General features: G+C 33.5%; 6 protein-coding genes and 1 non-coding gene across 8 annotated transcripts; 2 read left to right on the top strand and 5 right to left on the bottom strand.

Annotated features, from left to right (window-relative positions):
* Positions 1-739: 739 nt before the first annotated feature.
* On the bottom strand, positions 740-7132 carry LOC100784318 (vacuolar-processing enzyme). The gene is made up of 9 exons (XM_003550235.5): positions 6893-7132; positions 5466-5630; positions 4991-5147; positions 3986-4071; positions 3474-3673; positions 3133-3181; positions 2729-2938; positions 1969-2175; positions 740-1394 (listed from the first exon to the last, which is right to left on the bottom strand). The coding sequence occupies exons 1-9, from the start codon at positions 7079-7081 to the stop codon at positions 1212-1214; spliced, it is 1446 nt and encodes a 481-aa protein (XP_003550283.1). The 5' UTR covers positions 7082-7132; the 3' UTR covers positions 740-1211.
* Positions 7133-18114: 10982 nt separating this feature from the next.
* Positions 18115-19844, top strand: LOC102668077 (uncharacterized). Its single transcript, XM_006601631.1, has 2 exons — positions 18115-18579; positions 19689-19844. Exons 1-2 carry the CDS (start codon positions 18115-18117, stop codon positions 19842-19844), a joined length of 621 nt encoding a protein of 206 aa, XP_006601694.1.
* A 1518-nt stretch (positions 19845-21362) lies between these two features.
* LOC100815312 (probable protein phosphatase 2C 72) lies at positions 21363-25687 on the bottom strand. The gene is made up of 5 exons (XM_003549313.5): positions 25467-25687; positions 24527-24859; positions 24087-24201; positions 22550-22776; positions 21363-21957 (listed from the first exon to the last, which is right to left on the bottom strand). Exons 1-5 carry the CDS (start codon positions 25623-25625, stop codon positions 21757-21759), a joined length of 1035 nt encoding a protein of 344 aa, XP_003549361.1. The 5' UTR covers positions 25626-25687; the 3' UTR covers positions 21363-21756.
* A 5898-nt stretch (positions 25688-31585) lies between these two features.
* On the bottom strand, positions 31586-35940 carry LOC100783789 (metallothionein-like protein 1). 2 transcript variants are annotated; one of them, XM_041011488.1, is made up of 3 exons: positions 35832-35940; positions 32665-35136; positions 31586-31955 (listed from the first exon to the last, which is right to left on the bottom strand). In XM_041011488.1, the coding sequence occupies exons 2-3, from the start codon at positions 32712-32714 to the stop codon at positions 31778-31780; spliced, it is 228 nt and encodes a 75-aa protein (XP_040867422.1). In that variant the 5' UTR covers positions 32715-35136; positions 35832-35940; the 3' UTR covers positions 31586-31777. The 2 variants fall into 2 exon arrangements, with proteins under 2 accessions (XP_040867422.1, XP_003550282.1); XM_003550234.5 differs by having other exon boundaries at positions 32665-35936.
* Positions 34522-34608, bottom strand: LOC113000012 (small nucleolar RNA R16). The gene has a single exon (XR_003265285.1). It is a non-coding gene; the product is annotated as a small nucleolar RNA R16 (small nucleolar RNA).
* A 1945-nt stretch (positions 35941-37885) lies between the features above and the next one.
* Positions 37886-40402, top strand: LOC100814786 (zinc finger MYM-type protein 1). The gene is made up of 2 exons (XM_006601182.3): positions 37886-38790; positions 38875-40402. Exons 1-2 carry the CDS (start codon positions 37886-37888, stop codon positions 40337-40339), a joined length of 2370 nt encoding a protein of 789 aa, XP_006601245.1. The 3' UTR covers positions 40340-40402.
* A 537-nt stretch (positions 40403-40939) lies between these two features.
* LOC100782717 (far upstream element-binding protein 1) lies at positions 40940-46659 on the bottom strand. The gene is made up of 6 exons (XM_003550232.5): positions 46249-46659; positions 45685-45974; positions 44907-44996; positions 44728-44799; positions 44443-44562; positions 40940-42214 (listed from the first exon to the last, which is right to left on the bottom strand). Exons 1-6 carry the CDS (start codon positions 46544-46546, stop codon positions 41066-41068), a joined length of 2019 nt encoding a protein of 672 aa, XP_003550280.1. The 5' UTR covers positions 46547-46659; the 3' UTR covers positions 40940-41065.
* Positions 46660-59907: the final 13248 nt, after the last annotated feature.

Below are 59907 nucleotides of genomic sequence, written 5' to 3'. Positions count from 1 at the left end.
TACAAAAAATCATATATTTAAAATACATTAAATATACTTATGTTTTTTATTTAATAATAGGTCACCACTAAACGTGTGAATTAATTGGTTAGAAGTTATTTTAATATAATTAATGATCTCAAATTTAAATCATGAATATGCAACTCGGTTAGATTCCTTATAAAAAATTTCTCTTGTTTCATAAAAAAAGAAGATTAGTAAAACGTGACCTTACTCTTTTATCAATTGCGATTTACTTTTGGGGCAGTCACTTATTAAAATGCACACACTCGTGTAAGTTTTGGGATCTAACACGTTTAAAATGAGATCCTATTTTTAGAGCTTATGATCCTCTGTCCTTTTACTTCTGTTGTTCTACGATTCTATTGCCCCCCTGCCTCCCCTTTTCTTTTCATAAGATAAATGTTAGGTTAGAACGTTTGATCCCTTATATATTATGATGCACATAAGAGAACCTCTTATGATAATGATTTCAATAAAATTTGAATGCAAGTCTGTTTCGAGATATATTTTAAAATTTTGACTAAGTTTATACTATAACTCAATTCGGAAAAATACACCAAGATAACTATTCTTATTTAATTTTAATGCCATGCTTTTAAGTTGTCCTTGAAATAAAAATTATCACCAACTTTAGATAAACAAAAGCATCAACAAAATAATCACAACTAATAGAATAGTCGTACTTTATCCTAATGACTCTGTTGTAAAGGTACCAAAGCATAGTTGAGTCCCAATATTTTACAAATAATAAATACAATGTCGCCATTAATATTAAACAATAACTTTGACATCATAAATTCTTCCAAAATAATTATACAAAAGTGACAAGGGAAAACCCGATCTGCCAGTTGCCTACTGAATAAAAACACACATCATTACTATGTGTTGGCATACACGCATGACCTTGTGCCTTGTCATGAGTGAATATTCCAAAGCAATTGGTCCTTTATGCCTCCTTAATCCTTATGCCACAAAATGCTATCATCCCTTGAAAGTTGTAATTGCTTCTTCAGAAATAGATTTATACAAAGGTAGTTGCAATATCTATTTGCCAAACTAAAAATGTAAAGACCCTTCTTCCCAATCCTAGTAGTGTCCCAATTGTATTTACAAAGGCGGGACAAAATATGTATATACAAGTACAATCATATAGCATAATGTAACAATAATCATACTTTGGTCTTTACTGGTGCACATTACAGGAATTATTATGCACTGAAACCCCTTTGCAGAGAACTCCAAGGATTGGAAGGAATAGAGACACAAGCTTGTGCAGAGGCCTCAGCCATTTGCTCATTCTTTATCCCTACATTGCAGATGTTTGCAAAGGACCTCATATGTTTCATGCCATACTGAGACAAGGATCCACAATGTGTCTCAAAAGTCCTCACCTGCATTCAAAATAGATTAAACGGTGAAGCATTTTGTCATAAACCAAGGTGAACAAGAGATGCTATACTGAAATCAAGAAAAGAGTGTCAATTCCATGTTCTAGTTCAACAATGTTTGCCCTTGTTAAGGTCTCACAATAATCTTTGCCCTTGTTCATGTGTAAAGAGGTCATTATGCAATTAGAATCCATCACAAAGCTCAACTTCATCATTGTTTCAAGGATCAAGCCAATAAGCAATGAATCTAATTCTATTATACTATATTTTTAGAGTAAATAATATATGCGCCAACAGCACAGAGAGTTTTTACGCGGTTAATCAATTAAAAATTATCATATACAATAATTTTATTGACTTTTATAATATAATAATTATGTTAAAGTCATCTTTGACATAATTTTTTTTATCAATTCACAGTGTAAAAGTTTTTATAATAATTATTTTTAAGTCATCTTTGAGATAACTTTTTATCAATTGACAGTGTAAAAAATTTTACACTGTTCAGAGATAGATCTTAAGCTCATTTTTATACGAAAAGTCTATCTATCATATGGCTTCAGAACAAAAATGATACCATGGTTTTAAGGCAGTGCCAATCATCAACAAGTGCCGATCCTGCCGGTCTAACAGCGTTGAGTACTTCTGGACCCTTTTCAATACCAAATAAAAGCTTCCCAATAAGTTTTACACTGTTGTCTACATGCATTCTATGAGACATTGCTTCCAAAACTTGTTTCTGAGCTGCATTTTTCCTGAGAGAACCCTCAGGAGCTTTGCGGAACTGGCAATAAACAGTGAAGACAGAGTCAAGAAGATATACATATACAATATAATGAATATATAATAAGCAAAATTTAATGACCCACTTAATAAAATGTGGCATCAGATTGCAAGCTTTATTTTCTTGTAGTTTTAGCATTTGGTGCCAAACATCCAAGGGAAAAGAGGGTTACTTGCTAGCAACTCCTCCATGTTTCAATAGCAACAAGGCATGAGATGTACATAACTTTCCAAATCTATCGATTTTACTTCCTCATATGTGATATCTTACTAGTTAAGTTCTACTGCATACAAATACTCAAAATATCTGGTCATAACTCTTCTACTTTACTCTCAACACTGGGGAACATTAATTTTTTTATCCATAGAAATTAAACTTAGGTATCGGGGAGTTCACGACAACTCAGACACACTACTCAACTAATTTAAGCAAACAATATGGTTTGTTCCCATTATCAGTTCATCACATATGTTCATTGGTTGTCACTGGTGATGACATGATCAAGCAATTAATCAATAACATAAAAATAACAGATATTGCACAAACAAGATACCTTATCCCAAAAATGGATGAGATCAGCATCACGTTGGTTGACTGGTTTTGAAGGTGACCATAAGGAGTTTTCGTCCACAAAAGTGAAATTATCATTAGCAGGATCTGTACCCAAATAATGGAAGAGAACATCACTGCTAAGCCGTACATCACCATACTGCATCACGTGAGAGCCATAGTATGAATCTCCAGATATAGTCCTCTCTTTAACCTGTAAGCACAAGAGTAAAGAAGACATCAGTCACACATTTCTTAACACAATGTTTCACCCATAAAATTAAACCAAGAGTTAAATTAAGAAAAACAATCTCACTTGTAACTAAGCAATCAAGCTATTGAATTATATTCTTCAATTTATATCCATTTAATTTAAAAAATTAAATCAAGTTAGCAACAATAACTTACCAATTTATATTGTTGATGCAGAGTTTCTGTTCGTAAATTGTGTCTGTCACTGCTCACAAGTAAAGAAAATTAACATTAATCCCTAAAAAATTTACATTACTTATATAAAATAAAATTCTTCTGATCTAACAAAAAAATAGTAAGTGCAAAAATAAATATAATTTTACTATAAAAAGCTTTCAATGTACAAACAATTAGTATATACAACTCTTATAGAGACAGACACAATACAGCAGTCACAGGCATTGAACTACTCCATTGTGATTGCATGGATCATGAGTATATAAGTATCATCACATATTCACATAAATCTCATTTATGATTACTTATTATGCACATACCTGTCTTCCATCCAAGCAACACTGTACAGATCACCCAAGCAGGTTGAATATTCTGGGGGAGGACTAGGATACTCCCCAGGGCAATATGTTCCCCAACTACTTTCTTCTGCATTGGAAGCTGTGGTTGCATAAATATTGATATCTTCGGGAAGAAGACCTTCAAAGATACTCCCAGATTCACATGCCTCCAGATAAAATACCTGCATTACCATCATGTAAATCCAAATATAATTTAGTGTGGGGTCAATTTAGCTTATTTTGTGTTCAAAACAGCTTATAACCATAGCCCCCAAAAGCTTTGTGAGAGAGCTTTTGGGAGGAAAAATTAGTTACCTAAAAAATAATCAAATCCAAACATGATACTACCACCGGTCCTTATTATAAGTAATAAGTGTAGTGTAAAAATACATTACACTTGTTGCTTATAATAGGGACCAGAGGTAGTATTATTAAACAGCTTAAACAGGATTGGTACCAAAATTAAGAAGAGGATAACTATATTAGTGACTTACTAGGTTTTTATACGTTCCAGAAGCATGTTTTTTCTTCAAGACTTCAATCAGATCATCCGCATATAAGTAAGGACCAGCAGGCATCCCTAAAATCCATTCCCATGTCCCAAAACAAGAAATAGAGCAGATATTAATATTATTGGTAGGAAGATTCACTTTGTCATGTAATGATCCAATAGAAATGTTGACAGAAGAAATAATGGTCAAAAGACAAATTGGATAGCAAAAACACTGAAGACCACATATCCCACCCCTCTCTCCCTCTTCTTTTCTCCTTTTCCTCTGGTAACTGTAATTTACCCTTCATGTTATCCACATGTATTGAAAAAGAACTCAAAAAAGAAATACAGACAGGCCATTACTGAATCATGGGACATAAAAAAGTCTCTAGAAAAGAGTGACAATATGATAATGGATAAATAGGACTATAAAACTACAATGCATGATTTTCATCTCAGTACGTAATAAAAGTTGTATTAGACATGATGAATGTATAGTATAACCATTTGTTGAATAGACATTTAGATCATAAGCTAATGTAATCAGTTCACAAATATGTGATAGTCCAGCTATGATGCATTGATGCATAACACCTAGTTTCCCTTTAACCCTTATTCCTTTTGAAAATACAGAATTACAAAAAAAATATTAGAGATAATAAAAAATTCTAACAAACAGAAGGTAGTTTTGAAATATATCATCCTCTTTAGATACATCATTGATTTGTATGCAATTTTCACTTTATTGTGCGATTCTATCCAATACCACAGAACACAAACACCACTTTGAGGAAATCATAGCTGACACTGAAATATTTAGAGGTTTCATTCTACTCATGCATAATCAAGAAAATGTAAACACAATCAATCAAACAACGATAGTAGACACACTATTTGTCAGTAACAACCTCAATCAAGGCCTATACCATACTGAAACCCGTATAAACCATAATCCAATCCATGACTTTGATCAAAATTTTCAGTGAAAGAATTTAGAGCTACTAACCGAGCACCCCTGGACCTCCATGGTCAGTATAGTATACAAATATATGATCATCAGGTCCACTGTCCACAACCTTCCCACTGCCACCAGTAAGTGCCGACTTGTTTCCAAGTAAAGCAGCAAAAAAGTTACCAACAGTAACATCTTCGCCGGTGTAATCCTGCCATAAAACAATTCATATTAGAACCTATCAAACTTGAAAACAAATTACACTTGGACCCTCTAAGTTTTTTTCATAATACACATAACACCCTTTTATTTTTGAAAACATTACATTAACACCCTCATATGTTTGAAGGCGTTACACCGACACCCTCTTATATATTACACTAACACCCCTTACAAGAAAGGTTTTTGTAATGGTTAAAAAAACAAAAGTGTTTGTGTAATTTCACAAAACCTCAAAAATGATTGGGGTAATTTACTCAACTTGAAATAGCAATAAAATACGGGATGTTAAAAAACTAACATAACTTACCTTTGGAACTCCTTCATAAACATCACCTCCATCTGGTTTGTTAATGATGACTCCAGGCCTTGGGTTTTCCCCATTGAATGCAATGTCATCATACATAAAAACAATAATATTTTCTTCTTTCAGGCCACCTTTCCTTAGTATTTGATAGGCGTGACAAACATCAGCCTGATAGAACAACAAAGACTTAACATTAAAACTAAACAATTAAAATACATACATATAATGTTGAATTAAATTATTAAGGTGTCAATCATTTTCAATTTTGTCAGAGATAACTTTGTAGATGATTTTACGTAAAAAGACTATATATTATTGCAATCGTTTTCATACTGGGGACGAATTGATATTGATTGAGTGTTGTGTACGGGATCAATAATATATTTTCTTCTAATCACAGTTTTTCTACCCTACTATGCATATGGTCCTTACATATATATCTGTACGTAACTTTTCAAAAACAATAGATGTCAACATATAAGAATAAGAATAATATATAAAGTAAGGGAGATAGTTGCAACTTTTTAAGAACAAGTGGACAAGTGTGTAACTATTCCTATATTTTAACTTTAAATTAAAACCCAACAGCTAAGGTTGGTATTTTCCAGTACATCTGCTGGTTATAACAATAAGCTAGCAAGAACCGAAAGAACAAGTTCTTAGCCAAGCTGAATGACTCAAACGCAGAAACATGCTACGATATGCATGTCTCACTTCTCTCCACCATGTTTCTATACACCATCACCACAAGGAAGAAAGAGAGTACTCTAAATCATTAAAGCAAAAAGTAATAATAATATTACGAGTTTAATGACTATATATTATTAATGTAAAGTGCTGTTATTTATAAGATTTGTGATTGAATGATAGTATTTTGTATTGCTGGCGCATATATTATTTTATCTATAAATAATAATAAAAAATTGAAATTGTGAGGAATTATATGTGTACGTTTTAATTTGAATATACTTAAAGTAACCGGATTTTCATATAACAGAAAATTGTTATATTTTGTAATAATTAATTGTGGCTAAGAACACCCCCTCTATTCAAAAAAATACCCGCTGAAGAGTCCTAATCTCGGTTAAGACCTGACGTGACCAAAGGGAGTCACACCTATTTATTCAGCATGCTTTCTAGAAATTGTTATCATTAGGTATTTAGGTCCAAATATCAGAGGTCCACTTGTGCTCAATCAGATAGTTTCACAGTTTCTTGAATATCAAGTCTGACAGGTGTGGACGTTTATTCAGTTGGATGATTTATATTTAGATGATTTTTTTTTTAATTTTATTTTCTATTACTATGATATTGATAAAAGTTAATTTCTTCTTTTAATCATATTTTTTTTTTCTACAAGATTAGAACCCCAGAACTTATTTAAGAAATCAAAGATATAAAAATTGAAGTGTCATGTGTATGAGATGGACCTGATGTCTGTAATTCCAGTAGCCATTGGAACCGGCGAGGAGGACGGCCCAGCGGGTGCCCTGGACGTTGTCATCGTTATCGGTTTCGGAGGGCAGTCGGAGAAAGTCTCCGGCGAGGTGAGGGCGGGCGGAGACGAGGGTGGCGAAGGGTATGAGAAGGAGGAGCGTGGGAAGAAGAAGAGTGGCCATATGGAGAGTGTAGAGTGAATGAGTTGGGAAGGGGGAAGTGGATTAAATAGAGAAACAATAATTATGGTATTAGGTGGGAATTTAGATGAGAGGTTGGAGTGGCGTGTGGGGTAGGAATTGGATACTTTCCTAATTCTTGGTTACGTTCATTGCGAAGTTTCATTTGTAGGACCACCTTGCCTTTTTCGCTGACGTTTTCGATAGCACTTCATGAATCATGATCCTCCTCCATTCTACCTATCTTACTCTCCTCCTAAATGGTTAAAAACTTGCCAATAATTTACACTATAAATAAATAAGGATATTGTATCGTGTGGTTCATTTGAATGGTATTCGATTTCATATTTTTTTAACAAAAGTCTCACATTTAAATCTTATAAATATAAAAAGTTTAAGTAATAAAATGGGTTGATTTATCCCGCCTCATCAACCCGAAAAAATAGGTCAATTCTCTCACTCTCATAAGATTCTTTATTTTTTTTAGATTTACTCGTTCATATGTCAAAACTAAATTATTAAAAAATAATAATAATAACTATATTTTAATTGATTTTGTATTTTATAAATATTAAATAATAAATATTTACTAAAAAATTTAATATATTACCTTAAATTTTGAATGATAATTTATTTCGACAAAAAATAAAATAATTAAAATTAATAAACATATGTATAAAATATTAAAATATATATTAACTTTTTTTAATAAAAAAACACTTTGATGGGTTGACCTGTTCCATTTTTTTTTCCTTAACCCATTTTTTTATAGGCTACAAAGTGTGAGTTGAAGTAAGTTGGTAAGTTGAAAACCCTACTCCCAATCTGTCAAAAATAGAATGGGTCAAAATAAATTGGTTTGATGGGTCTAACTCATTTTATCATCCTAGTAAAAAAAATGGTTAAAAAAAAAAATCTTATTAAAGATAATTAATTTCCCAATAAAAATTAGTCATCGATAAAATTATCAATACTTCTAACCACAATAATACGGTTACTAAAGAAAATAAGGAAATTCTCTATATAAGATCTAGGGGCCTTAGAATCATAGATCAAACTAATTTGTGTCTCTTCACTCTTATCCTATAGACGAGTGAATGTAATAGGTGACAAGAAATTCCCAATACAATATCAATCCTACTATAAAGAACCTTACAAAGATAATCATTATCATTACAAAGATAAGTTAAATAAGTATAAATTTATACTATTAATTTGAAGCACCAAACAACACGAAATATATGTTTATAGTTTAAAAGAAATCTTAGAAAAAACTTATCAACTAATTCATAAATTTATACATAAAAATAAATAATAGTTTAATTTTCTTAAATAAAATTTGAAACAAATTTAATATAAGATAAGTTAAAATAATATTAACTATTCTCTATTAGACTGTTATTATTATATATAAATTATTTAATTAAGTAATATATTTTAATTTTATATATATATATATATATATATATATATATGTGTGTGTGTGTCATGTGCAAGATGGGTAGGTTTTATAGTATTCATACTTATCTTATCCTCTGGCTTAATAAACGGATAATTACTCTTTCCACTTGTGAATATTTCTAGGATTTGAATCTATTTTATCATCCCTAAGTCTAAGATTTAACTATAGTAAACTAAAAAAAAATAATGTGCATTTGTTGGTTTAATCCTCAATTTTAATCCCAGCTAATATACAGTTTTTCACCTGGCAGCTAAGACACCAAGCCTTGAGAGGGTGTCTGGTTTGTGGGGATATTGAGGAGTCTACCCTTCATTGTCTGTTTGAATGCCCTAGGGCTGCTCAGCTTTGGTGTAACGTGGCTTGTTGCCCCCCTCTTCACATGCTTGCTGTGACTGGCTTTGTGAAATTTGGTGGTTTAGTCAAATAAAAATCACTATTTTTTTTATAAAGTTTTTAAAATATAAAAAACAAAAATCTCTAATAATACAATTTCTTAATTGATGATTTCAGAAAAAAAATATTAATTGATATTATAATAAAACTCTACTTGCAATAAAACTTTCTATGTAAAAAAAAAATCAATGAATTTATCTCATATAAAAAATACTTGTAATTCAGACTAAAGTCTTCATATTGTGTTTTTCTTGGTGAATCCAAAAATAGAAAAGTACGAATGTTTATTTAAGAATTAATCTTTTCTAATAGATACTCTTTGCATATACATGCACTTAGATCCATTAACCACTTAAGGACATGTATACCATTTGATTAACTCACCAATCAATCAAAAGATATAACTTTTGGAGTGCTTCTCTATTGCCTGTTGGCTGTTGGCTGTTGCTTTCTGCATTATTGACATTTCAATAGATATTTATCTGTTTTAGTGGAATCTATTGCATTTATTTTCATTGTCTATTTTGGATGGGACTTTTGAATTTGAATTTGAATCTGAATCTGAATCTGAATATGAATCTTTAAACAACGTAGACTGGTCCGCAACCACAACATAGGAGATATTTTTATAAACTAGCTCTCTCTCTCTCTCTATATATATATATATTATAGACATAATGCTACTTCACGAATTAATAATTGATCATTTTCCTTCTCCAAAATATTTCTTTTACGTAACGGGTACTAATAATAAATATTGGTTATCGATTAATTTCTTTTCCCTTTTTCATATTTTAATATAAGTTTTTTAAAACTTAAAATTTTTGTTAGTTTGAAATCAGGATTACTTTAAACCATTAAGTAACAATCGAATCTACCTCAATTAATTAAACATGATTTGTAAGTGTTGCAAAATCTTTAATATTATGTTAAATTTTTATGGATAAAAAAAAGATTAAATTTTTTAATATTTAAATTTTTGAAAAAAATAATTTAATATTTTCTCTGAATAACTTAATTTTTTAATTTGGATAAATAGTCATTTTAATTATTAAATGTGCAATTTGATAATAACTTAATCTTTGAAAGAATAAATTTTTCTATCATAATTCATGAATGTATAAAAAATACAATAATTAGATAAAAGTATTTTATCTTTAAATTATAATGTTTATGAACCAATTTTACATTAGCTTATAATTTTTTTACAACCAATTTGATCTAATTGCTACAAATCTTACACATTTTGAGAAAATGAAATTTTTTATTTTTTTAGAATTAAATTACAAAATAGTCATATATCCTTCTTAATTATTTAAAAAGAATTTCACTGTTGAGATCATAGGAATTGTTATGTCTCAGATAAGTTTCACGTTAGTTGCAATAACTAAAAAAAAACTAAAAATATTCGCCTAATGCTGTTTGAATATTCTACTAAGTATTTTTTTTTCTATAAGCTCTTGAAAATGTTCAATTATTGTTATTTTTTTCTATAATACTATTATTGTCCAATTATTTTTAATACTATTGTTATCTTCCATTGTGGGAGAGTGTTTTAGAACTGTCAGCTTTTTAAATAAAAAAATCAATGAATGACATTTTTTTTATCCTTTTCTAATATATGTTTTCTTCCCCTTTTTTTAACCCTCTTTCTATAGCACCTAACATATGGCAATCCTATAGTTCTAAATGGAGAAAGGGGAAGGGGAAGAGGAAGAGCAAAATGCCACATGGTGCCACAAATGCTCTTGCTCATCAATGTCAACAATCTATAAATGAATAAAAGTGTCAAAATAAAATCTTACATTGGATAAAAATAAATGAGTTGAATAACTTATAAGTGAGAAAGATTCATAAATTAATACCTTAAATTTTTTATTTGAAGTATAATGTTAAGTTCACTTGTATGATTTGTTTGTGATTAAATTTTTTTCATACTTTTATTCCTTTCGAATCCTCAACAAGAAGGAAAATAATAAAATAAAAATAATTAATAACAAAATAAAGAATATGTATTCTACTTAAAAAAATTTGATAAAATAAAAAATACTTTATTTACATCCTTATTTACTTCATTGATATATTATTTTCTCATCACCTATACTAATAAATGACAAGAAAAATCTAATTTAGTGTGTCATATATCAAATAAGTAAAATTAGGATTGACAAACCACAAAAGGATCTAAATAAGAAATTAGTCCACTTACAACTTTATGTCCATCAAGTTAGTTATGTCCATCAAGTACCATCAAAATTTTCCATTTCATCCTTATCCCATTTGTGTCAATGAAAGAAAAAGAAATATGAAGAGAATATATATAAAAATTAGTCACCATCTTATGAAATATATGAAGAATAAAGTTTTGAACTCATTAAAGAATACAACTTAACTCCTTTAAAAAAAAAAGAATACAACCTACAATTTTTCATGTTTAACAGCAGCTCAGACAAATAACAGATCAATAAAAATGTTTAGACTTAGAATGCAAATGTTTAGCAGCATCTTCTAGTAGTTTTCATTCCTACCCTATTTCATATCCTTTTAAACCTTTTCATATACTTACACTTTTCTTAATTGAAAAAAAAAAAAAAAAATATATATATATATATATATATATATATATATATATATCCGTTCTTTATTTTATATATTATATTTATACATTAATATGTTTTATTTATAAAAATTACTAATTTAATTAATAAAGCAACTGGGAAGGTACAGAAAAAATAGGTATATGTTTTAGAATTTAATTTATCAATTAGAAATGATCTTAAATATATAATATTTTTAATGAATTATAATAAAAAAATGATATTTTTAATTATATGACAACTTTTATTGGAATTAGTGTAAATTTTAAGTGTTTAATTTATAGTAAAATATTCTATAAGAATTCATCTTATTAGCATTAGTGAAAAAGATGACAAGATAACATAATTAAATTATATTAAATTTTGTATTAAAATTTTTAATACCAACCGAATATAAAAATTAAATTCAAATCTAAAATGTTAATTTTTTTAGATAAAATATTGAATTGTTTAAAACTTAATTTTTAAGCTAAAAAATGATGATAGTACGCAAAATCTTTACTGTATGAGTTACAATTTTCAAACTATTTTCTCATTTCATTTTTTAACACCATGATTATAACTAATTAACGCTAAAGCATTGAGGAGGTATGCGTAATTACGCTAAGTCGGCGATATCAACACAGAGCGGCGGCATCAATTGAAAGACTGAGATATATAATACAGAGAGACAGGGCTAGGTAGAGATTATTAGAGTTGTGGCGTGTTTTCCTATGGAGAATGGGGAGAACATTCTATAAGCTATCTTCCAAGTGTTTTGATATTGTGAGTAATATGAATGGAATTTCTGATGAGTTAAAAATTTTATGATTCTCGTCCCTAGAAATGTCTTTTTATTTTATAAGGGTCTGTTTGTTTCCTGTGAAAACCATGATTGCCACTTATGTTGCAACTGGCAAGGATATGAGCACGGGATAGGGGGATAGGGGTAAGTTGATTGAGCATACTGAGATGAGTTTGATTTTCTGGTGATATTTATGGAGAAAATTTTGTTGGAAGAGACAAAACTCAATCCTATCATATTTATGCATGATTACTTTTATGACTTTTCTCGTAAGAATACCTAAAGAAGAAAATAAATATACAATTTTATATAACCATAACTAGATTGTATAAATGACTAATAAGCACAACTTCATAAGAAAAGATAGAGGATGGTTGTGAAATTTCAATGCAATGGATTCAAGTTAGGAAATTGCAGCACCATACACGACCAATCATTCCTTTGGGATTTGGTTTCAAGTTCTACTTATCTTTTAAGGAATCAAATTATCAAAGCTTATTTTTTCCAACATTTGACCTAGGACTTAGGAGTATCTACGAGTACCCAACAACATAAATACAGTCACCTACTCAGTACAGTATGTGTACAGTATGACTTTAGGAGTACTTGAGTTATGCCACAGGTAACATTGAGCAGAGTTGATTTAGGATTAAGAGAAAATTATTGTCCTTTTCAAAAATGTAAAATTGATTCTAGATATACAACCCAAACATTTTTTAAAAGTATACTCATGTTTATGCTTGAAAAATAATTCTACTTTATCATCCAAACAGAAACCAATTATTCTAAACTCACTTTTAAATTTCATTTCTAACCGCAAATCAATTTTTTTAACATATTCTTTAGACATCAATTTTACTAAAGTTTAAATCATACAGACCCAAAATTAACCAAACACGTGATTAATATGCACTGGCCATTTTCTCATGGCTAAAGTGATTCTTCAATGGAATCACATCCCCCCCTGGTTTCTCTACAGCAGTTGCACCTACAGTAGGAGAGGAAAAAAAAATAGGGTTCTAGTGGGACCCACTTGATTAATGGGGCTAACCTAGATTTTTCTCTCTCATTGCTATATGGTACACTGGCTAAAGCGGATCCACGTTATCATTGAATTGAAGCATAGTTCATTGCTCTTACCTTATCCATGTAAATAATGAAAGGCCAAGTGCATGAGGCTCCCATCTAATGGGGAAAGTGAAAGATAGATGTATGCAACCTTTGCAAGTTGGGTATTGGAGCCCCCTATCATGCATTGCAATGTTGCTTTCATGTTGAAAGCTTGTTTTCTTTTTACTTGGTCTATACAACTTTCAATGAAATGTCATGGTTGTTTTCTTTTTAGGTTTCTATCATCGTTGGCTGGCCATAATGGTTCTCTACACCATCAATTCAGTGCTATTGATACTTTTATGGATATTCATATTCTTGGCTTGTCACCGGCTCTCTAGCCTCTCTTTCTTTAATCTCCATCAAGAATGTAAATTGCTGTATTTTGAAATAAATTGTTCCTTTTTTTATTTGTTTCTTTTTTATATCTTCCTAACTCAAACAGAGATGTGGCTTCTGCTTGTCTATTGTAAGGGAATGTGAGAGTTGATATTTGATAGCAACCCAGAAACGAGACCCAAAAGGAGAATCAGAGCACCTACCTACCTGAAGGACTTCACTAGCCGTTAACAACCGTTGAAAGGAGCCATGATGAGCTGGAATTGCTGAGCTAGATATCAGGGGAATAGCCATTGATCCTTATCTGCCATTACTAAGAATATTTCCTTTCTGTTAGGATCTGTCCACACAAAAATACAAATTCTGTTATTGTAACTTCATTATAAATACCCATTTAATGAAAGAAGGCAGATGAACATTTCAAATTCAATACTTATCTTCTTATTTTCGTGCTTGGGAGGTCTGGCCCTCGAAGTCCAGTGAGTGATTATTGATCAATCATAACATTTTGACTACCCATCAGATGAGCCTTAGTGAAAGCCTCCAAACCATGACCCACAAATTAGATACCCTAATCACCACCCTTTCTACCTCCAAATCCCTTGATTCCTTGCCCACCTCTTTTCCTCATAACCCATCACCTTCACCTTCTGCTTCCCAACCACCCCGCGTCAAACTTGATGTTCCCAGATTTGATGGTACGGACCCCTTAGGCTGGATATTCAAAATTACTCAGTTTTTTGAATATCACCATACCCCTGAACACGAGCGTTTGACCATCGCGTCCTTTTACATGGACGGACGTGCCTTGGCCTGGTACCAATGGATGGTCGGCAACGGCCAACTCTCGACTTGGGCAGGTTTCCTTCATGCTCTCCAAACAAGGTTCACGTCTTCACAATTTGACGACCCTACCGGAACCCTGTTTAAATTGACACAGCGCACCACCGTTGCAGCTTACCTTTCAGAGTTCGAAGATACCGCCAATCGCGTGGTGGGTCTTCCACCGCATTTTCTCCTCAGCTGTTTCGTTTCAGGACTGAATCCAGACATCCGCCGCGAGGTCCAAGCGTTACAACCATTAACGCTGGTCCAAGCGGCGGGCCTTGCCCGCTTGCAGGAAGAGAAACTTGTTGAGAACCGCCGCTCCTTCCGAAATCGGTCACCTTCCTTCTCGATGGTTCCACCAACCCCGATTTCTGTTCCCCCCTCACCACGCACCATCTCGGTACAGTCCCTCTCGCCGATGCCGTTGAAACGCCTGACGCCGGACGAACTGGCCTCTCGCAGGGAGCGAGGCCTCTGCTTCAAATGCGATGAACGCTATCATCGCGGCCACCGCTGCCAAGCTAGGGTTAATCTCCTAATTGTGGATGAGGAGGAGCGTTCTCCTAAAGAAGCTGTGCCTTTGGGCCTTTCACCCGAACCGCATCACCCGCATGACCCGAATGAAGCCCAACTTAATCTTCACTCTCTCACGGGTCCATTAGCACCAGAAACACTCCGTTTCTCAGGTTTAGTGGCTTCAAAACAGGTTTTAATCTTGGTGGATGGGGGTAGTACCCATAATTTCATCCAAGATGCCATGCTTCCAGAATTGGGCCTCTTTCCTAGTGACACCACACCCCTCACGGTCATGGTTGGTAATGGCCAATACCTCCATTGCAACCAAATTTGCACTGAGGTCTCAATAGTCATTCAAGGAATTCACTTCATCATTGACCTCCACGTCTTACCCTTATGTGGCGCGAACGTAGTCCTTGGGGTACAGTGGTTGTGGTCCCTGGGACCCATCCTCACTGACTACACCACTTTGTCAATGAAGTTCATGCATGAAGGCCGTACCATTGAACTCAAAGGAGATGACACCTCTGCCCTTCAACCATTGTCGGTTCCTCAAGCCCGACACCTGGTTCAAACCTATGATCCTAGTGCTTGCTACCTCCTCTCGGTTACTTCCCTCGAAACACCTTCGAACACCTCCACCTATCCCCCAGACATTCAATCCTTATTGACCAAATTTGCTTCCCTATTTCAACCTCCCCAGACTCTTCCACCCTCACGACCCACAGACCACCATATTCACCTTGTTCCTAACTCTGAGCCCGTGAATGTCCGCCCATATAGGTATCCACATTATCAAAAGGCCGAAATTGAGACTCAGGTCAGCTCCATGTTGCGAACCGGGATCATCAGGCCCAGTACAAGCCCATTTTCATCCCCTGTGCTATTGGTACGCAAGCATGATGGAACCTAGAGGTTCTGTGTTGATTACAGAGAACTCAATGCTCTAACGATCAAGGATCATTTTCCAATACCAGCAATAGACGAATTACTCGACGAGCTAGGAGGAGCAGCTTGGTTTTCAAAACTAGATCTACTACAGGGGTATCACCAGATCCTAATGTCGGAGGGTGACATCAGCAAAACAGCTTTCAGAACCCATCATGGGCATTTTGAATTCACGGTGATGCCTTTCGGGCTTTGTAACGCCCCTTCCTCCTTCCAAGCTACAATGAATACCATATTCCGCCCCTTCCTTCATCAATTCATAATTGTATTTTTTGATGACATTCTTATTTATAGTGCTACACTTGAAGATCACGTTTCCCATTTAGAACAAGCATTTCAGGTGTTATTGTAGGAGCATTTTGTTTTGAAATTCTCAAAATGCACCTTCGCTCAACCTCAAGTGGAGTACCTCGGTCACGTGGTGTCTTCTCGAGGAGTAGCACCTGTGTTAGCTAAGGTGCAGGCTATTCAGCAATGGTCAGAACCACGATCGGCGTGTGCACTCCGCAATTTTTTGGGGCTTGTAGGATTTTATAGAAGATTCATTCGTGGATATGCATCAATTGATGCGCCTTTAACCAAACTTCTCACATTTGAAGTTTTTCATTGGACTCCAGAAGCTGCTGCCGCGTTCACTACTCTCAAACAGATGCTGACTTCCTCCCCTGTCCTACGATTACCGGACTTCAATCTCCCCTTCACCGTAGAGACAGATGCGTCAGGAACGGGCATGGGCGCAGTTTTAAGTCAACAGGGTCACCCAGTTGCCTATTTCAGCAAAATGTTTCCCCCAAAACTCCTTCAGGCCTCTACTTACATTCGGGAGCTATTTGCAATCACGGTCGCCGTCAAGAGGTGGCGCCAGTACCTCCTTGGCTGGAGCTTCACAATTCTCACAGACCACAGAAGTTTAAAAGAGCTTCTTACTCAGGTGATTCAAACACTTGAGCAACAGAAGTACCTCGCGCGTCTCATGGGCTACGATTACAACATACAATATCGTTCCGGGAGTTCAAATGTTGTTGCTGACGTGTTGTCACGAGTGTCTGAACCAATTCCTGAGCTGTTTCTCTTGTTATCAGTGCCCTGTTTCACATTTTTGCAGGAACTCAAGGCCCAATTGGAGCAATGCCCAGACTACATTCAACTCCGACAAACCATTATAGCTCAACCTGATCAAAATCCTGATTTCTCAATCACCAAGGACTTCGTCCTTCACAAAGGCCGTATTTGGCTCCCTTCCACTATGCCCATTGTGAACACTCTGCTACAGGAGTACCATTGTACACCCACAAGGGGACATATGGGTGTCACAAAGACGCTGGCCAGACTAACAGAGAATTTTTATTGGCAAGGAATTCGCAAGGATGTGGAACGATTCGTTGCTTCATGTCTGGATTGTCAGCAGACGAAGTACGAAACACGCAAACCGACAGGACTGTTGTGTCCCTTGCCGGTGCCTTGTCGGCCGTGGGAGGACTTGTCCCTCGATTTCATCACGGGGCTGCCGACATTTCGAGGAAATACTTCCATCTTGGTCATTGTAGATCGATTCTCAAAAGGAATCCATCTGGGCATGCTCCCAACACATCATACGGCGTACACGGTGGCCATTCTCTTTATGGACCTTGTCGGAAAACTTCATGGGATGCCTCGGAGCTTAGTATTCGATCGCGACCCTCTGTTTCTCAGCAAATTTTGGCAAGAGCTTTTCCGCCTTAGTGGTACCAAGCTGCGCTTAAGCTCTGCATATCACCCACAATCAGACGGGCAAACAGAAGTCTTAAATCGGGTGATTGAACAGTATCTTCGAGCTTTTGTCCATAAGAGGCCTTCTTCATGGGGCAAACTGCTGGGTTGGGTGGAGTGGTCTTATAACACTTCCTGGAACTCAAGCTCTGGTCTCTCTCCATATGAGATCACATTCGGAAAGAAACCCTTTAATTTTCTGCAATATTTGGTAGGAGACTCTAATGTTGATGTTGTGGATACTATGCTCAAAGACCGTGAAGCTGTTTTCACTTAAATAAAAAAGAAGCTGGAAAAGGCTCAAAGTCGCATGAAGTACTTTGCAGATAAGAAGCGTCGTGAAGTTGAATACCAGGTGGGTGACATGGTCTTGGTCAAACTTCGACCACACCGGCAGGTTTCGATCTTGGGTCAAACAGGTGCTTATTCGAAGCTCAATAAAAGATTCTATGGGCCCTTTCGGGTCATAGAACGCATTGGGTCTACGGCCTACAAACTACAGTTACCAGAAGAAGCTAGGATACACCCCGTCTTCCACTGCTCTCTCTTGAAGTCGTACCATTCCACTGAGATGGATACCAGCCCTCACCCCAGCACTTTACCGATACTTTCGAACGATGACCATTTACTGATTCAACCACTGACTTTCTTAAATACTCGTCGAAACAAAGATTCTGCACTCGAAGTCCTTGTGCAGTGGCAGGGGCTTTCCCCAGATGATACTACCTGGGAAAATTGGGATCAGTTGCGAGCTGATTACCACCTTGAGGACAAGGTGCTTCCGGAAGCAGTGAGGAATGATAGCAACCTAGAAACGAGACCCAAAAGGAGAATCAGAGCACCTACCTACCTGAAGGACTTCACTAGCCGTTAACAACCGTTGAAAGGAGCCATGATGAGCTGGAATTGCTGAGCTGGATATCAGGGGAATAGCCCTTGATCCTTATCTGCCATTACTAAGAATATTCCCTTTCTGTTAGGATCTGTCCACACAAAAATACAAATTCTGTTATTGTAATTTCATTATAAATACTCATTTAATGAAAGAAGGCAGATGAACATTTCGAATTCAATACTTATCTTCTTATTTTCGTGCTTGGGAGGTCTGGCCCTCGAAGTCCAGTGATTGATTATTGATCAATCATAACAATATTCTACTTGATTTGGATCAGCCTTGAGCTGATTATGCTTATCCACTCTTCATTGCACCATACAACCATTCATGATTCTGATGTGTACAATGTTGTATCTAACATTGCAGATTTAATCTGAGCTTTGATGTTCCTGGCTGATGAACCAGTTCCATTATTTAATTGTTTTGAAGGTTGATATCTATTTCTTCTCTTTATCTTGCTCTCCTAAATGGAGCAGCTGACAAAGTCAGAGCCAAAATTGGATCTCTCTAGATATGCATAACATTATTTTACTGAGGGCTATCTAAATTTCATATGGCAGGATCTTTATTTCATAACATTGTAGTTGTATCATTCTTTAGTTTCTTCTATATAGCCGAATAGCTCAAGGGAAAATTGGTGAATTAAAGATAATATGTTGGTTTTGAACATGCTAGGTATCATCAAGCATTTTCCTTATGACCAGGAGGGCCACAATATAACTCATAGCAACTCTCCGGGATCTCTGCATTTGTTTCTACTGTTTTCATTTTGATTTAATGAATGAGATTGTTTGCTGCTTATACTCTTTATGAATCGCAGTGGATGATGTACATTATTTCTGTATTATTTATAAATGAGATATTGCTGACTTGAATCTCATAATGAATGGACTTGTTTTATATTTTTAATTGTTTTCGGTATTCTTTTCCTATCTGTCCCATTTGATACACATGTCATAAACTTGAATAATCAAGTGTGAAAGTCACAGGTGGAGGCTATACAGGCTTGTGGAGGCCAGAAGACTGTTGATGGTAGGCGATTTCGAACAGGGGGTGGTGTATTGTGGAGTATCATTAAGGTTCGAGAACCAAATGCTTACAAAGAGATAATGAATAAGGCAAAGGAGTTTGAGGAGTGTGATTGACCTTTCTGTTTTTAGTGCTTAAGCACTTCTCTTTCTATATTTATGTTCCTTGTATTCAATGGAACGGTGGAGTTTGTTATGGATGCACCTACCGTCTAGAACTTGAGCAAGGGGTTTGAAATTGTTATTTGTGACCCTATGATGAAGGTAGTGAATCTAGTCGTATACAAGGAAAGGGATATTCAGAACTGCATTAACTCTATGTGGTGGGAGGAGAAAGTAGGTGACAAGAAGAATCGAATTTCGGTTAGAGGGGACTGATTAATAAGTGATGGGCAAAGGGAGGATGATAAGGAAGACATTCAGTGAGTTTGGATTGGAAGAAATGTTACTCTTTTCTTTCTTTTTCAGTTCATATAGTGAGAGGTATATATAAATATAGGTCTTCCCCTAACCAAGGTCATTCATATCATCATATCATCATTTGCTTTGTAATAATTAGTTTCTCGTTTATAATAATGCAAAAGCAATTCAGGCAGCCAAATGTGAAGCAACCACTTGCGCAAAAGAAAGAGGATTCTTCTCAAGGGGATGGTAGCTCTAGATTGTTGGAGTACAAGTGTGAGATGAAATCTCACGATAGAAGTGGAAAGGTTGAGCACCATAAAGTGAGTAGAAGACCCATAAACTTGAGTCTTAAGATTTTGGGTTAAAGTGTGGTGTCAAGTTTTCTTATGCGATTACTTATGACTCATTGATGTAAATCTCTCTGGTCTTTACTCCCCTTGAATTCCCAACATACATTTGCTAGCGGTCATCAGGTTCATGACAGATTAAGGATACCTGTTTCCTGACAAAGAGACCTTCATCCTGTCACAGTTTTTTTTTTCTCTCATCATAGATTGCAGTCTGCTGATGCAACACTTCCTCATTCTCCATTTTCACATCTTACATTGCAGCCTTCTTTATAAAGTTCTCTCTCATTTTTGCTCTTTCACCCTTGCTTCTTCATCTGCCTGCGAAACAAGTTCACAGATGGAGCGGTATTTTCTATTTGAATTTTGTTGGGAAGGATTTTGTCATTTGTGTTGAAAGGAGGGGTATTTACTATCATAGCATAAGCTTTCTGATACACTTAAATGATAATAGAAAATATTATAATGAAAGTTATATTGTTGGTCGAAAGTGTCTGATTAGTATCTTATGAAGAGTTGCATTAGTTTCTTATGGATTATGAATCGGGAATTATTTCTTTCCAGCTGAATCCTCCCAGAGTTTCACTTAAAAAGTAAGAATTTAAGATTATAGAAGCGATGTGGGAGACTTTGGTCATGCCCAATTTTGGATGAAGTAAATAACCAAATTTAATCATCGATAGTGTTAGCTTCTGGAAGATAAAATCATCATTTAAGTCCACAAAATATGCACTTTACTGTCAAGTCAAATTAATTCTTTAGTTAAGTGTGATATGAATCAATTTGACGGACGAAAAGCATATATTGTATGGTAATTTAGTTTTTAGAGATTAATGTGATTGGTATTGTTTATGTGTTTGGATTCATATTAGATTGTGTAAAATCATATTGAAATATCAGTTAGTATAACTTTATGACTTTAGGTGAATATTCACATTTTGTTTTTCTTGTTAAGTTGAGTTTGAATCTAAAGTTGATGTTGATCGAATTAAAGCATACTTCTGCATTTGACTAAAAAAATTATACATTGGGAATTTCTTTTAAAATAAGAACATCTAAAACATAAATTATATTTTAAAATCAATTGTATTCTGCAGGAAGAGGCAACTAGCAAGGCTTTTATGTCAAATGCAGAAGTTTGCTTTAATTCAACATCAACTTCAGATTCAGGAAGAAGCAACTAACAATGAATCCTAGTTCTCAATAAGCATAATTGTGGCCGTATTACAATGCATTATTTGAGGCAACTAGCAAGGCTTTTATGTCTAGAATATAAGTTAAGGGGCACTTAAGTTAGTAAGTTGTGATTTCTTGTGCAGGAAGAGGCAAACCACGGTGCAGTCATCTGCCATATAGGAAGGATACTTCTCATTCCATGCAGCAGTGGCTGCTTCCACTACTGCCATTGCTGCTGCCTCTTCACTGTCTACACTCCACACAATTGATGCAACCTCATTGTTGCTTAGTACATCCCACACCTATAAACAGGAAAAGAACAAAAAAGTTTCAAAAAATGCTTGTGCAAAAATGATACTTCATTAATTAATTTCACACAAATAACTTTTTTATTGAGACGTATTACATTTCTTAGTACACTTTGTTAAATTCTGAAACATAAATTTATGGGTTTCATTTCATATTTAAGTGACTTTCATTTACGATTTTTTAATCAATAGTATTATAAAAACTGTCCAGCCATCGCTACATGTTGGCCAGACAAATTTTAAGTTACTTAAGGTTTTTTACTCATTATTCTACTTTCTCTTTCTTTGTTTTTTTTTTAAAACCATGCAATGCACGGGTCCGGGGTCCACTACTAGTTTATAATTAATAGTATTATAAAATCCGTATAGTCTGTCATGTTGGCTGAACAATTTTTCAAGTTATTTAAGTTTTTTGTTGATGTTTTTATTCTTTTTTTTCTTTGAGTTAAAGTGTGATGTCAAATTTTTTTGTGTGATTGCTCATGATTTATTGATGTAAATCTTTTTTGTTAAATTTTCTTTTGAATCTTCACATGCAAAAATTAAATGACACTTTGGTATCATGCAAATATCACGTATGACTTACCCCATCACTTGCAAGAACAATGAATTGGTCAGTTGATGTTAGAGGGTGATAGGAAACATCAGGGATGGCAATGACACCGTGATCTTTGAGCAGGAAATCTCCCAAAGATCGAGACATGGCTAGGCCAGGTGAATTCTCATTGTTGGGCATCCACACTCTCTGGATATCTGGTTCTTCATTCGACCCACACACACAACCATTGCACCTCCTTATTCTTTCTGCTTCTCCTGCATTCCAATTTATTACACATAAATCTTTCTACCTCTCAAATTAATGTACTTGGTTTTAGTAGTTTAGACACGTCTACATCGTTAATTTGCTTCTTAAAACTACTAGTACAGGTTTAAATATAGGAATAATATAAGTTGGTATATACCGTATGATATGACTCGTGACTATCATATTGAAAAAGTGATTGAGTGGCTTTTGTTGCAAGTCTCCTGTTAGTGAGAAGAAATTGAATGTGTTTTAACTATTGTGCATGTAAATTAGATCAAAATCATCAATAGTCAAGATGAGAAAAAGAAATAGATTGGAAAATTTTGCTTCATTTGAGTTCAAATAAAATATTGTTTTAATATATAATAGTTAATATGTTGATATCATCTATCAATTTAGTGTGTTGATTTATTAACAGCACACGTTCCAAGACCGTTGAAAGGACAAGTATATGAAAGAGAGCTACAATTACACGGACATTTGAGGTCACTCAATAACAAACCAAACACAGAAATATATGAGAGAGAGCTACAACTAAACGGACGTTTGAGGTCACTCAATGACAAATCAAACATACTCTTAATCATTAACATTAAGAAAAAGTCCCTAACTTTATTTTAATCCTTCAAATTGATACATTGGTCAACTTAGTTCTTTAAATCATCCAATTTAGTGTCTGAATTTGACAATCATAGGTCTATTTAGAACGAAAAATAATAGTGCAAATTCTACAAGAGGTTATGTGTACACTTTTTTATTTATTATTTGAAAGTTAAAGAAGTAAAAGTAAACTCACGTGTTTAATGGAAATCACGAGATTGAGTTCTATGTCTTTTGATTTAATTTCTTTTGTACCAAACAGTATTACTCCAAGGTAAGAAACTAAATTAGCTTATGAACTCACCGAAATTAAATATCAAATTAACTGGTAGTTGTTAAAGTAAAGAATTAAATTATTTTCTTTCTTAATGAAAGGACCGCGCTGACTGCCAAATTTAAGTTTTTTTTCTTCTTAAATCAAATAGTTTCAATTATTTATGATAGTAGTTGTATTTTCATAAGGTGTAACCATTAATTGTAGCTCTCTTTCATAAGGAGTAAAACTATTTTTCCAATTAGTTATGATAGTAGTTGTATTTTCAAGACTTAAGCTCAAGAATCCTGATTACTTATTAAGTTAGAATAATCTTCGGTCAGTTAATTCACTTACTATGTTAACTAACTAACTAGTGATTTTTTTGCTGGTTTAGACCTCAAGAAAAGTTATGTCTGAAACTGAAAGAAGAAACTGCATGCTAGTTTATAAGAAGAGTCTTACGAGGTAATTCAGGTTTCAAATCAGTGGTCAATTGAATGGCTACGAGTTTTTCATCATAGATTGTTCCCAACACTGCTCTTGAGTCACCCAGATTAGCTATGACAAGACCTTCACCCTGCGTATTAACAATTGTTACATTATGTACTTTTCACAAATCACAAATAATATAAAACAAACTACACTGTACCTTCTATTTTTTTTTAATTACACATAATATCACTTTTTTTCTATATCTACACTAACTCTTTTCTTTTTTAATATTTGAAAACATACACTTCCTTGTATGTTATATTTTCTTGTATATTAATTACACACTCCCTACAAAAAAGATTATTGTAAACATTAAACAAAGAAAAGGATTATGTATAATTAGAAAAAATCTAAGGAGGTATTAATGTAATTTACTCATAAATACAGAATCTAATGGGAAGGTTCTTTACCTGTTTTATGATAACTACAGCTGTGGTTCCACTGCTAAAGCAGTCTAGATTCTTTTGAAGCTTCACCTCTTTGTCCATCACCTTGAAAGCACTAACAATTGCTTCTTTCCATTTCTGAAAGTTCCTTGCAGGCAATTCCTCTTTCACTGAGTTAACATGCTTTTTTGTGGTGTTGTTGTAACCATTTTCTATCTCATCAATCCTTTCAAGAACATTCTTTTGGTCCAGTATGAGGGAAGATAAACGACTGCTTACTATTTTGCTCACTTTGTGTCCATTCCCTCCATGCCCATCATAAACTCCACAAAATGTTCCATCCTCCATCCCATAACCCTTTTGGGAAAAAAAAACACAGACAAAGATAAGAAAAAAAAAAGGATGTTTCATTAATTTTATGTGCTCCAATAGTCTTAATTAGTTACAGAAGACTGACTAATAAAACAAGCAATAATGTGTTTGAACTTCATTTAGAATGTGTTAGTTTTTCTGTCATTCATTTATGGTTTATTACATAAGATAAGATTGTTGAATTTTATAATTATTTTAAAAATCATATATCATTTTTGCATAAGATATGCTAAGATTAATTCACACATCTAGTCGAGTCTTCTGCTCGCGCTAATTGCAATTTGGTTTGATTATCAGATTTTCTCTATTGGTAAATGACAAATAAACTCCACTATAAATCTTTGCTAAAGTTGGTGGTCTTTCTTAAACTTATAAAGGGATATGTCTTTCTCTAATATAAATTTTATGCTCCTTTTATTAAACATAAAAAAAAATACATAAGAGAAGGAACAACTAAGTTGTCCCTTCTGATTTAGCCACTACTTGTGAGATGCATAAACGCAAGAAAATGAAAAATAAGTGAAAAATAAAAATAATTACAAAAAATATTGTGAATTATTTCATGTGCAAGTAATGAAACAGTAAGACAAACCTCATGAACAGAGGCAGCATCTTGGTTGAGTCCTTTGCTACCCTGTTTGGAGTAAACAGAGCAAAGTCTCTGACTCCCATTTAGAACCTTTCTTGCTTCAAATATTGTCACATTATCATCATCATGAGCTTCTTCTGCAACGGATATGCAGATACCCATTATTCCACTTGTTCTGCAATTTTAGTATTAGAGTGAAATTAATCCACCCAAATATATATATATATATAGCAAATAGTTTGTAATAATAAAATATATAGAGATGCAAGTGTGACTACAAGTGGAGTGAAGTATACTTAAATACAATTTGACCTTCTTTTAATGGTTAGTTGTTCAATTAGGCCGTCCCAATACTCGCCTTAAGAGCCATTTTTAAAATATATATATATAATTCTAAACCAATCCCCAAAGGGGTATGACTTTCTATTTTAAACATGCTATATTATCATTCATACATAATTGTGACATAAATATTGTTGTATGATCCTATGAGTAGAGCCTAATATATTATACATAATTAGTGACATAAATAGAAAAATTCTATATTTAGTGCTGGATTCATGCACGAATATTGTTGTAACAATAAATCACTAAGTTCTAACAGTTTTTTTATCATATTATTGATATGAAAGAAATAATGATTAATTTGTATTTAAGATCATAAAATAAGTATTATCTTTCTAATACATTTATTTCATCCTCAAAAAGTTAAAATTTAAACTCTTAACAACTTGTTAAAAATTATAAATCATTATTACTTGTATCGATTGATTATAAGCAACTAACAATATGTCCTAAAAAATAGTCTTGAAAAATAAAAAGAAGCCATCAACAGTTGGCCCCAAAACAAAAAGAAAGTTGGGATCGCCGTCTCCACTGAAAAAAAAAATATAATATTCACAATTTCAACGATAAATCTTTCTAAGGAGTTTTTTCTTCTTCTGGATTCTAAGGACTTTGTAGTTTGTATCACCGCCCAAGGCATTGGATAATGGATTTTTTTGGATTGGATTATTGAATTTTATTCCCAAGTGTAAAAATTTTATTTGTGCGGCCTTGTTAACAAGCTTGCATGCATATGAGATCAGGTCATATGTCTAGTAAAATATATTAAAGGCTAATCAACACTTATGCTTTAAGTCAAAAATTAATTAAGCTTTTATATATACAAATAATTAAAACGTTTCTATAATTCTTAAATAATTTAAACAATTCTTATTGTTTAGGTTTTCTTCTCATTTATAATAACATTATGAAAATATAATATTAACTATTTTGCCTAATTTAAAAATTATAAAGACATGTATAAAAGATTTTGAATGGAAAGATTAAATCAATTTTTGAGCGGAATAATCAAATCAAATTAATAATATAACTAAGAATAAAATACCATTTTGAAAGCTGAAAACTAACGTTATAGATTACCTAATCACATTGTTTCTCCCCACAGATCCAAGAATTTATTTAATTTAAAACTAGAAAGACCGATTCTCGAAATGTATATAAAAAAGCTTGTAGGGATGGAATTGCGTGCCTATTCAAAATATAAAAATCAATAACGATATTTTTTTAAAAGTGAACAACACAATATCAATCACTAGTTAAAGTACTCATTTTCTTAATATGTAACAACAAAAATTCAAGTGTTAAAGCGGTCACAGTCACAGTTGATTGATGTCATGGATAAGTGTGGCTCAATATTTAGAATCTTTTTTATTTAAAAATTAAAATTGAGCACGTATCATCTTCTCAAGTGGCACAACTTGCTTCTTGTGTTCAAGTTAAAGAACTTTGAATTGCTTGAAAGAACAAACTTCTCTTATCATTTTCTCTCTCTCTGATAAATCTCTTATCATTATCTTTTTTTTGTTGCAAATCTCTTATCATTATCTATGATAGGGGCAACTGATAAGTGCAATAAAAGAAAAAAGGGGGAAAAGAAACCCCAACAATATAAGATACGTCACATTAAAAAAAATGGTGTTTACTTCCATATGCTCTAACATTTTAAAGATTTCGGTGCGTTTGTTAAGTAGACCAATAGAATATAATCACGTGTACAAATTATGGCCTAGATTTCTATTTCTAATTAATTTTGATGTTACTTTTGAATTTCTTTTTAATATTATTAGGATCCATTAGATAAAATTAAGAAGTTTGAACCAATACTTGCAGAAATTCTTTTATTATACCATTTAACCTTCTTCGACAATGTAATTGGTTTCACGATACAAACTTATAACCACTTAAAGTTCTTAAGAAGATGGATAATTCTAATAACGACATATAACAATAATATACAACACTACTTTTAACAACAATAATAGCCGCCAATGATGACTATTTTGTGGTATGATTCCACTAACGATTAGTAATCTTGGGCTGTAGGAACGTCTTTGAAATTGATATCTTTGTGGAGTAGAATTTTATTAAAGTCTATGCATTATTATTTATGTAAAACTTGGTATCCTAAGATTACATTTAATATCTTTACTAGTCCAAGTAGCATTTAGGTTTGGACTCGTATTGGCTTATGGCAAAGTATTGAGTCTCTTTTAGTAGATGTGGATTCTTTTAAAAAGCTGGTGTTTAAACTTTGCAGGACTTTGGAATGCAGATTTGAATGTTTTGGAGGAGGGTGAAACATAGCAAACTCAAAACCACTAATCTGGAATGCAGTGATTGCAGTCTGTCTCAAACATAGCAGCTCAAAACTATATGAATATTCATTTATCCCAATAACAGTAGATCAATTTTGAATAAGAAATAAGAAGCAATGTTAAAAAATTTATCAAATCAGATCCATTGATATCATCAAAACATGTCCAAAATAAAATGCAACTTAAAGATTTGAACTGGGGTTTTCATGTCCATTAACTCTGATAATCTGATTGAGGAATTTAAGGAAACTATTTTTTTCCTCTCCCAAATGGTTTTTAACACTCTTCATAAACATGTTCTTTGTTAAAATACATCATACTTAACCAACCTCCCTCAGCAAGTCCATAAAAGTCACATATTTATTTAGACCCGGACAATAAATATACTTAACCAACCTCCCTCATTAAGTCCATAAAAGTTACAAATTTGAAGCAGGATCTGTGAGCTTCACCACGTGTGGAATTTCAGCAAAAAAATCATGTGAAAAACAAGTAGGCATAGTTATTTCACCCTGAAAATATAAAACACATTTTTATGATGGTTTTGAACCTTTTTAATTGAGTTTTGTGAGGTTGGGCATCATTGGGCCCAAGTGTCAGATTTTCTTAATTTTTGTATTTTTTTTCTACTCTTGGCATTGTTTGAGTGTACAGGTTATAACTCTCTGCTCAGAGCACCGGTTGAGATGGTTTTGGTCTTGCTGGAAAGATAAGAGGAAGCTCTGCAATTTTCTATTTACAAGCTTTAGCTGATTCCAAGGTGTAAGTGGTCAAACTGGATCTACAAAGTCTTGGTCCTGCACTTGAATTATTTGGGCCTATTTTGTGTTTAGTGGTCCATTAGTGTTTTTAGTGAACGGATTTTTGTCAATGTTGAAAGACCTACGAATTTCACTCTCTCTTTTATAATAAATACCTTTACTCCTTTGTAAAAACACACAACACTTTATATTACACTCATTTTAATTTCATAAGTTTGTGTGCTCTCTTCTCTTTCTTTTTCCCCTTTCTTCTCTTTTCTTATTTTGCTTAATCAAACCATCCAAAGAAGATTTTCACGGAGAGCTAATGTCCTTTCAATCCAAGGTCTCAAGCCTATCGTAAATTTGAGTTCCTCCATGCTTTAACTTTCATATTTATGAATTGTGTCTTTCTCCCTTTTTCTATTTTTTGTATTTTCTTAGTTGATGCGTGATTATGTTGAGATATGGGAAATTGATTTGGGATTAGGGGTAGGATTGATTAATCCATTCATAGTAATCGATTGATAGCTTTTTTTAATTCGAACTATGCTTGAATTCTTTTCAATCGAGGGGTGTGATTGTATCTCTTATTTTGATGAATGAATGTGAAATGTTTATCTCGGTAATTCAAATTAAACATACACTCATAGTTTTGTTTTATATATTTTGAAACTAAGATGATTTATTGTTATGGGTGTTTAGGAAATAGAGTAAATCCTAGGAATTTATGCAATGATTCAAAGAATTAGACTGAAATTTGTCCAGGAATTCCTATGGGAAGAAAGAAATCCAAACTGAATATTATTGATTATAGAATCAATTACAATGAGGAGGATTCAAAAGTATAGTTTTTTACAATAGCTGCCTAACTTGACCAACAAATCTCCATTTATAACAAGTAACTAACTAACTAACAACCAATTCTAGATTTCAATTACAACTATCAAGGCTATATTAGTAATAACATGAGTAACTGCATTTCCCTAACATAGCCCTCCCTTTACAAAATTCTTGTCCTCAAGAATCGAACTGTGGAAACCTCCTCTTCAAGTCATAATAGAACTCCCAATCCTCTGGAAGTTGATGTTTCCATTGAACCAAAACTTTTGTGACAGCTTGTCCCTTTCTTTTCAATATCATTGGATCCAGTATTGTTGTTGGTTCTTTAGGCCCTGTAGCTTTAGGAATAAAATCAGGTAGTGTTGGAGAATGAATGAATTGACCAATATGCTTCTTAAGTTGTGAAACATGAAAGACATTGTGAATTTTTGCATGATCAGGCAGCTTCAATTCATAGGCAACCTCTCCAATTCTACTAATCACGGGATATGGCCCAAAGTATTTAGGTGCTAGCTTCTCATTAGCTCTTGGAGCAATGGACACTTGCCTATAGGCCTGCAATTTTACATAAACCAAGTCTCCAACAAAAAATTGCTTGTCAAACCTATGCTTATCAGCCACCTGTTTCATCCTATTTTGTGCTCTTTGGAGATGAAATTTTAAAACCTTCAACATCTCCTTTCTTTTTGCCTAACTGCGATCCACCAATTGCACCTTTGATTCACCAGGCAAATAGTGTAGATGAATAGGAGGGGGCTGACCATATACTACCTCATACGGTGTAGTCTGAATAGCTGAGTGGAAAGTGGTATTGTACCACCATTCTGCCAAAGGTAACCACTTAGACCATTGTTGAGGAGAATCAACAAACATACACCTCAAATAGGTTTCTAAAAACCTATTGACTACCTCAGTTTGTCCATCCGTCTGAGGGTGATAGGCACTAGATAGTTGCAATTGCACACCCTAGAATGCCATTAATTCCTGCCAGAATTTGTTGAGGAAGATTGAATCCCTGTCACTTGTTATAGAGGATGGAAAACCATATAGCTTGAAAACATGATCCATAAAAGCTTGAGCTATTGTGCTGGTAGTATATGGATGTGATAAGGGTATAAAATGTGCAGCTTTACTCAAACGATCCAGCACCACAAAGATAGCTTGTTTGCCATTCGAAAGGAGTAGACCCTCTATAAAGTCCATTGATATGTGCTGTCACACATGATCCGGCATAGGCAATGGTTACAGCAACCCTGTATAAGCAGCATGATCATACTTACACCATTGACAGGTGAATTTAACTAAATTGATTTTTCAATTAACACACAAGGTGTTCAACGAAATATGTCTTGAGGATAACGTCCAAAAAGAGATTATATATAGCAGTATTATAATAGTTATTAACCATTATCATTATTCTAATTTTTAATAATTGCTAATCATTATTATAATTACAATTATAAAAAATATATGATGTAATTGCATATCATATTTAATGACTATAATTTTTTTTTTTGTTTTGCTGTAAGTTTAGGCGGAAAAAAGCTCGAAGGCTCTATTCTACTTTTAATAATGATAAATTTATTTATTTCATAACGTTATTGCTCGGTCAAATTTTTATATTTTTTATTTTTTATTATAGTAATCCTTTTTTTAGTAATCAACTTTTTTTTTTTTACAGAAGCAATCAATTCTGGAAACATTACGGTAGATTGACTTGATGTTTGCTACAGTTGAAACTTCTTGAATTTTATATATATTAGCCGTAATAATGCGTAGCAAACATCAATCTTATTCTAATTATTAATTAGCCGTAATAATGTATTTAAATGCAACTTTATTGCCGCTATGCCCAACTTAATGAAATAACCCAACAAACTTTTTATTCATATAACACCAAAAGTATTCATTTATAAGCAGAGATTGATGATTCAAATTACATATTTATAAAAGACCAACAAAACACATAGCAAACACTTTATTCTAAAGCTCCAAACGCAACTTCTACTTCTTATTATTTGTTGATACATATATTACAGCTATCTCTGCTTCAAGGTTATACATCTTGACCTTACTTGCAGTTGCATGGGTCACAGGTGCAGCTTGATCCACAGTTGCAGCCACCGTTCTCAGATGCAACACCCATTTCAGCACCCTCCAATTGGGCCTTCACAGGCCCAACACCCAAAACTAGAGTCTCTGTGGTTGTCTTCTCAACGTAACTCAAGTCAAAAGAGTACTTGTTGCAACTGAAATACAAGAAAAATCAACAAACATCAGGTTCACGAAAACATGTGGCAAAACAAAATTTAAAAAAAAAATCGAGTTTGGTAAAGATCATCATATAAGAAGAACGTACCCAAGAAATATAAAAAACTGAAAATAGACATTTTGTTTTTTGAACAATTTTATGAAGAACGCTCCAATGAAAAAAGTAATTCAAATACCACATGATTTTTTTTCCTCGCACAAAAATGACACTGAAAGCAAAACAGTCTCAAAGAGAGCATAGTTTTAGCCTCTTAATAATTGATGTTGAAAGAAGAATAAAGCATCGAATTTCATAAATTTCAACCAAAAAGGGAACCCACAAAGCCAATCAAACTACCCAAAAAAATAGAAAAATTCTATATTTCTATCCCTATAAACCCATGCATGTAGGTAGGAAAATAAAGCATCTTTTTTTGGTCGGGGATAACAAAGAATCTAATTTCATAAAATAAAGGATACTAAAAAATCCAATCAGAATAGTCACAGAAAATCCTATCCCTTATAAACTTGTGCAATAAGAAAAATAAATTAACAAGATTCACATGAAAATCCCATTTTTGAGAAAGCAATAAAATATTTAAAAGTCATGTTAAAATTAATTTCCAATACAAAATTTATTTTATTTCTAATACAAGTTTTAAAGGTTAATCAAGCATACTAAAAGAAGAAAGAAAAATGATTCCATACCCGCAGTTGCTGCCACAGTTGCAGCTGCTTCCACACCCACAGCTAGACATTCTCAAAATCTTAGAATAGAATCCCACAATAAATTACTGAAGAACTAAAGATGATTGGTTACTACACAATGGAATGAATTTCAACTAATCGTAGCCCGAATTTATAAGGAGTTGATGAGATTGATTGAAATCTTGAACGTCCACGTGTCACAATCCTCTGTAATTGGAGGCATAAACTATACTACGACTTTTTCCACGTCGATATCCTTTTCATCACTCGTCATTCTAATTATTGTGGTGTCCTTTAGCAATATCGTTACATTTCATGCTCCTCAAAGTAAACGTAACCATGACCATGATTGTGCTAGGTTTGTTTTATTGAAAATCTTAAATAATTTTATGAATTACTTATGCTATTATGGGCTAAATTTATAAAATCTTTAAGTCCGTCAATGATGTGATAAAACATTGAGCATGTGTTTCATTGGTATAGAGACACCAAAATCGTTTCAATGTGAAGGAACCAAGTAGTTCTAGTGTGCCTATGCAACTGAAGGGGATGTTGTATACTTTCTAGGTTAAATTACTTTTTTCCTTCCATTTAATTTTTTATTTTTAAATTTTTAATTTTATCATCTAATTTTTTTTTCTATTTAGATTTTAGTATTTAGATTATATTTTTTGAAAATGTACAAAGCAATTTCTTAACTGACCCAATTTAGATAATTGATTCAATTTAAAAAATTAAAAAATTGATTTGAAAAAAAAAACTAAAAATTCAAACTAAATCTAAAAAATAAATTAAAGAACTGAAAAGCTAATTATTTATCGGTCGTCTCAATTATCTCTAAACCTTGTAGAAAATTATACAATGATGAAACAACCAGATGAATTAATTTGCAAACTTTTCAACCTTATGCTGCCGTGTTGTGAAGTAGTTACACAAAATCCGTCATCAAGTTTCATCTTTGCAGTTTAGTAGTGTTGCATTGTCACCATGGTTGGAATCACAGACCATTTTCCAAATTTAACTCTTGCTATCAGTGACATACCGGACTGAATTTGCTTCACTTTTTTATCCAATGTCTTCCCATTTCAGTTGATTTTTCATTGTCTTGATCAACATTGCCACAATTAATCCTTTACCTTATGATCTTGTTAGATTTTACATGCACAGGATGCTATTCTTGGTTAATTCCAAAACTGGAAGCAAAAATCTCAAATTCTGTTCGGCGTCTTTTGTGCTTATTCTTGTGAGACTAGATGCCATGCTCTTATTTGATACTAATAGATTCTTTAAAATAAGTCATCAGAGAAAACCAAACAAGCAAATAGCAATTTACAATTAAAGATTTCAAGGCCAGTTAGGGAAAAAGATAAACTAAAATTAAAACCAGCAACTAGCAGAAATAAATTAAAATTACAAATAGCAAATTGGTGATATAAACAAAGACATAAACTCATCCAACTGGAGAAGTGGTGGGTAAAAGAATGCACAATCAATGGATTGATACTTTTGCTCAGAAGAAGCAATTATATTATATCATAAAAAAATTCATATGTCCAGACATATTTATGCAACTGCATCATTGCAGAAGTTTCAATCCTTTAAAAAAACAAAAAAATACCAGCCAAAATACATATATTTAATCAACACAATCATATGCAATATAATCTCAGAGAAATTCCGAAAATGGAAGTGGCAGACAATCAACACGGCATCAGTTCAGTCCGCCCGTCTGCATTTCTTCATCATTGATGAGTTAAACAATTGTACAAAATCATATAAAGTTTTTTCAAACCCCACAACACACAAAAATCACTCAAGAGTTACAACCAAAACTAAAAGTGAGAAAATTAAGACAGGGAAGGCATCAGATAATAAGCGGAGTTTTTGATCTTCACAATATTTATTCAGTGTATAGGATAAGAAATTTTCACATCATTTGCCAACCCTTTATAACTATAGTGAGGTCACTACACGACGAAGTAACAACAAACAAAACATAAAACAAAAATACTAATGTTATATGGTATCAGATAAGTGGAGTTTATGGTCATCACAGCGTATCAGTATATCAATAAGGGGTTTAATACTAAATCATCGTCTGCCAAATCACTGAAAACAGAATGCAAGTGACACATTTGCTTTAAAAAAAAACTTTTTCTATATGGGGATTTCGGTAAATCCATTTGACCCATGGCAATTTAAAAATCGGTGCAATGGGCTGGTAAGTCAACCTTTTTGAATCTTTGCATCAGTTTTAACTCCACAGCCATTGAAGCTGGACAAAATTGGAGAGGGTAAACAGATGCAGTGCATCAACCATGAACAAAAATCAATCGACTTTTGTGAAATCAAGTAATCAACAACAAAATGTTATGATATAATGGGAATAACTAAAAAAGATTATTCAACTTTAGAGAATCAAAATCAAAGAATTATCTTCATTTTCGTCCACTTCGGCCTTCAAACATATACCTAAATAGAGAAACATTTAAATATAGAGTTAGCAGGGTAAACTCTATTGCTCCCCAAAAATAACCCAAAACTCAACTTTGTAAGTCACATGTAACATTTGCCAGAAGTTACTAATATTAGTGTGTTTGGATAGCTACAAGAATCAATTCCATCACCCAAAATCATGGTGAAAAGTTGAAAAAGTAAAAGTAACTATTGTTGTTTTGGTTCCTGCAAAACAACAACATATAGCTGCTTGAAATTTGAAAGAACCACAAAAGAGAAAGGTTCCTCCAATCGTGAATCAATAGCCGGAATATATATAGGCACCATGCAAAAGGTTGTTTGTTTTGAGAAAAAAGCAACAAACACCCGTGTCTGACTAAAGTGCCAACAAGTAACTACATAATTATAACAAACATAATAATAATTTGACCAGAGATTGTGTCTTGAAAAAAAGGGGGTTTGATTTCAAGGATCTTCAACTGGTTTTTTCCGTTTTGGCTCTAAGCGGCAGTCAGGTGGCCATTGAAATAAGCCCCTGCTGTTGACTCTTATAATAGAGCCTTCTTATGGCTACTTCTTAAACCCTAAATCTTAAACCCTAACCCTAAATCCTTAATTTTAAACCCTAAACAAAAACAAACAAACTACATTAACAAACGAGTGTTAATCAACTCAACTGAATTTGCGAGAGAGAAAGAACAGAAACTCACCTCACCAACAGAAAACAACAACGCGCAGTGCCATTCAGAGACTGATGTCTATTTACCTTACTATGATGCAATATATATACTTGTGTTGCAAACCCTAATGTTGTTGTTTCGGCCGCCAAATTACCGAAACACCGTTCAAGATATCCGAATCAATTTGGGCCTGCTACCTTTCGGGGCCTTCATTTTCGATACTATGTATGTTTTTTTTTTCACTAATCCTCTCTATTTTCTCTTTACACCCTTTTTTTCAAAATCTTGCGCAACTCCCTAACCAAAAACAAACCGAGACAAAAGTATTCTGATATTTGAGCCTTTCTGAAATATACACTTACATTCTTTTCTTTTTCTATTTTTCACCTCCTTTATTTATTTCTTCCTTTGTCATTATATCACAATTATTATCAAAGAATCTAACTTAATTGATTGATTGAACAAGTACGTGAATTAAATCTTTTGTTTTCGCATATATAAAAAACATGTTATTGCTATTTTTACTCCCCTTAATACTAATGCACTCTCCCTTATTAATTTTTATCCCCAAATTACCTCATCAACACACCCCCTCTCTCGCATAATTCTCTTTTGGAAAAATAAAAAAACGCTCCCCTGTAGCAATTCATTTGACAAATTGATCAGTGTCAATATATTTCAACATCACAAATTAATCATATGCTCCCCGATCTACCTCACTGTAACTATCCTCATTTCCAAAATTTCTGGACCCTTCTCTAGTGGCTTCCAAAATTGAATCCTAGAAACCAAAAATCTTGATCTTAGTTTTTTCATAAAAGCAAATTCATTTGGTGTGAGGACACCATATACCCTAAAAGGGGTTGACGTTCGTAATTATCTTGTACAATTAGCAGGACCAACCATGTTCATAGGTAGGTGTTCAACCTTTTCCCTGATCCTTTAATTTTTTAAAATTTGTATTCTTTTTATCCAATGGCTCTAGTCCATATATTTTTTGGTATGTTATCCCAATGATCACTCTTTTTAAAATATTGAAATCAATTATACATTCTGTCAAGCTAGCAAAATTACCTTCAAACATAGGCGGTTTCAAGGCCCGGCTACCCTGGGCAATTGCCCAGGCTCTGGCCCAAATTCATTTGGTAAAAAAAAAAAAGGTAAAAATTAAAAGAAAAATATTAAAGAAAGGACAAGAAATTGAAAGGGCAAAACAATTGTAAGAGTTAAAAATTAAAAGGGCAAAAATATAGGTAACAGAAACAAAAGAAGTAAAGCTTCGTCACCGCAGCAACACTGTAGAAACCTTAAAGCTTCCGCCATCGACACTTACTGGTTCTTTTCCGACTACTGCCTTCCCCTTTTTTTTCGGTTAGTAATTGTTTAATTTCAACTGATTGTGGTTTTAAATTGAAACAATTAACACAAAGGTAGCAGAGAAGAAGAAGAAGAAAAATTTGGATTTATTTGCACCGCCTAGTAGTAGCAGACACAGAGAAGAAGAAAAATTTGGGTTTGTCTTTGAAAGGTTAAATATTTTATGTTATATAGAAGTACTAACATTGTGAAAATGGGTCCCATATTTTTCAAGTTTATCTAAAATCTCATATGGTGAAATTATAATATTGTATCATACTGATAACTTCAATAAATTTCATTATAAAAAATATTTACTTTATAATATATTGTCATTTTGTGTGCTGCTAAGTGTCAGATACTACACAGCAAGATTCATTGGTTATAAAAGTTTTATTGATAAGTCAAACTAAAGTGTGTATCTAGTAATATTATAAGCATATAGTATTATTTATAATAGCAGTAAAAAGATCTTTTACAGTGGAATCATACCACTTGTAAATTTGTTTATTGATAGATAAATTATCTACAATAAAGGTTTCTTTTGGTTATCTAATTTTATTAGTTTCTATAATGGTGTTTAATTGAATATAATATAATGCTTGTTCCTACTCTTTATAAATCATAAGAGATTACTTTTATTTTGAAAAACTATTCTTATTTAAATTTTGATTCTTATGATTTTAATTGTTAATTGAGTATTAACTTAAGATCATTTAATTTCAGAGATGAGGAGATTTTTGGTTGATAGAGCAAGTATTGAGAATGTGAATGTTGTACAACAAGAAGCCGAATTAGAACCGCCACCTAATGTGGTTAATGAGTTTAACCCAAATGAGATTGTGCGTGATCCAGGTCATAGGAAACAAATTAATGAGTATGCTCCGGATATTCAAGATCAAGTGAGGAGGGCATATATATTGAAGGGTCCAATGCAATCACATTTGCCAAGCTTTCCTCGTACTCCATTTGGAAGTGTTTCTAGAGCATTTAGTAAATCATGGTATAAGAATTACACATGGTTAAAATACAGTGAGATCAAGGATGCAGCTTATTGTTTTTATTGCTTTCTCTTTAAGCAACCCGGGAGGGCCGAACACTTTGGTTTTGAAGTCTTCACTAAAAGCGGATATAGAGATTGGAAGCATGCATCTCAAGGCTTGAAAGATCATGTTGGTAGTCATAATAGTTTGCACAACTCATGTGTCAAGCACTACGATGATTATAATAATCAAAGACAAAGTGTGACAAGTAAGTTTGCTAAAGCAACCAAGGAATCAGAAGAATTGTATAAGATTCGTTTGACTTGTTCTTTAGATTGTTCAAGATATCTCATAGCACAAGGCATGGCTTTCCGTGGCCATGATGAATCCTCTACTTCGCTAAATAAGGGCAATTTTAGAGAGATGGTAGATTGGGTAAAATCTCAGAATGAACAAGTGAGGGATGCTTTTGACCGTGGTGGAAAAAATTGCACAATGACTTGCGGTGACATTCAAAAGGAGCTTGCAACGTGTTGTGCACATGAAGTTACCAAGGTGATTATGGAAGAGCTTGGTGATAGACAATTCTCCGTGCTTATTGACGAGTCACGTGATATATCCGTCAAAGAGCAAATGGCGGTGATGTTGAGGTTAGTAGTTGTATTTTCCAATTTCCAATTTTCATTACCTATTATTCTCTATGCCGCCAAGTAAACTGGTTGAATTTGTTTTAGGTTTTTGAATGACAAAGGGAATGTTGTGGAACGATTTATTGCTCTACATCATGTCACAGATACTTCATCTAAGTCATTAAAGGATGCTCTTTATGGTATTCTTGATAAGTACACATTATCTATTTCAAGGATACGAGGGCAAGGATATGATGGAGCTTCAAATATGAGAGGTGAATTTAATGGTTTGCAAAGAAAAATTCTAGATGAAAATCCTTATGCTTTCTATGTCCATTGTTATGCTCACCGTTTGCAATTGGTTGTTGTGTCTGTTACTAGTAGTTGCTCATCTATTCATGATTTCTTTGAGTACATCACCTTGATTGTGAATACAACAAGTGCATCTTGTAAGAGGAGGGATGCTTTGACAGAGGCACAACACAAAGATATTTTAAATAAACTTGAGAGTGGTGAGATATCTAGAGGAAGGGGCTTACACCAATCATCTAGTCTCACTAGACCCGGGGATACTAGATGGGGTTCACATCATACTACATTGCTTCGTTTGGATCAAATGTGGTCCTCCGTGTTAAAGGTGCTTAGTATGGTTGATGAAGATGGACGTGGACCATCTCAAGCAGCAGGTTTGATAGAAAAAATGGAGAGCTTTAAATTTGCTTTTATTTTGAGGTTAATGTTAAAGTTGTTTGGTATCACAAACGAGCTTTCAAATATATTGCAAAGAAAAGATCTTAATATTGTGAATGCCATGGAATTAGTTGATGTTGTCAAAGCTCGGTTGGCCACAATGAGAGAGAGTGGCTGGAATAATTTTTTTGCCGATGTCCAAGGATTTTGTGTTGCTAAAAGTATTCTGGTACCAAATATGGATGACGAAATACCAGTTCGGGGTCGTTCAAGAGCAGAAGGGAGGACTATCACTAATCTTCATCATTACCGTACAGAGATTTTTTATGTTGCTATTGATAAAATATGTGTGGAGATGGATCACCGCTTTAGTGAAGGAAGTAACATTATACTTGATTGCTTCTCATGTCTTGACCCCAAGAACTCTTTCTCCAAGTTTGATGTTGATAAGCTTGCTCGTCTTGCTGATATTTATCATGCAGAGTTTTCTGATGATGACCGAGGAACAATTAGGGATCAACTTGAAACTTATGTGCTTCAAGTGAGAAGAAATGCTTCTTTTTCCACTTGTGAAGATGTTCAAAGTTTGGCTATGAAGATGGTTCAAACTGAGAAACATTTGGTATTTCCATTGGTTTATAAACTTATTGAGCTAGCTTTGATATTGCCGGTGTCGACAGCATCCGTTGAAAAAGCTTTTTCAGCAATGAAGATTATCAAGTCTAAATTGCGCAATAAGATCAACGATGTGTGGTTCAATGACTTGATGGTATGTTACACCGAGCGGGAGATATTCAAGTCACTTGATGATATTGATATTATTCGAACATTTACCGCAAAGAAGTCTCGGAAAGGACACTTGCCTCGTAATTTTATTTAACCCGCTATTGTAAGATTATGTTTATCTCTTTTATTTTAAACTATATTTTTGTTGACAAAATGACGAGTCTCTTTTTATTTTGATTGATTACTATTTACATATTATATACAATGTGAATTTGCTATCTTTAAATTTTTGCCCAGGCTTTATAATTTTTCTGGCTCCGCCACTGCCAAACCCCAATAGAGTCGCCTAAAGATCTACCATTTAACGCATCAAGCATAAAAAGTATTAGAGGTGACGGAATGTATTAAAAAAGTCCAAATTCCGCACTGAGAAGAACTAACTTTTAAAATTAAATTAGATATAAACTCCCGTTCTAACAAAATTTAAGATAAAATAAAATTTCTAGACTTGTTTAACAACTTTTTATCAAAGATAAAAATATTTTACTTCAAAAACAAATTTATAAAGTTAATATCAATTAAAATCTAACGACCGCTCGCCCAAGCATATAACCGCGCACCTTCGCACAAAATAGAATGTTGCAGATAAAACAAAAATTGTAGGCACCATATTCTATTTTGTGACTTTAGTTGGTATTCCAACTCATGCTTTAATTTTCTCGGAATAGTAACACGCATACAAAGGAATTCGTAATTTAAGACAACAGAATAAAGTGTATATAATGCATCCATCTCAACACTGCAAAGCTATGTAAATGCGTCACTACTACAATAAAATTAAAACAGACAATTCAGAAAGATCCAAATTTGACAACCTATACTATATCAACTGAGGAGACGTTTTAGCAGCCTGTTGAACAGGCTGTGCAGGTGCTCCATCATAGGCTCCACGAGTAGTCCCACCTACATTACCATCGCTGGAATATACTGGAGGCTGAGCGTAACCAGCAGCACCATAAGAACTGTTGCTGTACGATGGAGGAGCCTGGCCATAACCAGGTTGACCACCTGCTGGGGCACCACCATATGACGGGGGACCATACCCTGGCTGCACTGCACCACCATAACCAGATGGTGGAGCTTTTTGAGAACCTGATTCTGGTTGGGCATATCCTCCCGAAGGTGGAGGCTGGGAAGGAGGATATCCAGATTGCAAATGACCAGATTGACCATATCCCCCTGCTGTGTTAGGTGATTGGGATTGTCCATACACAGGAGGTGTGCCACTAGGCTTTTGGGTCTGAGGGGGTCCATAGCCAGATCCATAACCAGACTGTGCTGGAGGTTGACTGCCATAAGTAGCCGGCTGGGAGGTTGGGGGCACCCCATAACCTGGTTGAGCTTGTGGTGCATAGTTGGCAGCATTTGGGCTAGGTTGTTGGCCAGTCCCATAACCTTGACTTGGAGGCTGGGCAGGTGGAGCTTGGGTTGAATCCCCTTGGGATCCGTAATTGGCAGTGTGGCCCTCTGGGGCTGGGTTGCTACCATAGCTAGCAGCTGAGCTATAACCTTGCTGCTGATCATATGATGGTGGCTGACCATACCCTGATTGAGGTGGCGCATGATATCCACCATAGCCATCCTGAGCATAGCCCTGCCCCGGTTGGCTATAACCAGAGGAAGGTGGTTGGCTGTAATTGTAAGCAGTCCCATCGGATGGAGGTGCAGGATTTTGCTGCTGCTGCTGTTGACTATAGTAATCATACCCGGCATGGGCAGACTGCTGCTGTGGGGCAGTGGACTGATCCCAGTTGGCGGCGGAATATCCACCAGATGACTGGGGAGGATAGCCTGCATATGGTTGCTGAGGCACGTTATACTGGGGTGGACCAGAGTATGCTCCTGGCTGCACATAGCCATAACCAGATTGTTGCATTGGAGCAGCAGGGGGACCCCAGCTAGTCGGTGGCCTAGCTTGGTAACCTTGCTGAGAATAACCACCAGACATAGATGGATTTCTCTGACGATTCTGCAAAAAGAAAAATTGTAACCACAAATAAAAAAAAGTGAACTCACCCAAGATGACAGTACATACAGGCAACAGATACACAAACAAATAGACAAGTAAAACATACATCACTAAAAGTCAACATATAAATTACACAAGATGAAAGAATATATGCTACATTTAACATATAAATTACACAAGATGAAGAATATATGCTTCATTTAACATATAAATAACACAAGATGAAGCGTATATGTTACATTGACATATTCCATACAGCATCAGAAAGGAGTATAAAGGCCTACATACCGTACTGGTTCGAGATATAACCGAGTTACTCCAGCAGAAGCACACCCTCCCTATTCGAAACGAATGGGTAGAAAAAGAAAAGCACAAAAAAATAGAAGCAACAAGCATATGGTCTTTGTAGCCTCAAAAGGCAATCCACTATATAGTATCTCAAAATATCAAAAGCTTGTATTCCAATTGTTACATTATAAATCATTAATTAAAATGGCTAAGTTTATGGACAAACACAATAACAACATAAGTAGGAGCATCCATAAATCCAAGTTATACAAACCGTCTAGACAATTTCTCTTGGCTCCGGGTAAATAGAAAAGTGTGCTCTCAACCTTCCCTCCACCCAATCTAAGAGATCAACCTTAGAAGAACCATCAATATAAAAGCACAAATACACAACAACTATTTGAACTGAAAGGGAATCTAAGGAGAAGACAAGTGGGGTACAAAAAATAGCTGACAAATATTTTAACAGAAAACAAAAACAAGCAAAACATAATAATTGCTAAACTTTTAGACTGAAATGGACAGAAATTACAGGATAGGCAAAAAAAATTAAGAGCTTCAGAATGTAAAGTTTTAGGTTATCATGCCAAACAAAAGCCCAGCATAAGACACAAGGATAAAACTACATTTCAATCTCAAATATATAACAGTTTCAACCAAAGAATTGGAAGGGACAAATAGCATTGTCTACAAGGATTTCAATAGCTGAATATGATAATTGTTAGTTGAAACAACCAGAAGACTATACAAATAGGACAGGAATAATAATGAAAAGGGAAAAAATGTTAAGAGGTTTACAATGGACAAGTTTCAGATTATTATCCCAAATGTAAGTCCAGCATAAGAAGAGATGACACACTACCTTTTGAAAAGTAAATGAAAGGCATAAATGGCACAGTCTAAAAGGATGTCAACGTGATAATTCAAATCTAGTCCAATTATGACAAGGTATACACATTAATAGGAGACTTATTTCCCTCTAATAAATATCAAAAGAAGTTTAGAACCATACCATTGCAAGCTGAGAGAACACCAACAAAGGGATTCCATGTTGGTGTCACTAATGGTCCAATACAAACTAACCCTACATAAGTCCCAATAACAAGATCAGTCATATAGGATACAACAATTAATAGATATAGACCATGGTTGAACGGGCTATAATCCCAATGAGTAGCCACTTCAACACAACTATATGGCATTAAGGTAACCTTGATGTCCCCAAGAACCTAAAGCACAGCACAAGCCTAGGAGCAAAACTTAACCATAGTTAAAAACAGTCTGTGCAATAGATTGGTATATTGGACTATAAAATTGAGCTCTGTTTCAAATATATATCTTGACTATCCTCCTCAATCAATTTTATGAAAGTGAATAAGTATTTCTCAGAAGATTACACACAAGAGTTAGTAAGTAATAAGACCCAGACATGCACTTGGAATTTCAAGGTGGTACTCATAAACCTGGACCATGCCAAATGCATGCTACTACAGTATCCATGTCATAATTAAACTAGATACAGACAGATTTTAGCAGTAAAACGCATTGACCAATTATGCTGTAGATATTTAGCAGTAAAACCTTACTGCAGTGGCTCATTTCCCTAAACAAGTTTCAACCTACAAAAGAATGCAGCTTGGCAGTAAAACGCATTGATCAATTAAGACCCATTTGGCAATCACAATTGAATGGCACCCATCAATCAAACAATAAGCAAATACATCAATCCAGACATAAATTCATCTACTTTCAACAAACTCAACCATTTCGCATAAGTATTAAGCCTGTAAATATAGAAAATACCAAAAAAAACATGTAAATATAGCAACATAGTACAGCTCAAAATCAAACAAATAAACCAAACTAAACTTGGCACAAGGCAAGCAAAACAAGCTATACCAAAGCCAAATCCAACAAAACAAGATGGGTACTAAACATACCTCGCCACTGATGACTTGATTAACCATTTGTTTGGCAGACTCAATTTGTTCAGGGGTCCCTTCAATTTTTAATGTTCTTTCGGTAGATGTGTCACCAGGTGGAAGATGAAGAGGAATCACCTGAAAAGACAAACAATACATGATGAACGACAATAATACATGGGAAGTCAACAACATAGTAATCACAAAGTAATGGAAAGTCATATGAAAATAATGATCAAAAGAATTTAGCATCCATTATTAAAGGAACACTGAAATGAGGACAATAATATTAAAGAGGGAAACCTGAATTCTTGCTCCAGTTGAAGCTTGCATATTCTTTATTGTTTCTCCACCTTTACCAATTACAAGACCAACCTGCAGAAAATAACGGTAAACCATCCCAGCCAAAACAAACCCAAACAGAATTAAAACACTAAATACATCACATAAGTCATATGTTTATACACAACCCCTTAGCACACCTTGTTATTTGGGATCTTCGACACATACTCATCAGACCCAGCTTGCCCAGCCACTCGTCGAGCAACAATGCCAGAACCTCCAGTTTCAGCCTATTAAAAACACCATGTTAAAGCAAATTATTTTTTTAAAATCCACTTGATATCGTAATGGCTTTTCTAATGAGCAGGTAATAAGAAGTCAACAACAAAAAAATCTTTTCAAAAGCCATTCGAAGCTTACTTTTTGAGTAATTTAAAGCATGCAATAGGCTGTATTAACACTTCCACACACAATACTACCCCTATACTATGACTTCCAATTGTTCATAAACAAGCCGAAACATAAACACACCACTGTAACTAACTCTAGAGCAAATTAATTCACTGGAGCCTTAACTGACATAAAGAAAAAACATGTGATTAAATTGGATCTGACTCCTCTAAAGTGAGTTGTTGCTCACTTTAGAGAGTGAAATAAATAATCCAAGACTTTAAAGAGAAAATAAAAAATTAATGTTAACAAGGTTTTAAAAATCGATCCACATCCACAATGCTGGCAGCAGCATCAAGGTTTTTTGAGTCTCCACAACCGCAATTCTGGCTGCACCATACACAATTGTCTGCAATTTGCCATAATATCAACAAACACAACTATGACCACAGTTAAAACACATTGGAATGTTAGGTGAACATACATTACAAATCATGAATGCGTCAAATTATCAACCATTGATTTTCTCATCAAAATCCAAATCACCAAAACTACCACAACAAAAAGATATAAACAACAGGGTAATACCTCAGCGAGAACTTCGTTGATGAGCTTCTCAGCTGTGGCAATAGCATCAGGAGAACCCATAAGCTCAACAGTCCTAGTAGCCGAATTCGGATCAGCGTCCATATCACGAGTGACTTGAATTTTGGCACCAGACTGCAGCTGAAGGTACTTGATGGTCTCACCACCCTTTCCAATGATAACACCAACCCTCCCATTGGGAATGTCAATCTTCTTGCTCGCACCACCACCCTGGTACGAGTATGACACCGCGGACGGCGAAATCGACGGCACCGAGTATGGACCCTTCACATCTGCAAAAAAAAAAAAAAACACAGCAAATGAGCAACAAAACCCTAACTATGCGTGTACTTAACTAATATTCAAAATTAAGCACTTAATTTTTAAAAGCTCGTAGGAATAAGTGATTATTTGAGGAATAAAAGTGGAGATATAAGGTTGGTTGGATGGTTAAGAAGAATGGAAGGAGGGAAAGGTCATCCCTCCTGCTAACAAAAAAAAAACTAGCAAACTAAGAATTAACATGTGCCGATAAAAACATTGAGGAATAAAAGTAGAAACCCTAACCGATGGAGTCGAAGGAGGAGCCGTTGTTGTCGTGCTTGGGGCGTTTGGTGGGGTCGAGGGGAGCGGCGCCGCTGAGGAGGCGAGCGGCGACTTCTTGGGCGCGCTGTTTGGCGAGCTCGAAGTCGGAGGCGGCGGAGGAAGGGGGAGGGACGTTGTTGTAGGAGGGGGGTGGCGGCGCCGCCGGGTCGGGGCCGTCGGAGAATCCAGTAGGGCGGTGGTCGTCGTTGTACTTGCGCTTGAGGGAGGGAGGGGTAGGGGTGCTGTCGGGGTTAGCCGAATATTGAGATTCGTCGGCCATGGGGGATCGGGTTGAGGAAGAAACCCTAATGGGAAGAGAGGAGAGAGAGAGTATTGAGATCGAAAACCCACTCACTCTACTCGTTTAGCTGCTGCTGCTGCTGCGCTTAACGTGTCTTGGCCTTTTATAAATAGTTTCATATTTTATTTATATCTTCAAAAATAATATCTTATTTATTAGACAAATATTAATATATTATCTTATTAATTGGATTAATTGTAATTTTGGCTTGGAATTTTTTTATTGTTAGGAATTGTATGGTTTTAATTTCTTAGCCAGGGGGTTTCCTAGGTTTTAGAATTTTAAAAATTAAAACTAGGTTTATTTTTAGTTTCATATTTATTAAAAAAAATAGTTTCATATTTTAAAAAATATATATATTTTGTTTATAGACAATAAAACTCTTGCCAAGTAGAGGCATTGATGTTGGGAGGATGTCGGACATGACCCATAAATGTTAGAAGTGTTCATTACTTATATCTACTAATCTAATTTGGCTTGAAAGTAATTTTTAATGGGTTTGATTTTAAGAAATCAAACTCAATATTTTTTAAGACACATTTAAATTGCAGTATTTTTAGGTTGTCCCAACCCGATCTAAAACCATCTAAACAATTATGTATTTGTTAACTTGGTAATCATATTTATCTAATATGATATTTATTTATATTAATATCATTAATCTTTAAATAAATTATATATATATATATATATATATATTATATAGTGGTATATTTCTTTAATTTTACGTTTTCAATATGTATAATGTTAAGATTAATATATTGTGCTAACAAGTCAAGTTCACCCAATCTTATCCCATGTATTGTTGGGTCTTAATTTGGTCACGGATAAGTTTACAAAATTTCATCCTAGGTAAGGACACAAGCGCACCCATCCTAACCCATCTCATAACACCCTTACTGTGAGAAGATATTGATGGTGGAAATATGTTAGTCATGGCTACCAATTGGAGGTGGTAATGGTTAGAAGATGTGGGTCACGGATACGAAGCAAAAGATATGAAAGTGAGAGGTGTCGACCGTTACTAGAGTTGGACATGCAGGTAAATCCACCTTGTAAAGCCTATAACTTGCAAAGCCTGCATTCTTAATAGTCTCATTTTTTTTTCGCATTCTTAACAGTCTCATTTTTTTTTACTCACATCCGCCCTGCATAATCAACTTAGTGGACCAGTCCACATTTGACAAAAAAAATTAAAATATAAAATTTGACCCATTTTAAAAACTAACTATGAATTGTAAAATAAAAAAATATTTATCAAAAATGGTAACATAATTTGCATCATAAGCTACCTAAATAACATGTTTTTACATCATGTTTACTTAATTTATAATTTTATACTAAATCAAAATATCATATCACCATTTATCAATCATTGAATCATATAAAAAGTACTTAAATTTTATGCTTTTTTATATTTTATTTTTATTTTACTTTGTTTACACCCTTTATTTATTAGTATTGTACTCTTTCATATTAAAATGTAAAAAGCCTGCGCAGGGGGGTGGATAAAACCTGTTTAACCCACAGGTTAAGCAGGACAAGCTAAAAAACGGCAATTTAAATGGGCTCAAAATATCAAGGTTTGTATGTTGTGTGGATTTCACGGGTGGCTCGTTTGCCCGGCTCGAATTGTGACTACCAAGCATAGGTGATGTGGTGTGATATGATCCTTGCTAAGTTCTAATTACTTCTAGAGTGTATTTAGATGGAGAAATTTAAAATTCTAAGAATTTCAAATACTTCAACTGAAATTCTTTTATTTTCAAAATTTTGTGTTTGGATAAAAAAAATTAAAATTATGAGGATGAAAAAAATGAATGAAAAAAAAGAGAAGATATGGTTGGTGTGCTAGTTATACGTGTTCCTCTATGCTCACACCCGATCGATATTTTAAAAGTTGTGTTTCTTGACGAAGATTGTAAGAAGAAAATTTCAATTTCTCACCTTTTAGAAGGAAATTGTTCCAGATTTTTAGTTGTTTAAAATTCTGTTTTAAAATTCCAAAATTTTAAATTCTTCATAAAAAGCATCCAAACAATGAATTCTAAATTACAAAAATTTAAATTCTCTGATAAATTACTTTTCTCAGTTAAAATTTTATATCCAAACGCACTCCTAGTGTCTTTTGCAATGAATGAAATATCCAATGAATAAAGCAAGACCAAAAATAATCAAGAAGATTTTTCAAAGCTTAGTGATGAAAGTGCCGGAACCAACATTTGTTTTATTTATAGAACTTGAAGATAAATTCAACAAACTTAAATATAATAATTTGAAGAGCACAATGAGCCCAAGAGTTTATACTCAAAATGCAAATGTCAGATGGAGTTTATTTGAATGGATCACAATTTTTTGGCTAACGGTTCAATTAAGGCCCATTTTTTATTTTCCTTTGAGTTTTCATATTTTATTTTCTTGTATTAAGTTCATGTGACTCTTGACATCTTTTGGGTCAATTTTTATGTTTTTCAGGATTTCCAAGTTACTATAGTAGCTAATGGTTTTTATTTCTAGTGAAAATTTAATATAATTGGGAATTAAATACCTAGTGGGATGTTTAGAGGAAAGCATAATCTTTAAACTGGAGAAACATTGTAGCTTTAAGGTAGATTAAGCTTGAATCAAATATGAGTTTTCTCTTTTTTGTGAGAATTTTTCTTGGTTCTTGGGCAAAGAATCAAGATAAGTTGTTTATATGCTCTACCAAACTAGGTACATTAGCCTTGATTTTTCAAATGTCTAGAATTACTTGTAAGACCTGGAAAAAATATCATTACTTATGAGATCAACATTTTTAAAAAATAGTTCATAAAACATATTTGAAAATTAAAATTCAAAGGTATATTAATATAATATGATTTAAAAAATTGATATATATATATATATATGTGTGTGTGTGTGTATAGTAAATTAAACTTAAGAAAAATATTAACATAGTGTTTAATGTTATTAATGAAATATTTATATATAAATATTTTTTCCTTATATAATGTGACACAATTTTGTTAATTAATCAATACTTAAAAGAATAGTTTATAAAATATTATATATATATATATAATACTAACAAGTCTAGTCCACCCAATCTTGTCCCCTGTATTGTTGGGTATTAATTTGGTTAGGGATAAGTTTACAAACCCAGGGTAAGGACACAAGCACACTTATCGTAACCCATCCCATAACACTTTTACTAAACAAAGATATTGATGGTGGAAATATATTAGTCATGGCTACCAATTGGAGGTGGTGATGGTTGGAAGATGTGGGTCATGGCTACGAAGCAAAAGATATGAAAGTGGGAGATGTCGACCGTGACTAGAGCCAGACATGCGGGTAAGCTCACCCCGCAAAGCTTGTAACTTGCAAAGACCGCATTCACCCACACTCGCCCCGCATAGTCAACTTAGCAAACTCGTTTGCATTTGACAAAAAAAATTAAAATATAAAATTAAATTTTAAAATATAAAATTTGACCATGACTAAAGCTTTGCATAATATATTAAGTTTGAATGAAATATGAATTTTTTCCTTTTTATGAGAGTTTCCCTTGGTTCTTGGGCAAAGAACTAAACCTAATATTATTAAGACAACTTGTAGCGATCAACCTATGACTTATCACTCACATTTTCATATTTTCTCAAGTGTGGCATTAGAATCCTTTTCTAAAAGAACACTAAAATCAATTTTTAGATTATGAATTCTTTAAGATGAACCATCTTGTTTCCGTGTTAATGTCACGGTGGGAAGGTATCGATCACCACTGCCAAACAAATGCAATGATGGTGTGAGGGTGTTAACCATGGTTGCTAAGTGAAGATGATGGTAGGAAGGTATTATCCATGGTTGTGAAGCAAAGACAGTGATGGTTGTTAGTCGTTATTTACGACTAACTTTTGTATTAAATAGTTACATAAAATTAACATATTTCCTCCAATTTATGGTTCTTTTAGTAGGAATTGTGCATATTTCCATGTTTAGTTTGATTTTATATAGTAGATGCTCTCATTTTGTGAATTAATGTTGAAACCACTTCAATTTTAGGCTAAAAGAAGAGAAGGTTCAAGTAATTGGTGTCTCGCTAAGCGAGACTTATGCGCTTAGCAAGTGACATCTGCTAAGCGAGGCATTCAGCTCGCTTAGCGGGTTGGAAAACCCTAGAAGATGATCAATCAGAGATGTGCTCGCCCAACACGCTACAAGAGAGTTTAGGTTAGAGGAGTGAGATTAGGGTTCTAGAGATTGAAGGAGACATCCTCAACCCTTCTTAGCCATTTTTATTCACTCAAAATTTGTTCTTCTTTGTATTAAAAGCTCATTACTTGAAATAGAAGGCTAAACCTCTTGGTTGGGAAGTTTTGCTGAACCTTTGATGTAAAATTCTTTTACTATATATTTAATGTTGTTTTTAAGTGTTCATTGCTTCTATCCATGCTTATTTTTAAATGTTTATGGCTTGATCACCCATTTGTATGTATAGTTAGGATTTTTAGCATTGGAAAGTGCTTTAAAGCCTTAGAACTTGATAAAGCAAGCTAGAAAACTGTATGTCTAGGAATGGAGTGCAACGATCTAGTCCATATTATGTTGTAGACTTAATGTAACTCTTTTAGGCAGAGTTTGTTGAGGGATCAAGGACAAGGTTTAAAGAGAGTTAGACACATTCACTCGAGGGATTTTGGTTTGTGTAATTTCTCAACATAAGAACACTAGGATAACATTAAATAGAGAAAAATACATAACAACGTCAAGGAAAATTCAGTAAAACGACCCAACGCTTTTTACTTGACTGTTTTTACTTCTCAATCTCTAGATATTATAGTTTATGTCTAACTAGATTTAGAACAAAAACCCAACTTGATATTTATTTCACTTTTGATTGTATACAAATGTTTACTCACTGAATATATATTTTCTGAGTAGAACAAATTATCTGTGGATATGATACTCGATCTTATCGTTTTAATATACTACTTGTGTGAATCGGTATACTTGCCGACCACCGAACAATGGTTAGAGAGTGTTAGTCATGACTGTGAAACATAGGCAATGATGGCCCCAAGTGGAGGCAATGATAGTTAAAAATAAATTAAAATTTTAAAATCAACTAAATAATTAATATACTAACATTTGTATATAATAAAATATCTTTAAAAAGTCACTATTTACTTGTTTTTAGCTTTTAAAAAACAAACTTTGAAGTATCATGGTTTTTTTTATAAAAAAAAGTGAGACAAGCACAAAAAATACACCATACGCACATTGAAATATTTAATAATTAATAAAAACATTACTAATATATAAATTAAGGTTTTAAAATTAAAATGATTTATATAAAAAAAATCATGATTTAACCTTACACAAGTTAATATTTATAGTAATTTGGATAAAAAATGTTTAATTCGAGGAAAGAAATGGCAAAACAAAAAAATGCTCAAATTCTATATGTTCGGCCTTCATAGAATTTGAAGGCGAGACTTCTCATAAACTCCACATGAATTATTCTTATGAACTATCTTGGAGAGCTTATGAAAATAAGTTAAAACATCTTATGAGACCTGAACTAGTGATAAGTGTTTGTAATGTAACATAAGTCCAAATAAGTTGTTTATAAGCTCTACCAAACAAGGTACATTAGCCTTGATTTTTCAAATGTCTAGAATATTTTGCAATATCATTACTTGTGAGACCCGAAAAGAAAATCATTACTTATGAGATCAACATTTTAAAAAAATAGTTCATAAAACACATTTCAAAGGTATATTAATATAATATGATTTTAAAAATTGATGTATATATATATATATATATATATATATATATATATATATATATATATATATATATATATATAGTAAATTAAACTTAAGGAAAATATTAACATAGTGTTTAATGTTATTAATGAAATATTTATATAATTATATATAAATATTTTTCCTAATATAGTGAGACATAATTTTTTTAATTAATTAGTACTTAAAAGAATAGTTTATAAAATATATTTAAAAAATATATAAAATACATATTTAACATTCTTAACTTGAGATTTTTGAAAAACATAGAATAATCTATTTACCAAACAATCCTTTAGAATTGTGCTTTACTTAAATGAAATAGAAATAATAAAGGAGGTGTTTGGTAGATAAAAAGTTTTTACTTTTTCAAGAATTTTAAATTGAGGAACTATGATTCATGAGAATCAATTTTAATTCATTTTTTCGCAAAAAAACATTCCCAATGAAAGGAACAAGAATATAACTTTATCAAGTGAAAGGAAAGTTTTAATTACATACTTTACATTAATTTTTAATTCTCTGGAAACATATTAATACTAAACAAACATATTTTACACATTCTCAGGAATCATGATTATCAATAATTAACTTTCCAGGAATCATGATTATGTGAAAAAACTTTTCTCCTATCAAAAGCCCTTAAGTGTACATGTGTCAATATTTTTTTATTTTAAGCTTAAATGTTGTTTTAGTCTCTATAATTTTGCATTTTTTGTCCTTACTAAATTATTTGGGTTAAATAAGTTTTTAGTTCTTAAACTTTTTTTAGATTTTAGATTTTAGTCCTTAAACAAAATGTTGACTGATCAAGGCCCTTAATGTTTTATTTCGTTAGATATTTTAGTTCTTGCCGTTAGATTGGGTTGTTAAGTGGTGACATGACAACTTCTAATACTACCACATGCCATTTTTTCATTATTTAATGCATTTCATTTTTTGGCCGTTTATAAACTACCAAAATTGTTTTGGTTTGAACTGTATTAAACATTTATATCCTAAATTCAGATTTAGTGTAACTTCATATGACTACTCCTAAAGATCTCATAATTCCCCCTTTTCATTCTCCATTCTCAAATCAAAGTACAAACCAATTTCAATTTCATAACTCCTCAAAATAATCCTAGTAACCCATGGAACCTTTTCACTCAAAACCCACTCCTCTTCACTATTGCGCGGGGTTCCAAGGAATGTCGTTGCGCCAACAAAAACATCAGTAAGAATGTGCCCCCGTGACCATGTATACCTGAACCAAACCGAGCACTGATGATGCCTTCACTACAATGAGAATCAACATCTACATGCTTTAGATTTGGTGTTTCACTTGTAAAAAAAATGACTTTGTGCACACCTCCTCCACCACGAAAATTCAAATCCACAATTCGTTGACCATCGCACTTCGCAACAACAATAACATTGACGAGATTATGGCTAATGTCACCACCAACAAAATTGGATCGACAACACTGCCCACAAAATCTAATCAACGCTCTTACTAACGAGACATGGGAATGCCTCCTTCTCGGTGGTGAATAAACCATAACTTGAGTGATATTTTATGTGAGTTTATGTGATATTTCATGTATTTTATTGACAAAACTCACGTTTGGACATTCATTTTTACCTTGTAGAAGTACAATCGCTCAATCAAGTGGAAAATTTGAAAAATACACAATTTCATGAAGAGCTTACGCTAATTTCACTTGATAACGACTGTGGTACATTGACCACGATTGTGGTCAACCAGGAAAGCCATGATCAATCATGGGATCCCTCGTCATTTCACAACATCTCAAGCTTAATCATAAGGATTCTGCTAATGGTCGTGGTGGATATCACCACGACCATAGTGAGCTTAATAATGGAAACTATCTTTAGGTGTCTAATTAAAATATTTATCTTTAGAGATCTAATCATAATATTTATCTATAGTGCACCTAATTAAAGTAATTATCTTTAAAGATCATATTAGAATATTTATCTATAATGTGTTTAATTAAAATATTTATATTTAGAGATCATATTAGAATATTTATCTATAGTGTGCCTAATTAAAGTAATTATCCTTAGGATTCTATAAATAAGAAGTTTGAGTTTGTACGTGGAGGATTCGAAATTCTTTAAACATTTTATGAACAACAAGAGCTTTTGATAAGAGAACTGCACCAAGAACAATTGGGGTCTGAATTTGTAAGGGTTTTCGATCTCTTTTATTTATAATGCAATATTATATGTTGTTTAATTATTCTATGATCATGGTAGACTAAACCCCTCAGAACTCGGATTGTAATGCAGTTGTACCCATGTATTCTAGTTTCTTTTTTTTTTAATAAAGTTCTTCGGTGTTATTCAATTAATTATATATTTCTATCACTTTCACTTCTATATTAGAATTGATCACTTTTTTATTATTAGTTAATTGCATGTTAGTTGTAATGACCCACCTCGTTGCTACAATATCACTACTCTAAACCGCGTTGAAAATTCTATTAATTTGCTTATGAAAAATGAGAATATTTTTTTTCATGATATACATTAACCAAACAATGCATAATTACTTAAATGAATATATATATATATATATATAAACTCAGTACACATCATTCACACAACGGAAAATTAACTAGTTCGTACATATAATTAAATCTATGATTTACATCCTGAATTGAAAAAGAATTATAGAACCAACTATGGAGGAGTTGATTAACAAAACACAACTCTCTCCCAAGATAACCCCAACGTCATTACGTCGGCTTGGCGGTTCCACAAAAGAATCTGACTTCTCGTACTCTATTGTTGTTCATCTGCTCCCACGAATGAAGGTTCGTGATCACCACAGGTACCAATCACACGATACAAAAATTGCAATGGTGAGTTTATTATAAAAGAAATCAATACAAAAATCAAATGACCATGATTAGTAATAAGACATTAACAAATACCATAATCATACACAAACATCATTAATCTAACATACACTTAACAAGTAGTCATCAACCTTCCACAATTCCAATGAATCATGCTCGCTATGATGCATGCACGTACCTGACCTCAACTCTCAAATGTAATGTGGTACCATTCATTGGAAAATAGCCTAAGCGTGTTCACGCGACACTCTCACTTAGGAAAACTTGGTAGCAAGTGTTGAGATCACCCTGTTGTGCACAGGAAACTCCCCTTATGGTGATCAACTTGAGTCTCAAGGGAGTTCCGAACAGAGTGGCATGCCCCTAAGTACAAGTATTCCTCCTCATGAGAAACTACAAATACTTACTGACAAAGTTTATATTATTTCTATGCAATATAAAGTATGAAACATGGACATCATCAATGCGTTGACCGTGGATAATTAAAGATTCTAAGTCATCCCCCTTCAGAGATGCTTGAAACTCTTTAACCACTTTATTTTCCCCACATGGGATATCCATGATGATCACTGCCCCCCCCATGTACATACACAACATACATCATCACAATGACATTTTCAACGTCAACAACATCTCATCTCAATCATTATCAACATCAACATCATCCAATCTCAATGACATTATCAATATCATCTCATTTTAATGACATTATCAACAGCAACATCATCATCTCATATCAACATAATCATCAATAACAACATCATCTCATATCAATTATTATCAATATCGTCTTTAATAATAACATTATACTCTATCAACATTATCATAAACATCAACGACACCTCATATCAATTAATATCATTAATAACAGTATCATCAATAAATCACATTCCACAAATACATACATATATAGTTCATGCCTAAGATTCACACTCCTCAGGTCTTCAAACAACACAGGTCTAATAAAAATAGTAATGCCATTTATCAGTAACAGATGTATCGCATCCCATTGGTCGAAAACATTATTTTTCTTGGAAATCAGTATACACAGGGACATACATACATTCCCATAATTGGGTTCCCTAACCCCAATTATCGTATCAAAGCCACCAAATTATAATAAACTCCCCTCACCTATCGTGAAGTCTCCGTCAGCTCCTCCCTGCGTCGCTCAGATACCTCTCTTGTTCACGTTTGTCAGTCCAAAAGAAAGGTTCTATATACCAAATTGAAGGGGATTTAGTATAGATTTCAAAAACAAGGTTAATAATAACATTTAGGGTCAATTACCCTTGTCAAAACAAAAAGGGGTCATAGGGTATTTTAGGTTCTACTACAAAGAGACGTTATTTTAAAATTCCGACCATGCCAATGTGATCAGGTTTCAATGAAAGTCACAAAAACAACATCAATTTTATAAAAATATAACTTTTACAACGTCTCATTTTCAAGGATTGTTTAAGGAAAGTGTAAAAACATCCTATTACGTTACTCAATACACAAAAGACACTAAGAGAAACTTAAACTAACTAGGAGAAATGCATATAAGTAAAGATTACCTCAGAGAAACTATGAAAGAAATAATTGAAAGCTTGTTCTCCACCGATTAAAACATTCCTCTCTGTATGGTGGCTCGGCGGCAAGCAACTCTTCGTGGTCACCGATGGTCATGGGTGGTGGAGAAGAAGGTGTTACGGTTTGGGTGGGCATTTGGAGAAGAAGAGAGTGAAAAATCGTATTTTTCACGCTGAAGAATGTATTTATAATCTACAAATCTTGCTTAGCGGCAATCCATTTTTGGCATTAAGTGCGACTTGTCGCACTTAGCACAATTCCTCTTGGGTTGGGATTTGCGCTAAGCACGACAATTTGCGCTCAACGCAATTCCCTCTTGGTTTGGAATTGTTCTTAGCACGCTTCTCGCACTAAGCGAGAGGTCGAAAATTGTTATTTTATAAATCCCAATGGTCAAAATGTGTATACTTGAGTTATGAATCTATAGTTCAAATTTGAAGGCGATCTAATGATTAACGAATTCAAAATCATAATTTTACCAGAATAGGTTTAGGTAAAATTTGAAATCTCATAATTTCAACTTAGGTCAATAAAACTCCACATAACTCAACATCCATATCAAACAAATCACGCATGGCTAATTAAGACCATACATCAACTCATCCAAGTCAATCGTATAATCAAATAATACGATAAATACATTTAAACATCGACTTACAGTTAACGAAATTTCACGGTGTTACATTAGTTACCATCTTCTCATAATTAACTGACCCATAGAATAATATAATTCATAAAGCTTTCATGACCAAATTGACATCATGAATCCCTTTTTTACAAAGTTCTCTATTTTTCATCCTTAACCATAAATTAAATCCCAAATGACCAATGTAAGATTGATTGAGGGGGAAGAGTATTCTCCAACCTTGATTATAGGCTGATAATTAAAACAAGAAGTATTAGGCAATTAAATGGTAATTGAGTGTTCTTAATTAAAATAGGAATAAGAAGAAAAATGGTACATGTGAAATCATAATCTGAGTCACTTTTATTCATTCATATCTCTTATTTGAAACCGTTGTCAATCTTTAGTTTTATTTTCTACACACAAACACAAACAATCTTCAACCTAAGATAAAAAAGTCAAAATTATTTATTTTATGCAATTTAAATTATTTAGGAACACAACTAGTCTGTAGGGTACGATATCCAGACTTTCGAGTTCATTGTTGCTACTGTGTAGGATACACTTGTCCTCAACTAGTACATATTTTAAGCATTAAGTTTATAGCGCCGTTGTCGGGGACTGGTCGCGGAGTTCCTAAATAATTTAATTTGTGTGAATTAAATATTTTTTTTGTTCATATTCCTTTTATTTTTTTTATTATTCTCTTTTATTTTGTTATACTTTTATTTGGTTTAAATCCTAAATATTTATTGCAATTTTATTTTTTTTCCCTTTTTCTGCCAATTGTGTTTTGATCCTTTTTCTTTGTTAGATAATTAATGCTAACTCGATCTCATAGGGGTGAAATTGGTGAGTGTGACCCCGAGATCAAAAAAGCCTGTCACATGAACAATGTTGAAGCAAGGAGAAGAAAAATGGTCATCGATGGAGAACAAGAGCGCACCTTGCAGGATCACCGCACCCCTCGTGTGGGATTACTATAACCATACAACTCCCCAATTTGGGAGATCAAAACTATGAGTTGAGGCATGGGTTGATCAACATGATTGAGAGGATACAGTTCCATGGCCTATCGTTAGAAGATCCTGTGGTCTATATTGGGAAGTTCCTGAGACTCACAAACACGGTGAAGAGCCCTGCCAATGCTCCTCACTACATCATATTAGTTGTCTTCCCATTCTCATTAGAGGGAAAGACTGACGATTGGCTTGGTGATTTTGCCAAGCAGGAACATTACCACTTAGGACCAGTGCTAATTAGCATTCCTGATGAAGTTTTTCCTAGTGATAAAGTCTGAACAATTAATCTAAGAGATGGGAAACTTTGCCCAATTCGAGCAAGAACTCTCTAAAGCATGGGAGAATTTCAAGGAGTTACAAAGAAACTACCCACATCATAACAATTTATTTGGATTTTTTCCTAGTTCAGATCCAACCCAAATCAAACCAATTAGAACGAATGACAATTGACTTAGGTATCAGATTGAGAATTTTCAAATCTGAACCAAATCAAATATATATTATTAATTTTTATTATTTTTTAAATGTTGGAGTTACTTATATTTTTATGTCATTTTGTGTATCTTTTTTGCGTTTTATGTCCATCACACAAACTCAATTTGACACTTTTATTTTCCTTTCTCACATAACCCTAAAATGATGCCACACACACTCATAAAGTGTCCTCCGCGCGTCTTTCTGGCTCCTCATCACGGTTGTTGACACCGTCAAGCCTCCTTTGGACCTCTATCTAGTTAGTGTTGGCAATAAAGCTTTAACTTTCGGACCTCTTCATGATGGATTTGATTAATTTGATATATTTCATAAGATTATTTGTTAAATTTAGGACGAACTGTTATTTTATATATGTATATATATTTATTTATTTTTTTTTCAAAACAAATTTTTATATTATTTTTTTATCAGATACCTGATGATTCAAAGCAAATTAACCCCTTCAGTATTGCTTTGGGTTGATTCAAATTAGACAAAAAAATCTAAAATATGAACCAAACTTAACTAATTAAAATCAATGAGTTTGAATTTTATTTTCCCCTAATTCAAATCAACCCAACCCATGAACACCTTTATCATTTACAACCTTTACATATGATTTATCAATTGAAATGAATGACATTAAATATCCGTTTTTTTTTACAAAATATTTAAATTGTGTTTTTTTACTAAGAGGATCTGATTTATTTAGTATAAGCGAAATGGACAAATATTTTTTGTTATATTGATAAATATATTTAATTTTTCATTTAATATTTTTCTTATAAAATAATACAAATTTATAAAAAGTATACTAACAATACTCTTAAGGTAAAATAATTTATTGTATTTCATTAATGATTAACTCTCAAACACATTGGAATCTCATAAGAGATGAAAACTATGAAAATATGAAGCCGTTACCACTAAGGTATGGTTGGTTACATTGACTTGCCTCTTAATTAAGTCTAATGTCTTGATCCAA

The sequence above is a fragment of the Glycine max genome, chromosome 17, assembly GCF_000004515.6.
Source record: "Glycine max cultivar Williams 82 chromosome 17, Glycine_max_v4.0, whole genome shotgun sequence".
In the NCBI taxonomy this organism is placed as follows: domain Eukaryota; kingdom Viridiplantae; phylum Streptophyta; class Magnoliopsida; order Fabales; family Fabaceae; genus Glycine; species Glycine max.
This window is presented reverse-complemented; position numbering and strand designations above follow the sequence as displayed.

Coding starts and splice junctions, on each gene's coding strand:
- LOC100784318 (XM_003550235.5), bottom strand. CDS start 7,081: ATGGCCACTCTTCTTCTTCCCACGCTCCTCCTTCTCATACCCTTCGCC. Junction 5,631..6,892: donor ACTGGAATTACAGACATCAG/GTCCATCTCATA, acceptor TTGTTCTATCAG/GCTGATGTTTGTCACGCCTA. Junction 3,674..3,985: donor CTGGAACGTATAAAAACCTA/GTAAGTCACTAA, acceptor ATGGTAATGCAG/GTATTTTATCTGGAGGCATG.
- LOC102668077 (XM_006601631.1), top strand. CDS start 18,115: ATGAAGTACTTTGCAGATAAGAAGCGTCGTGAAGTTGAATACCAGGTG. Junction 18,580..19,688: donor ATTACCACCTTGAGGACAAG/GTGCTTCCGGAA, acceptor TGAAAGTCACAG/GTGGAGGCTATACAGGCTTG.
- LOC100815312 (XM_003549313.5), bottom strand. CDS start 25,625: ATGGGTATCTGCATATCCGTTGCAGAAGAAGCTCATGATGATGATAAT. Junction 24,860..25,466: donor ATGCTGCCTCTGTTCATGAG/GTTTGTCTTACT, acceptor TTTTCCCAAAAG/GGTTATGGGATGGAGGATGG. Junction 21,958..22,549: donor TTGTTCTTGCAAGTGATGGG/GTAAGTCATACG, acceptor TCCTGTTTATAG/GTGTGGGATGTACTAAGCAA.
- LOC100783789 (XM_041011488.1), bottom strand. CDS start 32,714: ATGTCTAGCTGTGGGTGTGGAAGCAGCTGCAACTGTGGCAGCAACTGC. Junction 31,956..32,664: donor AACTGTGGCAGCAACTGCGG/GTATGGAATCAT, acceptor CTTGTATTTCAG/TTGCAACAAGTACTCTTTTG.
- LOC100814786 (XM_006601182.3), top strand. CDS start 37,886: ATGAGGAGATTTTTGGTTGATAGAGCAAGTATTGAGAATGTGAATGTT. Junction 38,791..38,874: donor CAAATGGCGGTGATGTTGAG/GTTAGTAGTTGT, acceptor AATTTGTTTTAG/GTTTTTGAATGACAAAGGGA.
- LOC100782717 (XM_003550232.5), bottom strand. CDS start 46,546: ATGGCCGACGAATCTCAATATTCGGCTAACCCCGACAGCACCCCTACC. Junction 44,563..44,727: donor CAACTGGAGCAAGAATTCAG/GTTTCCCTCTTT, acceptor TTGTCTTTTCAG/GTGATTCCTCTTCATCTTCC. Junction 42,215..44,442: donor ATCAAGTCATCAGTGGCGAG/GTATGTTTAGTA, acceptor TTCTTTTTGCAG/AATCGTCAGAGAAATCCATC.